General features: G+C 43.5%; 2 protein-coding genes across 6 annotated transcripts in view; one reads left to right on the top strand and one right to left on the bottom strand.

Annotated features, from left to right (window-relative positions):
* Positions 1-22,214: 22,214 nt before the first annotated feature.
* Positions 22,215-57,948, bottom strand: SPATA18 (spermatogenesis associated 18). Of its 4 annotated transcripts, XM_049632062.1 has the most exons (13): positions 57,591-57,947; positions 43,393-43,498; positions 43,168-43,283; positions 41,186-41,289; positions 38,689-38,784; positions 35,242-35,493; positions 33,202-33,460; positions 31,615-31,773; positions 30,615-30,790; positions 27,488-27,611; positions 25,693-25,776; positions 22,690-22,735; positions 22,215-22,377 (listed from the first exon to the last, which is right to left on the bottom strand). In XM_049632062.1, the coding sequence occupies exons 1-13, from the start codon at positions 57,675-57,677 to the stop codon at positions 22,370-22,372; spliced, it is 1,617 nt and encodes a 538-aa protein (XP_049488019.1). In that variant the 5' UTR covers positions 57,678-57,947; the 3' UTR covers positions 22,215-22,369. The 4 variants fall into 4 exon arrangements, 3 of the variants coding, with proteins under 3 accessions (XP_049488019.1, XP_049488020.1, XP_049488021.1); XM_049632063.1 differs by lacking the exon at positions 38,689-38,784; XR_007458106.1 differs by lacking the exon at positions 22,215-22,377 and having other exon boundaries at positions 27,438-27,611; positions 57,591-57,948.
* A 7,410-nt stretch (positions 57,949-65,358) lies between these two features.
* Positions 65,359-71,919, top strand: part of SGCB (sarcoglycan beta) — a 22,293-nt gene continuing 15,732 nt past the window's right edge. Inside the window, exon 1 of one of the 2 annotated variants that reach the window (XM_049632067.1) lies at positions 65,359-65,585. Coding sequence is in view for 1 of the 2 variants with exons in the window: in XM_049632066.1 (XP_049488023.1) it covers positions 69,899-69,937 (39 nt within the window). In the remaining variant the exon portion in view is untranslated. Of the gene's footprint in view, positions 65,586-69,872; positions 69,938-71,919 lie in introns of those variants that run through there. The other variant, XM_049632066.1, reaches the window with a different exon arrangement.

Genomic DNA, 71,919 nt, shown 5'->3' with positions numbered 1-71,919 from the left:
AGAGTCACTGAAGAGTCGCTTGTTCTCTGAAGGCAGCGTGCAGGGGTTAGGTATACAAAATTTAGTGAGAGGCTACGGCCAGTGTGTTTTTTTCTGCTAAGGTGCGATAAATGATACGAAGGTCCAGGTGCCTAAAAGAGTTTCTTTGTCCCCATTTGATTGCTCAATGAAAACATGTGCCTTTAGGAGAACCAATTTCAATGCTGTGGATGTGTTGTCATTCAGGGGTTTTGTTTGGTTTTGACCCAGGCACGTTAGCATTACTCACAGCAAAGAGACATTGGCAGTGGAGACTCCTGTCTGAAATGAGAAGGGACGGCACGCCCTGAAAGCACTTTTGTGAAGAAAGGGAAAGGCCAAACCTCCATGAGTCGAGGACGTAAGTGGTTGTTATGGACTGAATGCTTGTGTCCAGCCCAAATTCATATATTGAAACCATAACCCCAAATAGGAAGGTATTAGGAGGTAGGGCCTCTGGGAGATGAATGGGTCCTATGAATGGAATTAGTGTCCTTATAAAAGAGACCACAGGGGCACCTGGGTGGCTCAGTCCTTTAAGCATCGGACTCTTGATTTTGACTGGGGAGGTGATCTCCCAGTTTCATGAGTTTGAGCCTCGCATTGGGATCCGAGCTGAACAGTGTGGAGGCTGCTTAGGATTCTCTCTCTCTCTCTCTCTCTCTCTGCCCCTCCCCCACTTGTGCTCTCTCTGTCTTTCTCAAAATACATAAATTAAAACTTTAAAAATTATGTTAGGAGCACCTGGGTGGCTCAGTTGGTTAAGTGTCCCGACTTCGGCTCAGGTCATGACATCACGGTTTATGGGTTCGAGCCCCACATTGGGCTCTGTGCTGACAGCGCAGAGCCTGGAGCCTGCTTCAGATTCTCTCTCTCTCTCTCTCTCTCTCTCTCTCTGCCCCTCCCCTGCTCACACACTCTCTCTCTGCCTCAAAAATGAACATTAAAAAAATAAATTAAAATAATAATAGTAGTAGTAATAGTAAGTATGTTAAAAGAGACCCAGAGAGCTCCCTCACCCCTCTATGTGAGGTTACAGTGAGAAGAACATGGCCATCCATGAACCAGGAAAGTGGCCCCACCAAACACGGAATCTTCTGGCATCTTGATCTTGGACATCTGTGAGAAATGAATGTTTGTTATTTAAGTGATAACACCTATTATATCATAATTATTCTTTAAAAAATGTTTTTAATGTTTATTTTTGAGAGAGAGAGAGACAGACAGAGAGCAAGCAGGGAAGGGGCAGAGAGAGAGGGAGACACAGAATCTGAAGCAGGCTCCAGGCTCTGAGCTGTCCACATAGAGCCCAACGCGGGGCTCGAACCCACGAACCACAAGATCACGACCCGAGTCGAAGTCGGATGCTTAGCCAACAGAGCCAGCCAGGCGCCCCACATTATAATTATTCTTAAAATGATTCCCTGGGTAAACAAGTGGGAAACACTGGATTACTAAAAAAAAATAAATAGATGTCTTTACTGGGAAACTCCTCAGAGCTTTTACTCACTAATACGCATTACAGCTTTCTGAGAGAGGGATATGGTTTACACCGTTTCTCAATAATTACCTGACTATGGAACACCTCGCTGAGAATCATGTCATGGGGCTTGTGTTCCATGGAATACACTTTGGACAGTATTATTCTGGCAACATCCTGAAGCAGTACTGGAGAAATGGAACTTCGTTGAGAGTTCACACCTCCCTGGCAGAACTTAAGAAGTGGGATAAGGAGAGAAAGGCTGGATTATGCAGCACCCCCAACCCCGGAAGATAAAAAGAGGTCCACCTCACCCAGAGGAGTCTCCCACACCTGGGGTCAAGGGAAGACAGACATTTGGATGTCAGTTACACCCTGGGGCAGGGGCGGACTCCATACTTGCCTTCAACAGCTAATGGTGTTTGGGGGTTCTTCCCTTGGAATATTTGAAATACTGAGTCAATGAAGAGGATTCTAAATATTTTCGTAGGGCTAAGACTGTAAATTCAGCTACAAAACTGGAAACTCTTCAAACCTATTTCTCCACAGTGTGGGTGTTTGGGATTGTTAAAAATGCTTTCCCAGTAAATTATGCACTGCTTATCCACAAAAGTAAACAGTAGCCCGAAGCCCTCGGCGCATGACTTGTATGAACATTTCTCCTCAAATGTCCCTGCATGTCTGCAGCCCAGTGCAGCACGCCGTGTGTCCCGTATTTACTCCCAGGGCAGCCGCCACTCTTACTTCCGCCTGCAAAGGTTATGAGTCATGTGTGGGTGTCTTGGGGCTTCGTAAATTGTGGTAAATTGAGTCAAATTTTCTTTTTCCGATGTAATTGAGCAACAAAAATCACTGCTCCTGATAACAAAAAATTAGAGCCTGTTGACACGCTCACAGGGCATGTGACAGGTTTATGGGTCCCTTTCCCAAGATCTTCCATATTTTTGGGCCCGTGTTTCTCCAGCGCAGATTTGGTTGCCAACCTGAGTGCCTCTTGCGTTCCTTGGTCTCTCTGGATGAAAAGCATGGGCTCTGGTCAAGTTAACTTTCCGATTCAAACCTCCAAGGAAACGAAAGAAAATGTGCCAGTGATATGGTCAACAAAATCTGGGAAAAGATCCTAAGGGGCATGGATGAGGAGCGACCACAAAGGGGTGGGTAAGAAGAAAACGTCCATTATCTTGAGTTTGATAGATTGCCGGGGGGGGGGTGGGGGGGGCGGGAAATGGTTCCAATTATTCTTCTCCCTGTATCCATGCCCTTTGTGATGGGATTGCATTGCCAGATTGCAGCACCTGCCATCAAGGGGTGCAGTCCGTTTCCCCAGGCCTTGGATCTGGGCTTGGCCTCATAACTTGCTCCGGCCAGTAGCACGTAGAAGAAACGTCGGTGTGCAAGCCCTTGCATACTTCCCTTCACTTTGACCCTGACTTCACTATGTGTACAAGCCTGAGTTGGCCTGCTGGAGGATGAGAAAACACGTGGCCTGTGGTCAGTCAGCCCAGTTGTACCGGCTGTGACCCAGCTGGTACCTGTGGTACTTGGTTCAAGGGCCCCTTGTGACCAAGTCTAGCCAAGAGGAGCTTATTCATCTGGGGCTGACTGTACATGCATGAGCGAGCCCCGCTGAGATCAGCCAGCCCTGGCCCAAATCATCAGAACCTCCCGGCTACCCCATCAACTCGTGAGCAGTCGAGTTAGTTACGGACTTCAACCACTAAGGTTTGGAGTGACTTGGTACGCGGCAGGAATTCACTGGTGCAAGCGTAATTAGCATAGTCTCTTCATGGTCAGAAATCATAAACCATCTTAACATTTTCTTCCACATGATCTCACATCCTACCCCCAGTCTCTGCCATTATTAACATTTTGCATTAGTGTGCTATCTTGTTACAATCAATGAGCTAATATAGGCAGATTGTCATCCGCTAAAGTCCATTGTTACATGACGGTTCACTGTGGTGCACATTCTACCTGTTTGACAAATGTATGATGTTAGGCGTCTACCAACGCAGTGTCATACTGAATGGTTTCACTGCCCTAACAATCCCTTTGACTCTACCTATTTGTCCCTCCTTCCCTCCTCCTGAACCCCCGGAAACCACTCACCTTTTTGCCATCTCCATAGTTTTGTCTTTTCCAGCATGTCATGTAGTTGGAGTCGTAAGCATGCATCCTTTTCCAATTGGCTTATTTTAACATTTTCTGTGTGTCTCGTGCCGTGCTACTTTTTCTAAATTAACTCATTTAACACTGCAGGGTGCTGTTTTTTGCTGATTGTATAGCTGAAAGAACTGCACTCATACACACTAAGTTAATTGGTCCAAGGACACACAGCTAATAAGCGCTAGAGTCTGAGAAACTCAGGCGTGAAGAGGAAGAATGCTGAACTACCACAGGAAAAGTTGCAAGTCGCGACCCAGAGGACGCATTCAGTCTATAGCTTTGCTTCATTTGGGGCTCACCTACTGTTGTATTTTTGTTTTATTTTTTTTAATGTTTATTTATTTTGAGACAGGGAAAGAGAGCAAGGGGGAGAGGCAGAGAGAGAGGGAGAGAGAATCCCAAGTGGGTTCTTGAGCGCCACTCAGGTCTCCATCTCACGAACTATGAGATCGTGGCCTTGGGTGGAAATCAAGAGCCAGATACTTAACCAGCTGAGCCACTGGGTTACCAGAAAATTTTAGCTTTTCTTTTAAAAATTGTAGGGTGTGGCAATTGTAGGCCTGCCTTCTCACACAGCAAGTGTGTTAGACAGTTGTGTTAGTCACAGAGCAACTGGGCTGCTGTAATGATGTACCATCGACTGGGTGGTTTAAACAACAGACTACTCCTCACATTCTAAAGGCTGGAAGTCTGAGATCAAGGTGCCAGCGGGCTTAGTTCTTAGTGAGAACTCTCTTCCCGGCTTGCAGATGGCAGCCACCTTCTCCCAGTGTCCTCACATGGGAGAACAAGGGACCTTTGATCTCCTTCCACCTCTTATAAGGACACCACTGAGCACACCGTGGGGATGTCACTGTCCTGTCCTTACCTAATCCTCATCACCTTCTAAAAGCCCCAACTCCAAATATCGTCACATTGGAGGTTAAAGCTTCAACATATGAATGAGGGGGGTGGGGCACAGTTAGTCAATAACAGCAATAATTGGCTAAAACTGAATAGCAGCTGCCTCGTTAGGGCATGAAATTGTACTTCTCTAGAGTATTCACCTCTCCCTATTATATTGGACCTTGTCATATTCGCTTATTTACATTATCGGTCTGACCCCACTACTATTTAAGTTTTCACTCTACTCTCCCCAAGAGATAGTATTGACTCTGGCTGGGAATCTTGCAGGGTCTTGGGCCTTGGAATAAAATGGTAACATATCTTGCTGCGTCAGGACAGTGCTGAACACCTGGGAAGTCCTGAGGTAGAGTATGAAGAATTTTAAGCAGATATGTTGGACTTCATTAAAATAAAAAACTAGGGGTGCCTGAATGGTTCACTTGGTTGAGCATCCGTCCGACTTGATTTCACCTCAGGTCATGATTCCAGGGTCGTGTGATTGAGCCCCACATGAGGCTCCACCCTGAGCATGAAGTCCACTTGAGATTCTCTCTCTCTCCCCCTCTGCCCCTCTCCCCTGCTCACGCTCTCTCTCTTTAAAATAAAAAAAAAAATCTTAAGAAAAATAAAAAACAAAATTTAAAATTTCTGCTCTGCAAAAGACCCATCAAGAGAATGAGAAGACAAGCCAGCCACAGACTAAGAGAAAACATTTGCAAAAGACACATCTGGTAAAGGACTACTATCCAAAATATACAACTAACCTCTTACCACTCAACAAGAAGAAAACAAACCACCTGATTTTTAAAATGGGGCAAAGATCTTAACAGACACCTCACCAAAGAAAACATATAGGTGGCAAATAAGCACACAAAAAGATGTTCCTCATCACATCATCAGAGAAAACGCAAATTAAAACAACAATGGGATACCACCTATCAGCCAAAGTCCAGTCCTCAAGGTGAATGGATAAACTATAGTACATACAGGCATGGAATATTATTCAGTGCTAAAAAGAAATGAGCCATCAAGCCATGAAAAGCCATGGAAGGCATTGGCCTTTTGGAAGCCATTGAACTTTTACTGAGCTTTACTTTTAAAATAAACGCATATTACTAAGTGAAAGAAGCCAATATGAAAAGGCTTCACCTGCCATGTGATTCCAACCATATGACATTCTGGAAAAGAGAACAGAGTAGAGACAATAAAAAGACCAATATTGGCCAAGGGTAGGAGATGGAGAGATGAATGGGCAGAGCACAGAAGAGTTTTAGGGCAATGAAAATACGCTGTATGACATAATGATGGATATAGGTCATTACACATTTGTCCAAACCTACAGAATGTACAACCAAGAATGAACCCTAAGGAAAAGTATGGACTTCAGGTGATTGTGGTGTTTCATTATAGCTTCATCCTTGGTATATATATATATATATATATATACCATTCTGGTGACTGATGTTGATAATGGGGAAGATACAGGAAATCAGAGCCAGAGATGACAGTGAATTGCAGAATCTTGGGTAGATATTGAACTTTATTTGAGGTCTTTCTTTGGAGGCCTAGGCCACTGTCACCAAGATTATAAGGGTCCAGGAGACCCCAGATGATATCCAAACCTTTGTGTTTAATCAAGAATTTCCCACTGAAATCTCCCATCTGGTTCCATTTGCCTGCCCCAGGCAAATGCAAACCACAGGTATTTGACCCTAAATGAGGGACAGGGTGTCCAGACAGCATGAATGTGTAAGCCATGATGTGTGTATTTTCCCAGCAGTCTCTGCAATTAGAGAACTTCATGATTCAAGATTTGCATAAGTAGTTTTATGACAGAAAAAGGAATCTGTCTGAGGTTTCCCAATGAGGTATAAATAACAACAATCTTTAACTTGCATTGAACTTTTACTGAGCTTTACTTTTAAAATTATATCTTTGGAGTACAAGACATTGTGTCATCTTGACCTGGTGGAAATTTTTTTAGTTTTTTTTTTTTAATGTTTATTTATTTTTGAGAGAGAGAGTGTATGTGTGTGGCAGTGAGCAGGGGAGGGGCAGAGTGAGAGGGAGACACAGAATTCAAAGCAGGCTCCAAGCTCTGGGCTGTTAGCACAGAGCCCAACGTGGGGTTCGAACCCACAAACTGTGAGATAATAACCTGAGCCGAATTCAGATGCTTAACTGACTGAGCCACCCAAGCGCCCCAGACCTGGTGGAAATTTTTATCTCAAGCTCTTGACACTATGTCAAGAAACATTTTAATTAGAATGATGGCAATATCGATGAATTTTCATAAATCATTTTTCAGAGCAAATACAATTAAGCCACCATGTTAGTTAGGAATTATGTTCAGTTGTGAGTAAACTGAGACCTGAAAAAAAAAAGTATATTGATCACATGAGACTTTATTCTCCCATGTAAAAGAAGTCTGGAGATAGGTTCTCCAGCACAATATTGTGACTCCATGAAGTCATCAAGATCCCTGCCTCTCCCACTGTCCTACGCCCCCATCCTCAGCCTGTGACTTCCATCTTTAAGGACCCATTCCAGAGAAGGCTGCTGGAAATCCTACAGTGACAGGAAGAAAAAAGGAAGAGGAAGGTCTAGTTACCTCCTCTTAATGAGTCTTTTCAGAAATCCCACCCACCAGCTCTGCTTACACATCATTGGGCAGATCACAGACATAGGGCTACACTGGCAGCAAGGAAAACTGGGAAATGTAGTTTTTCAGCAGAGTACCTCACTCAGACTTCCCCTGAGAAAGTGGGGAAAACGGGTATGGAAGGCCACATTTAATATACCCACAGCAGTTTAATTTTTTGATTCACTTTCTATTCTGCGCAATTCAAAACTTCTATTTTTTTTCCATTTTTCATTTTACTAAAATTATTTAATTTTATTTAATTTTCACCCCTATCATTTTCCTCAAAGGTAACCACTATTAAACACTTCTTGTGCATCCTTCCACAAAAAGCTAAATGGATATGATATTTATTTCTTAGGTAATCTGGGAGAAAATAGAGACTAATTTGGTAAAAGAGAACATGAGCAAAGTGAAGAGAAGACTGCAGGAGAGACCCGCAGAAGGAGTTTGACACAAGGAAGCCCAAGCAGACAGGAAGAGTGAGTAAAAGAAAAGCGTGCTCCGTCAGCCCAGAAGGATTACAAGGTGAGGCAGGTGAGACAGTGGTTGGGGAGACAGAAGGTCAGAAATGTGCCCATCCCCCTCCTTCCAATGGGAGAGAAGGCATAGTAGGTAAGTCAGGAGGACCTCTTGTTTTTCAGGCCATTTAGACCTAACTAGAGACTGCTCTGTAAGGCAACCCTACACCTCTGATGGCCCCAGAGACAACATGTAGAATGCTCAGGCAGAGGGGGCATTCGCTTTGCCATTCTGAGCTACCCTTGTTTTCTGTGTTTCATGAATGCTAGGTTGACCAGCTGGTCTGCCGTCATGCCCACCTTCTTGGGGGAAACAGATACACCCACTGCCCCTACTACAGGCTAGACAACCTGGGCCAAGAATGAGATGGACCCATGGGAAGGACTCCTCAAAAGATGATAGGGATGAGGGAAGACAGGGAAGATCCTCTAGACCCTGACCTATCTGAGAAAGACTAGGCTACATATGTAGAACCCACAAACATCAGCAGAGATGCCAGCAGAACATTAAAGGACAGGGCTAGGCCATACCTCAGGGTTAGACATAAGCCACACATGCCAAAAGTCTAGCCCAAGATCACAAGATTCCTTTCCTACAAGACCATATGTTTGTGGAAGCTTATCTTCCATACACTTGGGTGCCATCTTGGAGAACAGTAGAGGAAAGAAGGGAGAGATCTGAAATACCAGGAGGCTATTCCCTGAGACACCGGATTGAACATGAATCACTTTAAATCGTGGAATCAGACCAAGTTTTAAATTGGATTGGGCCAGATCAACTCCCATTCCCCAAAGGAATTAGAGATAAGAGGAGTTCCTGAGTCAGAACTTACCAGTTATATTCAACAACATAAACTTTCTCTGCATGTCAGATTAAGGAGAGGCCATGGATGACTTCACCATAACTTTAAAATTCTTTCATAATCTGAGGGTCAACATGCTCTGCTTCCTTCCATAACTGTTGGCTCGTGTGAGTCTCACTTGAGGTAGGTCTGGAGACATTGTTACCTCCATTGACAAATAATGAAAGACAAAGGATATGGGTCATCAAATAGGAAGTAGCAGGACTGGAGGAAAGGACCCAATGTCTCCAGCTGCTTCTCTTTCCACTGGGCAAATGAATGTGAGGCTCCAGCTTTGCCACCAAAGACAGAAAGGGAAAAAAACAACAACATTTTTTCAGGGACAATGGACAAATCATGGGCACTGCTCTCTAGATATACTGAAGTTCCTCACTCCAGATGAGGAGTACGAATTTGGACAGAGAAGGTCGCACACACCAAGGCCTGGGAGAAACAACCAGCTGCCCTCTGTCTCAGTGTTCTATTCTCCCCAGGCATCCACAAACTCTGTTAAAGCTCCAGACCCTGTTCCTCACTTCATGTTGTGCCAAGAACAATTATTTGCAGCTTCCCCAGCTCTCGTGAGACCTCACTGTACCTCTGTTGATCTGATCTAATTAAAATCAAATCTTGAAAAAGCTCACACACAGGGCTTGACTTATAATAACGTTCATTGTTCTATAACGGGCTTGACTTATAATAACGTTCATTGTTCTATAACGGGCTTGACTTATAATAACGTTCATGCTAATTTACTGGAAAACCATCCATAAGCCCCATTGAACCCACTGACTGAAGACTCAACCATACGATCATCCAAAAATCCATCTCTCACTTCCTACCCTAGTTATATAGCCAGGTTCAGGTTCACAGGAAGCTCCAAGATCCATGCAACTTTTCCAGGGCCCAAAGATTTGAGCTGTGTTTCCTTTAAGAGGCACTGGAAATCTAGCATTGAAATGATGTTTCTAAATCACATTCTCTCACTCTGTGGGTTCCAGCTGCTCAAGTTTCATGAGGATGACTTCTCAGGGCCTTCGGATCTTATTTCACATCAAGCTAAGTCTGGTCTTGATTAAAGTTGCAGCGAGGAAAGCATATGGCCGTCAGACATGCAGAGGCTGCGTAATAAGCCCCTGCAGGTTCATGCTGGAGAAGGTAAGAGCCCATAAACCGTCCGTCGTGCACTGAGGTTGGGCTTCCAGTGAAACACGAGCTTGCACATTCCCTGTGTTTATATATTTGAGTTAATTGAGTTCTTAATTATTAAAAGTGATTCCAGCCAGGCAAGGGATTTCGTGAACCAGGTATTAAAATAACACATCATTGAGGCAAATGTTCTCCAAGGTTCCCCTAACACAGTAAGTTTGGAGACTCTTTGCTGTCATATATTTTAACAGGAAAGGAGGGGTGGAGCTGAGACCATTCGAATTTCACTAAGCTTTTGCATCTGCAGAGTAGAAGGGATAATGCCTTTAGCTTTTGAATTCTGTTAGGACCAGACAAAACACTTCTCGCAAACACTTCCATTTGCTGCAAGAACCGGCTATACAAAGAGGAAAATGGAGTTTCTCTTCCCATCATCAAAGCTCCAGGCCAGATCAGACCAGACCAGAAATTACACTGGTCACTTCTTTTTTTAATTTATTTTTTATTTTTTTTAATGTTTATTTTTGAGAGAGAGAGAGAGAGAGAGAGAGAGAGAGAGAGAATGAGCAGGAGAGGGGCAGAGAGTGAGGGAGACACAAAATCCGAAGCAGGCTCCAGGCTCTGAGCTGTCAGCACAGAGCCCGACGCGGGACTTGAATCCACGAACCGCGAGATCGTGACCTGAGCCAAAGTGGGACGCTTAACCGACTGAGCTGAAGCGGGACGCTTAACTGACTGAGCCAGCCAGGCGCCCCACACACTGATCACTTCTATAGACATAGCATGGGGTGAATTTTTGCAGAGAGATCTCATTACAGAAGGAATAGGTCCATGGGTTTTGTCCTTAATGTTGAGGAGCTCTTTAGGCGGTAGGGGAAAAGATTTCGAGGTAAAGTTCCTCTGCATCATAAATGTTTCGCTTTTTTATTATAATAATGTAGAATATTTCAAACTAGAAGGATAGTATTGCAGCAGGGAACTCCTGTTTTTAAGATGTCTGCTTCCTTTCCTGTTAAAACAACGTGCTATTCAGTCCTCTTTCCTATGCATAATTTATAACCACTACTTTTCAAAAATGTTAATTCTTTCTAAAGAAACAGCAGTGATGTGTTTTCGCCACAGCCCAGAGGAGAACCAGGTTTGACCTGGTAACCCGTATGCTCTACAGCGGGTTTTCCTTGGCTAACAGTGTCCTACCCTCACTGGCGGCTTTTCACGAGTAAAATCCCAGGATTCCTAGAAGTGTCCACAATGACACATGCCTGGGGACCGAAGGCCAGAAAACTGAAAGCCTGGGAACCAGGGAAAGGAGCCCCATCCCTCTGGGAGGAAGGAATAGGGCTGGAGTGAGACATGCAGAGAGGTGAGATGCCCAGCATCTTCAGCAAGAGAAAGCTTAACTTTTACAGCTGCACGTCTGATGTTCTATGGAAATTTGGGTTCTCCACACACTTACTTAGCACCCTGCTCTACATTGCTTCAAATTTAGTTCTCATATAAGCATCCCATTTTACCCATCAAAAAAGAGTCTCGGGGTGCCTGTAGCTCAGTGGGGTAAGCATCCAGCTCTTGATTTGGGCTCAGGTCGTGACCTCACGGTTTGGGAGTTCGAGCCCTGCCTCGGGCTCTGCGCCGACAGTGAGGAGCCTGCTTGGGATTCTCTCTCTCATCTTCTCTCTCTGCCCCTCCTCCCGTGCACGCACATGCTCTGTCCCTCTCAAAAGAAATGATCTGTTTCATTTAATGCACAATTCCAGGGAACGCTGTTCTCACTATAGTCTAATCAGGGCCCCTCAGTGCGACTGCCAGTCCATAAGCTGTTGATCGTAGGTCCACCATGAAATACAGAGCTTGCATCAGAATTTAATCAGCTGTGTCCCTAAGCACACTAGTTAAGGCAATTTTTTTTTTTTTTTAATCGCAAGACTTTGTCAATGAAGGAATCAGCGCATTGATTTACATTCTGGTCCAAGTTCTTTGAAGAGGGAAACTTGAAGTAGCAGCGATCCTAATGAGGGGCTCCTTCAGATTGTGAGAAGCAGAATCTGTAGCACCGAATATGGACCGTCTGTCTTCACCTCTCCTGCCTTCCTGAGAGACACATCTCCACCAGCAAAACTAGCAGAAAGATCTCTTCAACCTCCCCTTTAATCCTCACCCCCTTTTCCTTACATCTTCAACACCTGAAAGATTTCCTTTCCCTTTTCTGGATTGGCCATGAGATAAAGGCTCTATGACACTGTTCATGTTAAGAGAGAAAGGTTGGGGCGCCTGGGTGGCTCAGTCGGTTGAGCATCCGACTTCGGCTCAGGTCATGTTCTCGTAGTGTGTGAGTTCGAGCCCTGCGTCGGGCTGACCGCTCAGAGCCTGGAGCCTGCTTCAGATTCTGTGTCTCCCGTGGTCTCTCTGCCCCTTCTCTGCTCATGCTCTGTCTCTCTCTGCCTCAAAAATAAATAAAAACATTTAAAAAAAAATTTTTTTTAAGAGAGAAAGGTACCTTCCCCAGGAGGACTTCTGCAATCCTGATAGTCCCACACAATATCTATTTGTTAAAATTAAATACAAATAATGTGGATGCTCTACCACACCCAGGAAGAGTTTCCTTTCTCCCTCAGCCACCCAGTGACACTATCTTATGACTGTTATATCTCTGAGGATGCCAGAAAAACTGGGGACTGAGGCCCTTTCCCAAAAGTCTCAATCCCCTTAAGAGGTGGGTTTAAAGCCTCAGTGCGAAGGGGGCAGTAGGAAGTGTTTTGTAAATTTTTGCTTGGAGACTAATATTTTAACTTAAACTTAGGTGTGTGGTCCTTGGCAGGAGGGACATTTAACTATCAATTCACTGACTGTAAAGACATAAATTTAAAGATTGATGTTTCTGAAAAATTATCTTGTTAAAAAGTAACATAGAAAAAATATAGTTCAATCAGGCTTAGAGGAGCCAAAATGGAAATCTTCATTTTTTTTTTACATTTTTTATTTTAATGTTTATTTATTTTTGAGAGACAGGGAGCATGAGCAGGGGAGGTACAGAGAGAGAGGGAAGCACAGAATGGAAGCAGGCTCCAGGCTTTGAGCTGTCAGCACAGAGCCCAATGTGGGGCTCAAACCCACGAACCGTGAGATCACGACCTGAGCTGAAGTTGGGACACTTAACCAACTGAGCCACCCTGGTGCCTGGAAATCTTCATTTTTGACAGGAAACATTTCTGCTTCTGAGAGGTGATTTTAAAGAAAAGAAAATAGTTATTAATGTTATAAATTTTTCTTGCTTTTGTACAGAATTGTGGCTTTCTCAAACATCCTGGCAATATTATCCCTGACATTTCTTAAAAGGGTTTCTTAGCCATATTATTCCATCTTCCAGGTGAAAACTAAAATATTTTCTTGTAATAACCCTAAGGGTTTCTGAAACTGAGCTCCATACCCAAGACCTGGGGATTTGGAACCATGGGAAATGCTAATAATTTGAAAAATCTTGGAAATCTTAGAAGATCATTAAAAAAGCCATCAAGTTCTCCTCTTCCCAGTTTAAGGGCAAAGACCTTTGTTCAAAACATTTATTAACAAACTGAATTATGTCTCAGTAAGAACTCTAAGTTGACAAGATGATGGTGTTAGATTGCGTAAGAGGATTTTAAAATTAATACACACAAAAATTTTGTTCTGTCAGAGGAATTGCTTCCCAAGACTTGGGTATTAAATGCAAAATCCTTTATTAGGTATAATGATATAGTTATTTAACACTCACATTTTCTATCACACCCTGTATTTAATGCCTGGCCATCCTCCATTAATTTAAGTTATTCTCCAAATTTGTGGAGAGCAGTAAAACTAATAATTAAGTTATATATTTTATCTAAGGAATTTGCCAGGTCAGGTCTCATCTCACTTCTTAAGCAACATTGCCATCTCGTGGCGAAATCCAGAACATTTCCCAGGGAAAAACACCAAGCCTAAATAAACCAAAGAGACCCAGAAAGCACCAAAGCCTAGAATTGATTTATGTCCCCAGAATTTCCTCCAACAGTGGATCAACTTGGCTAGGAAGGGAGAAATCATCTCAAGAAATTCTACAACTTTAGTGTCCAATAATCAATGTTGTTTTGTCTTACATTACCACCTTTGGCTACTCAACGAAGAAAAGCTGAAATCAGACAATAAAAACATTAAGAAAAAAATCTATCGTTTCCACCAAAGCATCGCTATTAGAACTATTAGCCCTCGCGTTTCAAATCCTGGCACATTCAACCTGGGGTTACATTTGGCCCTTCTGTATCCATATATCTTTTCTGGAGCTAATTTGGAACTTGCTTTTCAACTTAGACCCTGCCTCGATGAGAGATTCCATTGGGCTCTAAAAAGAAAAGAAGAAAACATGCTTTAGTTTTCATGAATGGAAGTTGAAACAGGTTTACTCCCAATCTTCTTCTGGGGTCATTTGGTACCTTGCAAAGTAAACAGAAAGAGCCAAATTTCTCTCCTTTAGTCAATGTTTGGGAAAATCCCAGAGGAGGTAGGCCACCTGTGAGGTCTAACACTTGGATGTCAGTTTCACTCCGTTTTAGATTTTTCACTAGAGACTCATATGAACAATCATAAAGATGTTCCTAAGTCTGAATCATCCAGGTGACTAGCTCCATTTGGCAGACAACCATGACTAGGCAAACTATGGCCGATGGGGACTCATTATTCTAACCATGACTCTCTCAGTTAAACACAGAGAACATGGATCTGCGGGGTTGAAGGGAGTAACTTATGAGTTTAGGAAGAAATACATATTCTGACAGGTCAACAAAGAAGCTATCCAAACAGGAAACACAAGGGAGAATGATTTAACCTCTAGGGAAGAAAAATAAAATTTCTATTGTTTTGCATTCTTTTCTTTTATTGAAAATCTAATTGTATAGCCCACAATTGACCATATTTTATATGTATATATGCAGATAAAGAATGAATATGCTAGGGGCGGCTGGTTGGCTCAGTCGTTTAAGTGTCCGACTTCGGCTCAGGTCATGATCTCACAGTTCGTGGGTTCGAGCCCTGCATCAGGGCTCTGTGCTGACAGCTCAGAGCCTGGAGCCTGCTTCAGATTCTGTGTCCCCCCACGCCTTGCTCCTCCCCTGCTCCCACTCTGTCTCTCTCTCTCTGTGTCTCAAAAATAAACATTAAAAAAATGTTTTTAAAGAATGTGCTAAATTTCTATAATTACCTATTACTAGAATATAACAAATAACATAAAATTCTCAGAGGCTTTTAAATTAATACATTATTTTCCATTTTAAAAGTTAAGGGCAGCATAATATATGCAATAAATTATTTCTGCAATATTTTGCTTATGGATCATTAAAGCCAGATATAGACTACTTGTCTGCTGATGTTAGAAATACAGATGCCCCTGATATTCTGATTCAGTACGATTGGAGTGGAGCCCAATAATCTCTCTCCTGATGAACATGCCCAGTGGTTTTCTTCATCGGACAAATTTGGTAAATACTAGTCAACATTTTTATTGAAGTGACCTAAGACACAAGTATGTCCCCAGCTCAGGCTTATGGGAAGTTTAATTTTAAGAACTGTCATCCCAAATATTCAAAATTTTAGAAAATAATTACTTGACATTTTCATAGAATTAATGCATTATATGAATGCATTATATGCATCTTTATTTGGAATGCTGTTCAGTGTTTTAATTTTGAAGAATATTCATTTGTCTCTCACTGATTCATAATTGCATTAAAGTTTAACTGCCTGTTTTTAAGAAGCGTAAATGAATGTGCATTAGGGATGTTAGCTAGGAAAACTGAAACCCTGAAAAAGAGTGAAAGTAGGAGAGAATAAGAGACAAAACACAAATAAAGAAGCAAAGGTCTAACGTGGTCAGGGTTTAAGGAAAACCACGAATGCTAGAAAAACCACCCTAATATAGATGTTGGGTTCAAGGGAATTCTATTTTAGGATACAATTCATAGAAGGGTGAAGAAAATAAGACTAAGGGAAAGGATAAACAGAGGTATAATGGATAGAGATTTTCATTTCAGGCCTCTTATTTGGGAACTAATTTATTGGGGGGAAAGTCATAACAGGTGATAAAACCAAGATTCTTCCTCTTATTGTAAAGGTTGATAAAGCCTAACCCCCAATGGTCAGTGGCATCTGTAATTCAAAAAGAATAAATAGGTCCTAAAGAGGCATTTCCTGAAATGGGTCTTGTAGAACAATACCTTTATAAGAGCTCCATGAGGGGCGCCTGGGTGGCTCAGTCAGTTAAGCATCCGACGTCGGCTCAGGTCATGATCTCGCGGTCCGTGAGTTCGAGCCCCACGTCGGGCTCTGTGCTGACAGCTCAAAGCCTGGAGCCAGTTTCAGATTCTGTGTCTCCCTCTCTCTCTGACCCTCCCCCACTCATGCTCTGTCTCTCTCTGTCAATAATAAACACTAAAAAGAAAAAATTATAAGAGCTCCATGAAAGAAAGGTCCCATGGTGAAATAAATGTGGAGAGTGCTGCAGGTGACATTCTCCCTGAAGTGTCCCACAAGCAGCAGAGAACGAAGGGCTCTTCAGGGTCTGGCAGAAAAGATTTCTTCAACTCACCTTTTAACTCATTTTTCCAAACTGATAGGGCCACAGGATATTTTTTTTCACCCCACATCTTATTAGTATCCCACAGACTCAGTGCAAAGAGGGTGCGTTCCACTTGAGAAAACCTGGGTTTGAACTCTTCTCCAACATTTACTGGGATTAGGTTACTTAATGACCTAGGACCTTAGCTTCTCCATCTGTAAAATAGGCTTAATAACACCAAGTGCTTAGCACAATGTCTGGCTAATAGTAAATGTCAGATGAAGTATTGTTATTAGTATTCCAGAGGATTTTCTGGGAAAACAAAGGCCTCCTTTAGCTCTCTGTTGAATTATTGATATAAAGTATAAATATTAAATTATGCCATCACTCTTAAAACATCCGGAAAAAATTTATTTTTCCAATCAAAGAAAACCAGAAAGTTTTTTTTTTTATTTTTCCTCCCCTCCCCTCTTTTTATTTTCAGTTAGGCGATTTCAAATCAAACCAAGAAAAAATCAGAGGTCAGTGATATCACACCAAGGCAAGTGATTTGCAGCAAAAGGCTAGTATATGGATGTAAATGGGTCTTAGATCAAAGGTAACCATTGTCTTAGTCCATTTATGATGCAGTAACAAAAATACCACACGGTGGGTACCTTAGACAACAAACACGTATCTCTTGCAGTTCTGGAGGCTGGCAAATCCATGATTAAGGTGCCAGCAGATTTGGTCCCCAGTGAGGACCCACTTCATCCTTCATCGATAGCCATCTTCTTGCTGTGTCCTTACATGGCAGAAGGGATGAGGGAACTCTCTGGGATCTCTTTTATAAGGGCACCAATCCTATTCATGAGGGCTTCATCCAAATGACCTATCACCTCCCAAAGGCCCCACCTCCAAATACCATCATTTTGGGGATTAGGTTTCAACACATGAACTTGGGGGGATACAAATATCCAGTCTGTAGCAACCATTTCTAAGATGAAGCTGCCTTTGGAAAGACAGAACCCTCACTGGCCAGTAAGACTCACACCAAATACAGTAGTAGAGTAGGTGAAACCTGGTTTCCATGCCTTCGACCACCCCATACAAAGGGAAAACCCCTCTCATTCCATAACCTCCCAAAACCAGTCACAGACTCAGTGCCCTCATCATCCCTTGTCTCTCCCTCTATCCACATGACTGTCAAGAAAGAATCAAACACCTCATTTGTGCTCTTGGGTTACTGCTCCCAGTCATTGGCGTTCTAGCCTCCTTCAAAGACCTAAGTCTGAGGAAAGCTCTAAAATGTAAATGTCAAGAATGTGCCAAGAAAGTGCAAGTGAGTAGGGAGGCCTTCCTGAGAGGGTTCTGGAAATGACTTCTGTGGAAAATAGATTCTTCAATCTTGACAATGTATCTTGTCTGGTTCTCATTCATGCTTCCTTTCTAAACATGAGTAAAAAGTCCTTTATGCCCTACTTGCCACATGATGTAAGCTGCACATGTATTTTCTCAGAGCATTCTCCTCATATGTTACATTATGCTGAGGAAACCTCCCTTAATGAACTATCAGTGGGTACCAAGTCTAGGCTTCTAGGTGACAGTGCCATGGAAGACTGATGCAACCCACCATCACCACAATGGACTCAAGATGACCTCCCAAAGAAGACTGATGCAACCCACCATCACCACAGTGGACTCAAGATGACCTCCCAAAGAAGACTGATGCAACCCACCATCACCACAATGGACTCAAGATGACCTCCCAAAGAAAACTGATGCAACCCACCATCACCATCATGCACTTAAGACTATCTCCCAAGCAAAAGATCATTACCAGCCACTGCCCATCTTTGAGAGGGACCACAGACCCATCCCATAGGTACACGCTGCCAATGAGGGCTGAGCACATTCTCTTCACAACCAAACGTCTTGTTCACCATTGTATTCGCAGGGCCTAACACAGTGCCTGGAACATCATTTAACCAACATCAGCAAAGTCTTCTTAAATGAATGACATTTCCATTCTTGCTTGCTTCAACTTGTGACTCACCCAGCTGAGCCAATCCTACACTGTGTTATTCTGAGGACATAGCTCTGAAACTTGTTCCCTTGTCTAAGAAGATGGGACTCAGTAGAAGGGAAATGTAATGCTCCAGCCCCAGTATTCCAAGGGCAGATATCAATTGCTAAAGGTTCTGATTCATCAAATGACACTCAAGATCTTCTGATAACTGTCCAATTACTAAAGATCTCTTCTAAAATATATTTCACATCACATTTCAATACATTATTTTGTTTGCATCACTACAAGTTTGGCTTAAACTCTACTGAAATAAAGCTATAACACACCTATGTGTCATATTCTTTTGTTGCCCACCCAATAGAAAATTAGGTTAGCTGCCCAATTTTGATATAGTAATTGCCAGTGATACTATGGAAAGTATAATATTCATGCTGGCACCCAGTGGGCAACGTTTCAAGCATAAAATGTCCCGTTACATTTCATTTTGAAGAAAATTAGTTCCTGCTTTATTTTCAAGGCCCCTGTTCACTCACTGTATTAAAGCCAACACACTTCACTGCTTTGGTATTTCAATGGCAAACCCCGAATGTCACTTACCCATATGGTTCCTGGGCTCACATTTCAGTGACCTAATGCAGTTTGTAATGCTAGTTTTCTTAAAAGCTCCATAACGCTTTGCCCTTAATTATAGGTGTGATATTATCCAAAGTCATACCACTAAGAAATCTCTTACTCAACTCAAACTTTATAGAACACTGTTGGCCGCAATCTAGCTCATGAAGGACGTGGGGTCCCTAGAAATGAATTAGAATGGTCTGCAAACTGCCCTGTTGCTTAGGAATATAGCAGGTGGAACACACGGCTGTGGTCATGGTAAGTGTTAGAATTAACTCATAAGTGAGTTACTCCCCCCCCCATACTCATTTTATTATTAATGATCCTGGGGGTCATAGGCTTAGTAGATACTTGTTGAAAGATTGAGTACTTTACCTGTGAATGACATAACTGAATTATGCCAAGTTATATCCTCTTACGCAGTTCACCACTTTTCTCCTACTTCCTTGCATAACTTTCTTATATATGGGCATTTGCAATTGACGTATTTGAATTCTTCAATGGATACATTGTACTGATCCCATTTTCTTCTCTGTCTTCCATCAGTATCTGCTCTCTGTGACAAGAAAATCACCAAAGAGTGCAACTGCACACGACATTGAACTCCACAAGGGCCAGAACCCTGTCCACCACTATGTCCCTAGTAATAGGTACTGAATATTCATGAGTGTGTGAGTGAATGAACCAATAAACGAAAAAACTGATGTAATAGCCATGGCAGAACAAAACAAGACAGGATAGAATGTTATTCTGAAAGAAAAGGCATTGGAAGAAGGCAGCATGGCATATCAGGGCACAGCTTCCTTACCTGTAAGTTGAACACATGACTGAATTTGCTGCAGGGGCAAATCAAACAAGTGCAAGCTCCATTAAAATGGTCAAGCACTACTCAGAGACAGAATCTTGACTATGATGACACGGGATTGTGAATCGTATTAACTAAAACTGGCAATTAAGCTACAACGTAAAATTGCAGCTTTCACAGGGTCAACCCCAGAGCAGGAGCGGAGTCCATTATCTACTAAATGAATCTGTGACCCTGGTTCCGACCTTACAGAATGGAGATGGGCAAAGGATATCGCTGAACATGGGGATCTGGAAAGAAAGCATTTACAGATACAGAAGCACTCTTTTTCTTGATTTTATTATTTAGATGCTAAACCAATAGGATAGACATGGACATTTACCAGCTACAAAATAAGAGCTTTTCTCACATTTCAAAGTTACTAAGGTTAAGGTGAATGCCCAGATGAGATGAGTATAGGTCGGCCTCCTCTGGCTTTGTAGATCCTTCCCAAAAGTTATTCCTGACTCTTCACTACTCCCTGTGTGGTTACAGTTCACATCAGAGGCTTGAGAGATGACAAGTGGCCAGACAGGGTACAGAGCAAATCAACTAAGCCACATGTGAACATTTTGCAAATCAGCGTATGCGCTCCCCCATTCAACACCTAAAAATGCATTCTCATTACTCAGTGAGATTTTAGAAATGATCTTTAACATACAACACAAAGTAATAGTTGCGTGGTTTCAATGTAACCAACTTTTCCAGGAATGCACTTACTATGTGGATCAAGGTATAACTAAGTTTCTCGTCTAAAACTTTACCAAGAGTTTTCCACCATCTTAGAATATCATATCCAACACTGCTGTGGTGTGAGCACACACTGACCTAGAATTTGTAGCTCATGACTCTACACAGGTGTAGGCATCTGATGACTTATCTTCTAGAATGGCAATGGCAATGCCTGTTTACTGAAATACTTATTAAAAACTGCTTTCCCTTTGTTTTGCTTTGTATTAGTTAGGACACTGTACTCATTGTTTAAAAGTCTGTATGCATTTGGATCATAACAACTTTGAATTTTATCTCAGAATGATCAGAATATTTGTCGTAAAGGGGCACTGAATCTAGGAGGGTTGAGAACCATTGATCTCGTTCAACCTCCTCGCTCTACAATCAAACTGAGGCTCAGAGAGGTGAAGTAACTTGCTCAAGGTCACAAAGGCAAACTGATAACCAAGTCAGAACTGGAACTACCTGGATACCAACTTCTCCTTGCAGCATGCTGCCTTGCCTCAACGTGATAACTACATAAAAATACACAGAGGGAGAAAAATTAACCTCACAGTTCTGAATGAGTGGGTGATCTTTGGACGCAAGAGACAGAGGTAGAGAAGGTCTCTCCCATCATCTCTAGCTACCAGCAAAAGGGACAAGATGCTTCAGAGAAGGTTTTTTTGCTTTGTTTTTGTTGGTTTTGGTTTTTGGTTTTTGTTTTGTTTTGTTTTGTTTTGTTTTGTTTTGTTTTAGGTTTTTTCACCTAAAAAGCATTGGGTGCCGGTTTAGGCACTGGGTTTATGCAGAGACTGAGCTGTGGCCAATTCAGAGTTTCTCTCTAAAAGGCACACAGTAAAAGCAGTCATTTGTGAAGCCCGTGTTTAAGGCCACAGGCAAGTGGGGCAGCAGGGAGAAGCAGAAAGAACATCACTTATCTTGGGAAAGCTACATTCCAGTAGTACATTGAACTCGAATTTTTCAACAGTCCTTCACAGGGAGGAAAGCGAGGTATGTTTGCTCCATTCAAAATCAATAAATGGTACCCCTAGTTTTAAGCCTTGAGTTTAGGTATGTTTAGTCAGCTGCAGTTCCTAGGGGGTCTGAATTTGCACCCAACCAGGTGAATTAGGTAGAACACACGTCCCAGCGAGCTTCTGTACTTAACATGTACATTAAACTGTATAAAGCATTCCCGCGAAATAAACATGAGGTCATTGCCACTTATCTCAAAACTGGCTTGTGGCCCAATCATTGCTCCACATTTATGAAGCAAGAACATTCTCTCAGGTAAGTAGCTTTGATGCTGGCACCCAGCTAACCCAAACCGGGCATCCTCATAGCAGGAAGCCGGATAGCATAGAGAAGCAAGCCGGGGAACTCTATTCTCCGAAATCATCACCATCTACATGTAGCCTGGAGCCCCTGCTACCTACTCCAAGTTCCCCAGCCTAGATGAGGGCTATCTTCCAAACAAAAGGTCATTAGAACACCCAGTAGTGTTTTCGATTCAAAGCTATACCAGCCACTATAATATTTACGATCTGTTTATAAGCTAAACTGACTCTGTCAGCTCAGGTCAGGCTCAGCGTTTGTATAGTTGCTGCAAAAGATCCTAGCATTTCAGGAGGCAATCCCTAAACCTCTGCAATGGCCTTTGCTTCAAATGAATATGATCCTAAACACTTATGCAATGGTTTTTATCAAATTAATGGAATTTGTGTCTATAAAATAATTATGCAATATATCGGAAAGTTACAAACACGCTAAGCCAAAACATTTAACTCTCTGTGTGGAGTGATACACAGAATTGCCTTTTCACATTATCTTAAGTGAGTTCTGAGGCAGACACAGGAGACAGAGGCACGGGGGAAGTTGGCTGTTGCAGACGTCCTGTGGCAAGGTAACATGTCTGGTGGTTTTAAAACCCTAGGGAGAAAAACAAACAGTTTGTGATTATGGACACTTTCTCAGAATATCTCTTGGAAGGATCTAAATGAAACTGGGGTGGTCAATCTGGGTTTACATCAATAAAACCTCTCGATTGGGAGTTCCTTCTGTGTCACCCGTGGGACCTGCTCGGGCACCATCAACGAGAGGGCCCAGAAATGAAAAGGACGAGGTGGGGGGGTTCAAAGATGTTCCCTAGGAGGCAAAACATTCATTTTGCAGCACAACGCTGAGTACCAAAAAGAGCATTGAAAAGTACAAAACTTGTGCCGTCTAAACCATCCCACTTACTCGGCAATCCACATCTTATTGGAGAAGGACTCCGGCTTCGAGATACCTGGAAAATACAAAAGAGTAATGTTAATTACACAGTAGACAGAGCTCAAAGAATGAATCTTTTTCACATTTTCTTCCTAAAACCAGCTAGGTAGTTGTTCTGAGGTACGTTAGAACGATGATGTCACCCCTAAGGTTGAGCAATACGATTCCTCTTATATTTCCTGAAGTAACGGGTGCTCAGTTTGGCTTAAACTGTGTCACTGATTGAAATCTGGACTCAGTTGCCTAGTCTGTTTGTTTGTTGTTTTAATGGCTGTGGAAGACTGGGAGATTGGATGCTCAGTGGCCATTGAATGGCCATGCTGAATTCAGCGCTTTCCAGAAAATAATAATTAATGGCATTATAATTAATTAAAATTAAAATGACAGAATACTCTCTGACAGATCTTTATATGAATCGTGTCATGTGTCCAAAACCCTGCCCCATTAAGGAAGATCCCTGGGGAGCCAGAAAAGAATCATTTTTCCAAAACTCACCTTTGCTTTCACTAAGCAAAAGCCAACACCTCTACCTACAAACCTGTTATGGCTCAGAGATAACAGACTACAAGCAACATCTTGCTCTGAACTTTCACAAACTTTAGATAAATAAACACTAACAAAGATGACAGCTGTTCTGGATGCATCAAGACCTCGAATAAGCCAAAAACTAGACCACTCTAAACATTTGTATTATATTTTGCAGGTGTATCCAGTCATTGTAAGAAGAGGAGGGTGCAGAGACAGAAAGGGGGCAGCAGTTCCACCATTAAGAATATATTTTAGGGGCTTCCGAGTGGCTCAGTCGGTTAAGCCTCTGACTTCAGCTCAGGTCATGATCTCACAGTTTGTGGGTTCAAACCCCGCGTCGGGCTCTGTGCTGACAGCTCGGAGCCTGGAGCCTGCTTTGGATTCTGTGTCTCCCTCTCTCTCTGGCCCTCCCCAGGTCATGCTCTGTCTGTCTCTCTCTCTCTCAAAAATAATAGAAGCATTTTTAAAAATTAAAAAAGAAAAGAATATATTTTAGGGATGCCTGGCTGGCGTAGTCAGTAGAGCATGCAACTCTTGATCTCAGGGTCATGAGTTCAAGCACCACATTGGGCATGGAGCCTATTTAAAAAAAAATAAAAGAAGAAGAATATATTTTATTCTCATCTAAAGTTTAAATTACTTGGTTCTCCTTGGGCACAAAGCAGGAAAGAGAAAGAAGGTGTGTGAAACATGTAAAAGGGCTTTATTAGAGGGACATTGCCCACCAATAAGTCTTCTAGTGAGAATCCAGAGGAAAAATCTGCCATGGCTATAAGCACTATAGGTGTCTAATATTGCTTTTTTTGGATAAGCCATGCCCTCTTAGAATAAGGGGATTGTGATTCTTCCAGGATAAAACTCTCAAGATTTCCTTTTCATTTATCAGTCCACTAAATGCACTATCCTTTTGCTTTTACCTACTATAAATACTTATTCATGAATATGGATAAGTGAGTGATATTAAAATCTCCAAAAGCAGAAGATCTGTATCAGATACATGCCTTTTCCATTCTCAGGCCATTTCCCTTTTCTGGATATCTCTCCTCAATGTCCCAGCGCATTAAAATTCCAACCATTTTAACCAGTCAGATCCCCATGATCCCCTTCCTCACTATCAAGGACAGAAAGACTTCCTACCTTCTCTCATAGCTCTAGTTCTTCGTGCCTCTTGCATGGCCTGTGGCATAAACCACACTCAGTCACTCTGTTTAAATCATATCGATCTTCCTATATTGAAACCCATTCAGGGAAGAGACCATGTTTTCATCATTTTTCTGTCCCCCTCCAAATCTAGCATCCATCAGAAACAGAGGAGTATTTGATAAAGAGCATGCTGAAGTAACAGATGCTCACTAAACTCAGAAAAGTAGATCTTATTAATGGAGTGGGATGGCAGTTATTTTGGGTTTTGTTTTACGGAGGGAGTTGTAGAAGTTTATAGCTAGAGATGCATTGCCAGAGATTTCAGAGAAGTGGAGTCCTGCCAGATCTGGTTCTCCTTCTCCACCACTCTCCCTAAAACAAGACTGAACAAATACTTAAAGAATTTCTATTTGAAGAAACAGCAAATTGTTAGCCTATCTGGTGTTCATATGACGTGGTCCAGCCCTATATTCAAAAGGCATTGACTAAATATTATTTGTTGAATAAATTAACAGTGATACATCACAACAATGTTTTTGGTTTTCAGAAATGTTTTTGCTGTTATTTTTTTAAATATTTTTTAATGTTTATTTATTTTTAAGAGAGAGAGACACAAAGTGTGAGCAGGAGAGTGTCAGAGAGAGAGGGAGACACAGAATCTGTAGTGGGCTCCAGGCTCTAAGCTATCAGTACAGAGCTCGATGCGGGGCTTGAACTCACAAACAGTGAGATCAGACCTGAGCCGAAGTCAGACGCACGCTCAACCGACTGAGCCACCCAGGCACCCCTGCTGTTCTTTTTCTTAAAAAGAGGTACTAGTAATCCCCCCCAAGAACTAATACTCAAGGAGACTAATGTTATTCTTCCTACTTTGAAGTTTGGTGGAAAATTAATACCTGCAGTGCCCTTCATACGGTTTTGAAATCTAGACTATTTGAGCAATTTCTCCAAACTCATGCAATCTGTTTAAGAGAAATCAAGGACCTGTGCCCAGATCACTCCCATCTTCTGTTCAGAAGACTTTATCTATTAGCTCACTTTCATTCCAAAGCAAAAATAAAACTATGAAATAAGTGAAGACTATTATTCTTTGAAGTAATTAAGAAAAAAACTGCCTCTACTTCCTTCTTTCTAGAATGATAAATGCCTTAGCCCAAGGTAGCATAAAAATTAGTTTGGGATTATCGCAATGAGTTCTCTTTCTACGTATAGACATACAATCACCTCTGGCATTGGTGACTTCTGAGGAAAAAAAAGTGTCAACCATTAAGATGCTTTGTGTAAAAATGGTTAGATACGCACCGTGCTTAAACCAATATGGCTACGGGGGCAGATGGGACTTAAACTCCTGCTTCGACATCGACTTACAGGTCGCACTGAATTCCACTAAAAAAAGAGAGAAATAGTCAATAGTTTGTGAAAACTTACATGGCCTAAAACGAATGTCTACCCCACAGAATGAGAGGTTCTGCTGTTATGATTACACTTGCCCATTACTGGGCACCAATCAGCATGAGGATACACTCTTCATTTCTTACAGCTACCCAATATTTGACAATAACTTAAGAGTATTTCTCAGATAAATTCCATTACAATGAACTTTGCAATATTCAAATTCTTGGTGCTAGAACTTTGTTTTGATGAGTAAATTGTTAGACCTACATTCAAGCTTGCAAGTGTTGGGAGAATGTAAAACCCACGTGGGCAAGGATTTGGGCCTCTTTTGTTCACTGCTGAATCCCCAGTACCTGAACACCGTGCTTGGGTCGTAAATAACTATTGAAAAAATAAATATTGTTGAATGAGATGAATTCATGAATGAGGGAGGAAGGTATGGAAGGAATGAACCACCACTGCTGCCCATCTATTAACTAAATCCTTTTCCTTTAATCCAAGTCCTTCCTTTTAGGATCTTCATATTTTGTTTTAGGAGTTTAAGCTGGGAAAGGAAGGAAGTTGAAATGCCTGTTTGATGTAGAATACATGAATAGCGGCTATTTCCTCTCCCTCCTTTTCTAAGGAGGAATCTCCAGTTGGAATCACTGGAGAGAATCTCCAGTTGGAATTTATTAACAAACGGTGATTGTTGTAGGAGCAAGGAGCACGTTCTGTGAGGTCGTTCGTCACAGACCCCGTGTGGTTGTTGTCAGATCAACACCCCCCCATTTCATAGCACAAAATATTTTGTTGAGATACCATTCACTATAGTAGAATGTTTAAGCTGCAAACACCCTTAAGTTCTCTTAAAATACTCCACTCTTGTTCACCAGTGTATGTGTGAAAAGCTGCTATGAAGCCCTTCCCTATTCTCTTGTTCAAAGAGAACAGGAACTGAGACCACCCAGACGGTGGCTTTGCACTGGACCGAGGAGCTTCTCTTCACAATCCACTTAACTCTCTCTAGGAAGGGCAGGGTTAAAACTCCACATGGGAACTATACAGAATACCCAAGCCCCTGTGGCCACCCAACACTCACCACAACACACACTCACACACTTGCACACCTACTACTCCATTTTGAGGGCTGCCCAATTATTTACCATGTTAAAAACATTTTACAACCAATGTATATAGGAAGCAACCCTCCAAAACTGATTGCCTGCTCTCTCCCCATCTCCTCTGCCTTCTTTTTTCCATCCCTCCCCCTTCCCTACACATCATACCAAGGAGAGAAAACAGAGTACATTCGTCATTTCCCAAAATGGTTCTCTGTCAGTGAAACTTTGGCCAACTGTTTCCTGAAAGTTCATTGATCACTTCCAAATGCTTAGAATGAGAGAGGGCCTCCAATAAGATGAGCTCAAAGAGCTTTGCCCTTATAACAGCATAATATTTCTAAGGAGGAGGCAAATATGATGAGTTGCATCTTATAAAGAAAGCAACAAAGAAATTGCTGCCAGAAAATTATGAGGAATCACGGAAGAAACAAAGAGAAGTATCTCTTCTTTCCTAGCCAGTCCCTTTCCTCTCCTTTGTATGAAACCTTATCAAGCAACTCTTTATGAACTGCTTCTATAGAATCTCTGGGTTTATAAATGTTCTCGAACTTGTGAATCAAACACTTGGGATGAATTGTCACTATGCAAGGCCACCGTACAAAGGCCCCTCTCTTGGTGACAGCTTCTCCCTTCATAATGACACAGTCATTCTCCATGAGAGCAGGCCACACGTGATAGAAGACCAAGGGAGCAGTGAAATCGGAGTCATAGCTGCGACGGTACCTATTTTAAACACACAAAAGAACAAGAAAGAGAAGTTAAGCAATGATGTAGCATCACTGGAGAAATGAACATTGGTGTAAATTTTTATTTTTTATCACGCTTAGTCGAGGTAAATATGGATAAATATGATTCTGTTATTGAAGAGATGGTTGCGGGCTTTCAGAATAGGAACCGGTGATAACAAACACCCGACCATGGACTCACATTGAACAAGTCATGTCAGACTGAACTTATTCCTTCCCTTCTCAGGATTGTAAGAGTTACAGTACAGGAAAACGCTAGAGATGGAGACCATCTGAAATCCGGTAGGCATCCTACAACATTTCTCATGGTGTCTTCGTGGGCAAAATAAGAGAAATATAGGTGGATGACTGACTTAAGTAGGTGAATTACAAAGTGGCCCATATCCAAAGTAAGATACTTAATGAATCAATGAGAACTTGAATGAAGGTGCTCTCTCTCAATCCCTTGATAAATAACATGTTCCATCAATGATTGCACGAAGTATAGAAAAATCACTCAAAGGTTAAGGATGGGTAGGAAAGAAGAAACAAATGACAGTATAAAAAATTAGCTCAACAGGCAGGAACAATAAGCTGAATCTCATAAGATACCATGTAATGTGGATACGTATGAGGTCCTGAATTGAGTCTAAGAAGTGTATCATTGCACAGATAGGAGAAACGAAAGACTTAACCACAGTGTAAGTAAAAATAACATGTTTCTGGGGGGGCGCCTGGGTGGCTCAGTCAGTTAAGCGTCTGGCTCTTGGTTTCAGCTCAGCTCACGATCTCGCAGTTTCATGAGTTCGAGCCCCACCTCTGCTCAGCTCAATGTTGTAGGCTCTCCATCTCTAGAATTTTCCTGTACTGTAACTCTTACAATCCTGAGAAGGGAAGGAATAAGTTCAGTCTGACATGACTTGTTCAATGTGAGTCCATGGTCGGGTGCTTGTTATCACCGGTTCCTATTCTGAAAGCCCGCAACCATCTCTTCAATAACAGAATCGGTATCCATATTTACCTCGATTAAGCATAATAAAAAATAAAAATTTACACCAATGTTCTGCGCTGGCAGCACAAAGTCTCTTGGGATTTCTCTCTCTCCCTCTCTCTGCCCTTCCCCCACTCGTACTATCTCTGTCTCTCTCAAAATAAATAAACTTAAAAAAAAAAAACAGAAAAGAAAAAAACAAGTACAAATTAGCGGAATTAATAGAGAATAAGGGTACTGGTCCCTCCAGGCTGCTCAGCTCAAAACAGGGGACTACTTTCAGTGTGGACACGTGACAAGGAATATTCAGAAGAGCATGGAGCATAGGCCAAAGACACCCATCTATTTGTCAAGAAGTCTCAAACCCCCTTTATATGGAAAAACCCAAAGCCATGAGACCAGAAGAAGGAAGACTTGAGCAATTGCTTTCGAATATGTGAAAGGCTGCCAGGGTTTAAAAAAGAAAAAAAAAAAAAAAAGATTACACTTGTTCTCTGAAGTACGTGAAGTAGAACCAAATCCTCAGGCATTGTTAGGAACTCCAGTTCTAGCTTTAGAGCTTTCCAGAGGTATCAGCTACAGAGTGCCCCAAGGGGCAACATGTTCCCGCTGATGAAAAGCATAGAAGCCGGAGGCCCCCAAGGTCTGTGAAGTGTGCAGATTGCACAAGGTAAAGTGGATGAATATTTCTGCGTGGTTCAACACATTCTCCAAAGGAGAAAAGAAGAAAGAAAGAGGGATGACGAAAGAGGGATGACGGAAAGGTATGCAGTCTCTGTCGTTAACAAGCTCGTAGGGATATTGGGCCACCACCACCCTATGACTCTACGGGCTGAACAAAGACCCAAGAGCTAACATTTCCTGTGTGCTGACTACAGACGAAGCAGTGTCCTAAGTACTTTATCTGAATGAGCTCAACTAACCTTCTCCAGCCCTAGGAAACAGGTATTATTACTTCTCCCATTTGACAGAGAAGGCACTAAGGAACAGAAAAATTAAGTACCATGCCCCGGATTATATAGCTAATTGGTGGCAGAAATGGGATTTGAACCCAGGCAGCTTGATGTCAGAGCCTCAGACCTCAAGCCTCAGAGTGTTCTTAACCACAAGCTTGGCCTCCTCCCAATAGTCCCCAGCCATATCACTGGATCCCAGAAAATTTCAGTAAAATGTGTTAAGTTCATTTAATTTCTTCTGATTTATAAAAAATACTTATCATGTGAAAGTTGATAGAAACCTAATGGTCCTGGGGCGCCTGGGTGGCTCTGTCGGTTAAGCATCCGACTTCGGCTCAGGTCATGATCTCACAGTTCATGAGTTCAAGCCCCACGTCGGGCTCTCTGCTGACAGCTCAGAGCCCGGAGTCTGCTTTGGATCTCTCTGCTTCTCCCCTACTCACACTTTGTCTCTCTCTCAAAAATAAATAAACATTAAAAAAAAAAAATAAATCTAACGGTCCCAGAAAGTCTACAGTAGTCATTCTCAAATGCTAGTGTGCATAAGGAGCACATATAGGTGTTTGTTAAATGTCAGATTCCTGAGCCCCATCCCAGACGTACTGCATAAAATACCATGAAGTATAATCCAGGAATCTGCCTTTTTAACAAGATCTGAGTAATTCTGACACGAGTGATCCATAGGCCATACTTTGAGAAACCTGGCCTAAATAATTCAGTAGAAACAAATAAAAAGTAATACACACTTGTATTTTTATAGCACCCTTTTTAAAAGTGTTCCAGACAGGCTTCGGGTACTCATTAGTTCTGCCCAAGACCAATACCTTCAATGGAAATCATAATATCACCTCTGAATCATGTTTGACTGAGAAAGAAAATAAACCCCAGGAGAAGGCTCTGCCCTGTAGTACAGAGAAGTATACGGCAGGACCTGGAAGTCAGGTCACATCTGTTGAGTTCCCCACCCAGAGTTCTTTGCCCTAAATTGTTTCCAGGAAATACAGATTGATTTTTTTTTTTAAATCCCTTAGCTTCTGTTTCTTATGTCTCTTACTTGCAATCATTAAAAATTTCTCCATCAGCCCCAAATGCAATATCTAGGGGTGGGTCTAAAGTCTGCATTGCAAAAGCAATGCAACATATCTCCTGGATGAAGTCACTGAGGAGGCAAAAGTCAACTTCAGGAGGAAATGAAATCTTGGGATTGACATTCATGGCTCGGATCACGTCCTGAAAAACAAAGAGATGGCATTGCCTTGTTACCAACCTGTGACAAGAAGCTCCATCATCCGAAAGAGGTTATGACTGGTGGGGGGTGGGAAAGAGCTCGTAAACTACAAAAGCTGTACATGTGTTAAAGGAGAAAGGCTCACTGCTAGAGAAGGAGGAAAGATGATGCAGAGGACCTACAAAAGGGCCAAGAGAATCCCCTCCCTCCCCAAAAAAAACAAAAACAAAAACAAAAGAAAACACCCTTTGAGGCTTTTATTTATTATTTCCTTATGTTTCTATTCTGGGTAGGTAGAAGATGTGCCAACTTGCTCATAATCTATAATAACAGCAATAACAATAAGCTTGCCCTTATTGAGCGTTTACCATGTGTCAAGTCTTGTGCTAAGCAAATTACTTGCTTTTTTTCATTTAATCCTCTCAAGAACTCTATGAGGGTGATGACCATTGTTGCTATAGAGACTGGAAAACTGAAGCACAAAGAGGTTTTTAAGTAAACGTGCAAGGTCACACAGCCAGCAAGTGGCAGAACTAGGAGTGCAAATCTACACCTGTCTTCCCCAAGGTCATGGCTCTTAAGCACCATGGTATTCTATCCCCAATCTTAAGGGCTTGTCTAAAGAAGAGAACTATAAAGGTCGGACTATTTTTCCCCTGTAAAATGTCTAAGACACCGCCAAGCATGCCGGGTTCTACAAAGTAAATCGGACGCTATTCTGTTACATAAAAGCAGTACTAAGCACTGGATGGATTTCTGAGTTATTAGTATTCCATGTAAAGAGCAGCAACAGAAAACCAGTCCCACTAAGAGACCCACCACTTACGTTAACACTGCTTTGGGAATCATAGAGATCAAGATGACAAATGATATAATCCGAGACGGCATCCTCAAAGTTACTGCACCCTGCATAAGATGGTGTCAGCGATTTCCTCACACGGATCTTGAAGTGTCTGAATGCCATTTTAGCTACGTGGAATGCCTCCTACACATAAAAAATGCAGCAGATTTATTAGATAGAAGAAGGGAAGTAAGGAGGGCCAAGGTAAGGAATAAAGAATACCCACCAAAGATTCAACAGCAAATGGGTCCTCCGATAACTAAACACAGTTGATCAAAACTAATTTTAATCTGGGAGAAAACACAGACCTCAATTTTGAAAAGTACACAAATACATATATGACTATGCACCTTCACTAATTCCCAGACAGGTGATCACTGTTCCGGGAATCCTGAGTGCAGGAGGCAGGACAGTGCAGAGGTTTAAGGAAAGAGACGGCCTGGGGTTGCATAAACACTTAAAAAGTGCCAATGGAGTCTATGATCCCACAGCAGTATCATATTACTGGTCAAGAAATGAAATTACCAATCTAGTGTTTACATATCAAGTGTCTGTGGTATGTTTCCTGGCATACGTTAATTCAACAAATATTTATTAAATGCATGTTATGTAGTAGGCACTGGGAAAATTCAGTTATTCGTGAAATGCCCTAGAACCCTAACTTCTTAATGAAATAAGCCAGGGCTGGCAAACGTTTTTCTGTAAAGAGCCAGAGAGTAAATATTTCAGACTCTCCCTAAAATACATATGATGTCTTGTCACTTTTTTTTTTTTTTTTTGGCAACTGTTAAAAAATGTAAAACCATTCTTGTATTCTTAGCTGTCTAGTGGGATTTTTCTTAGAAATACGGGCCTGGACAAGATCTGGGCCACAAGTCATAGTTTGCTGACCTCTGAAATAAATTAACATAGAATAAAGTTCAGTGGACCCTGATAATGCTGCTGTCCCACCAGCGTTTTGTTTTGTTTTTAAATATTGACTGTTCTCATTTGTCAGAATGGACTCCTACTGGACTCATTTCTCCTAACGGGCTCTTAGAACGAATATGTTTGCTTTGGGAATTAAGGATTATATACGAGCACTCTTAATCCGCCATATTCAAGTAGCTGATACTCCAGCAGGTTCAGTAACTACTCTCAGTTAAGTAAACAGAAGAGTTAGCACAAGCACAGCCTTCTGATTGTTCTGAGAACAAAAGATCAACCACGTGATAGCCATCAGCAGTAACATCTCCCCACTGGTGCACGTAGGCACACATTGGAAATTTCAGTGCAAATCAGCGCAGCATATACTCATTTGAGATAATCCTGTACTTATGGATATTTCTTCAACAAGTATCTGGTCGATAGAAATATCAGTATATCTGAATAGTTCGTGATTGTGAAAACCTATGCATCCCCAATATCTGCCAAGGAAGAAAGGAAGGCAGGAAGCCAGCCAGCCAGCAAATGGACATGCCGCCCTCCTCCCGCGACCCCAGGTTCAACCAGCCCTCCTAGGCCGTCCTGTTCACAGCTGTCTCCCCGCTGCGCCCCAGGGCCTCTGCGCGCAGCCGCCGCAGCGTCACCTACCACGGTGGCGACATAGATGATCCGCTGCACCGTCTCAGCTTTGTCGATGCAGCGTCGAAGCAAGCACTGTGCATCCAGGCGGGCCTGGGAGTAGGCGTCGCTGAACCGGGACAGGAGGGCAGCCTTGCGCGCCACGCTGGACACTTTGGCACGGTTCGGCGACGGGCTCCTGACCTTGGCCACTGCGGTGGAGGGGCTGGCGGAGCGGCTGCGGCTGCGGCTGCGCGGGGCAGGGCTGGGAGTGCGGCTCCGGACCGACCTGTGCACAAGCAAGAAGCAGCCAGAGAAGCAGTCTGACGCACGCCTCCCTCGGTCCTGCCGCAGGCGCTGCAAGATACAGGGAGGCCCGCGCCCGGCCCGCTGCGGGCCCGGGAGAGCCGCTGTCTCGGCGACCTCTCCGCAAGGCGTCAAATACGCGCTCGGACGCTCTGTATCTGCGTGGTGAGCTCGCACCTCATGTTATCCTTTAAGCAGCCCCGGGAGGTCAACATTGATTGTGGGCCATTTTGCAGCTGAGGAACTCGAGGCTCCGAAAAGTTAATAGGGTCCCAAAGTAAAGTAACACCGCTAGTGAGAGCCGGAGTTAAAGAGATCAGCTTGTCAGTGTTTCTTACCCCAATCTTGGGGCACTAGCATATCCGCAGAGGCCTTATGGTATAAAACGGGATGAACACTGAACAGAGAGAAAGATCTGAGTTCTCTTTCCATAGCAGTGGGACCGTTTGCACTCATCTCGTCTCTCCAAAGCCTGAAGTTTTCACCCACAGCATGTTCGCCCTATTTCTGGGCGGAGTGGGGGGCTGAAAGAGGCGGTGAGCTAAAACAGGGGGACGTACTTGGTGAATGGTAGAGCCCTGTTATCAGTGAAACGTATTGCTATCAAGTATAAATTGTCAAAGGAAAGGGGCCCCCAGAGAGAGAAGTGTTACAGAAGAAACTGTGAAGCAAACGGTAATACAAAGCCCTCTCTGAAGGTGGAGAAGGAAGCTGTTGCTTCCTTCTGTCAATGGCAGTGTGTCTGACGATTTCCATGGTGCAAGAAATATTCCCATGGTGGCCAGTTTCAAGCTGTTAATGTGACATCACCCCGAACTGGGAGTTATTAGGCAGAAATGCACAGAATCAGTTCCTGGGGGCCAGTACAAGCTGGTGCCACCACAACATAACAGAGTGACTCTCAAAACTGGAGAACTAAGGTGGCATTTAGGGGAATGGGGACCAGGTGTGGGAGTGGTTTGCTAGCCTGAGTCAGGCCACTCCGTGGGGCTGAGGGAGGTCGCAGGTGTTAAAAAGAACAACCAGGGGCACCTGGGTGGCTCAGTGGGTCAAGCATCTGACTTCGGTTCAGGTCATAATCTCATGGTTTATGAGTTCGAGCCCTACATTGGACTTTCTGCTGTCAGTGCAGAGCCTGCTTGGGATTCTCTGTCTCTCTCTCTCTCTCTCCCCCCCCCCCCCCAAAATAAATTAATAAACTTAAAAAAAAAAAAAAAGAACAAGGAAAAACGCTCCAAGACAAACATCCTGCTTTGTCCTCAGTTAACTCTGAATGACGGGTCTTAGCATTCTGTCCGTCAGTAGAAAGGGATGTCACAAGAACACTTACCTACACACTCCATGAAACAGTGAGATACAGCAAGTAAAGTGACAGGTCGTCATCCCAGAGAGAGGACTCCCAGGTCTCAGAGAACAGGACCCTCATATCAGGGAACATTCTTTCAGCCAGGGCACCACCCATACATTACAGCCCCACCCAAATCGGCTTTCAAGCCAAAGAACTTTCCCCTCACATATCTCTCAGTTTCATTCCTTGGGCTTCAATGTCAGCCCCAAATTAACTGGTGCTCGAGCTCTGGCAATCCAGGAGGCATTTGCTCTCTCTGGAAGGGTGCAGTTCGAGCACACAATCCCTTCACAATTCAAAGTTTCCCGGATTGGAGGGGTTTGGGTTCAGGCTGTCATTTCACGTTTTTTCCCAGCCACCCTTGGACCACTACCGAAAGGAGCTTAAATGAAAAGATCTATAAGAATTTGTCCGACCTTCCTTGGAGTACAGCTTTTTCAGCGGACAAAACCGCTATCTCGTCCTTCAGCGTCTGGAGCTGTTTCTCATAATCGGATATCACTTCGGTCCGGTGTTCTGTGCTCCTCTTGTCCAGGACCCGCTGCTCCAACTTCCTCTGCTCTGAGGTCCTGGGCTCCGAGCTTCTGGAGTCCACACTCCAGTGCTCTGGGCTTCTGTGTTCTAAGTTTTTGTGGCGGCTTTCCTCCTGGGCCTGAAGAGATTTAAGCCTGCAAACAAAAATCAAGGTGGAGGGGCGCCTGGGTGGCTCGGTCGGTTAAGCGTCCGACTTCAGCTCAGGTCATGATCTCACAATTCTCACAGTTCGCAGGTTCGAGCCCCGACAATAGGCTCTTTGCTGACAGCTCAGAGTCTGGAACCTGCTTCAGATTCTGTGTCTCTCTCCCTGTCTACTGCTTCCCTGCTCGCACTGTGTCTCTCAAAAATAAATAAATGTTAAAAAAAAATTTTAAATAAAAAAAATAAAGGAGGAAAGAAAAGAGAGGGAGGCAGGGATGAGGAAAGGTAATAACAACTGGCATACCTAATGACCGAGGCTGCTCTGCTTAGTATGCCCGTTACCACATTGCACAACTCCGATGGAAATACACAGGCACAAACACAAATCAGAAAAGAGCAGAATTGCCAGGGTCAGAATGCCACCCCCCTCTGCCACTTGCATGAAAAGAGATTGCTGAAAAAAGAATATGCACACAGATCCTCCAACAAAAGCAGAGTGTGCCTATAGTCCTCCTGTTCTACATTTGGCTGGTCCCACACAGAACTCTGGAAGCACTTGACCTTCCAAACCTAGGGCCAGGAGCTGGTCTTATCTTCATTAGCTCTTTGACTCTCTGAACAGATGGAATATGGGGGGGGGGTGGGGGGGTGGAAATAACAATAGAGATTGAATAAGACCCACAATACTAGGTGGAACAGTGAACTTGTAAAAATAATGTATTCTAGAAACAAAGCTTCAGAAATACAATTGGCATTCTTATAAAGATAAAAACAAGTGTGACTAAAACAGTAGCAAAGCCACACAAAGAGTATGTGCTGTGATGAAAAGGACAGTGATAGAAGGTCAAAAGACAAGGGCTAAGATTAAGAGGGAGGCAAACCGTAAGAGACTCTTAAATACAGAGAACAAGCTGAGGGTTACTGGAGGGCAGGGGAGTAGGGGGATGGGCTAAATGGGTGATGGGCATTAAGGAGGGAACTTTTCAGGAAGAGCACTGGGCGTCATATATAAGAGATCAATCACTGGGTTCTACTCCCAAAGCCAAGACTACACTGTAAACAAATAATTGAAAAAATAAAAAATAATGCCAGAAAAACGAGAGAAGTACACAGAGAAGCTAGAAATGTAATAGCAGAATTAAAAGCTGCACTGGCAACAGTAAAGAACAGAATCGCTGCTACTGGAAATCACTGAGTTATATGATCACAGAATTTGAGAAGGTCTTTCAAATAGGAAATAAGAGATGAAAACCAAGGCAAGAGGGGAGATAGAAGTGGAAAATTGACCACTACTCCCAGCTATAGTGTGGAGGTGTTCCTGAAGAAATCAGAACAATGGAACATGTTTGAAGGCAACAGAAAGGTATTTGTGTGTGTGTGTGTGTGTGTGTGTGTGTGTGTGTTTTAATACAACTCCCACTTCCTTTCTGGGGGGGAAAAATCAAAAATAATATCAAGGAAGCTATATCACCTTACACCTGTCAGAATGGCTAGAATCAAAAAGACAAGAACGAACAAGTGTTGACAACGATGTGTGGAAAAAGGAAGCCTTGTGCATTATTGGTGAGAATGTAAACTGGTGCAGCCAGTGTGGAAAATAATATGAAGATTCCTCAAAAAATTAAAACTTGCAATAACTTATGATCTAGTAAATTCCACTAGGGGGTATTTACCCAAAGTAAACTAAACATTAATTTGAAAAGATACATGTAACCCTATGTTTATTGCAGCATTATGTACAATAGCCAAGATATGGAAGCAACCAGAGTGTCCACTGATAGATGAATGGATAAAGATGTGGCATATATATATATATATATATACACACACACACACATATATATATGTGTATATACATGTATATATATATACACATATATATATGTGTGTATATATATATATACATATATATGTATATACACATATATATTTATATATATTTTTATATATATGTATATACACACACACATATATATATTATATATGTATATATATACATACATATATATATTATGTATATACACATATATATTTATATTTATATATGTGTATATATATATATATACATATGTATGTATACACACACACACACACACACATATATATATATATATATATATATACACACAATGGAATATTACTACTCAGCCACAAAAAAAGAACTAGATCTTGCCGTTTGTGACAACATGGATGGGCCTAGAAAGTATCATTCTAAGTGAAATAAGACAGAGAAAGACAAATACCAGAAGATTTAACTTATATGTGGAATTTTAAAACAAACAAATGAGTAACAAACAAAAAACAGTAACAGACCATAAATACAGAGAACACACTGGTGGTTGTCAAAGGCGAGAAGGGTGGGGCAATGAGCAAAGGGCAAAATAGAACGACCCTCCGACCCAGCAATTGCACTACTAGGTATTTATCCAAGGGATAGAAGTGTGCTGTTTGGAAGGGGCACATGCACCCCCATGTTTATAGCAGCACTATCAGCAATGGCCAAAGTATGGAAAGAGCCCAAATGTCCATCAATGGATGAATGGATAAAGAAGATGTGGTATATACATACAATGGAGTATTACTCAGCAATCAAAAAGAATTAAATCTTGCCATTTGCAGCTACGTGGATGGAACTAGAGTATGTTATGCTAAGTAAAATCAGTCAGAGAAAGACAAGCATCATATCACTTCACTCGTGTGGAATTTAAGAGACAAAACAGATGAACATAAGGGAAGGGAAGCAAAAATAATATAAAAACAGGGAGGGGGACAAAACAGAAGAAACTCTTAAATACAGAGAGCAAACTGAGGGTTGCTGGAGGAGTTGAGGGTGGGGGACGTGGGCTAAATGGGCAAGGGGCTTTAAGGAAGACACTTGTTGGGATGAGCACTGGGTATTATACGTAGGGGATGAATCACTGGGTTGGACTCCTGAAATCATTATTGCACTATGTGCTAATTAACTGGGATGTAAATTTGAAAAACTAAGTTTAAAAAAGAAAGAAAATGTTCTATAGTAGATAGGTAATGTTTTTGTGGTAAGCGAAAGTATGTAAAACATTAATAAAAATATTGCTGCCTTTTCTTTGTGAATAGCTTCTTTCATATTGTAACGAAGCACCAAAAAGCTAAACTCAATGATCAATCAGAGGCTGCCATAATCCTGTCTTTTTTTTTTCCCTTACTGCTTTCTTAGCTGATTTATTTCCTCCTCTGCAGCCAGAAGGGATATGGCCGATCTGTTCTTGGTTTCTTCAAGAGTCTTTTCAGTTTCAGCCAGACTGTAAGAGAAATCAGTATAACTAAAGACAGATTTTCCAAAATCGGCAGACTTTCTGAATCAAGATACAGGTTCTCCCGGGAACTTTTGGCATATGATATAAATTGAACATAAACAAGATCAAATTGTGAGACATCTGCATTCAATCAGATGCTATTGCAAATATTATGATGTACGTGTATGCACAAACATGCTAGTATTCTTTTGAATGTCAGACACAAAGACATTACAGAGCTACTACCACTAAAAGACTAGGTAATAATTATTAACATTAGACTGTAAAGGACAAAGAAAGTTGTTCACCTCCTCCTTCTCACCCTCCTGATTCATCTGCTCTAATTACACCAAATCCTCAGGCTGTGTCTCCCCATAAGATCTCCATTTCCTGCAATAGACTCATGCTAATTTGCAATATACGAATACCATTTTCTGCAGTGTGCTCATTACTTTGCACCGTAGAGTTGCGTTTGACTTAATTGTCCCTGACTTCCTAAATATGAAGAAAACATTATTTGCCCACCTACAAAGAAAGTCTTCCACAATCACACTTAACTACCGAGCATTCCATGTCATCTGCCTCTGACTTGCGCCACATATTGAGCACGAGTCTCCTGAGTTTTCAACATAGCTAGGTCACTGTTAGTTTCAAGGACTCTCTCCATTGTAGGCAAATCATAATAAATCATATTATGTCTTTAGGTCTATCTAAAATTAAAAAAGAAATGGGAGTGTGCGGATGACATTGGATGGAGACCAGTGGTTCTCAATTAAGTTGCCCTAGTCCAGCGAGAGATCATAGGTTGGCAAAGGTCTCTTGACTTCTCTGACCCTACTTCCCTGTAATATCCAGGCTCTTTCTTCATAGTCGTCCTGGGGCTAAGAGAGTGCAATTGCTATCTACACTCACACCTGTCTTCTTCCTTCCCTTTAGATGGAAGAAGAAGGGTCCAACACTGGGATTCTCCCCTAGACAGTGAAGCAGATTGAGAAATAATGAGCTAGTGGGATTGCTACCAAATCCCCACAGTTCCCAGCCAATCAGGCAATAACAGGAGGTAGTGTGATTACCCAACATTCCTTTGGGTCTCCTCCTCCTACTCCTCTCCTAACAAGAACCCACTCATCCTATGAATGCCCATGCAAATGCCACCCTTGACTCTCTCGAGCAAAGTGTGTCTCCTTTTCTCCTGACACCTCCAACACTTGGTTTACACAGTCTCATTACAAACATACCATGAACCACGTAAGGGCAAGAACTTTTTTTTTATTCACCTTTTTATCCCCAGCACCTAAAACAATGCCTGTAACAGAGTAGATATTTTTCAAGATGAAAAATGAATGCATGAGCAAAATGTCTAAAATCTTTAAAAAAAAAAAAAAGCCAAAGTAGCAATAGCTTCACAATAAGGCTACTGGAGATTGAAAGGAAATTGCTGTGATTTCATTCACAGGTGAATATGTTACAGGTTTTTTTAAAGTATACGTGGAGAGAAAAGTGAACATTTTTGTCCAGAGAAGATGGAAGAAAATTAAAAGAAGCAAAAATACCAAGAAAGGAAGGAGAATATGAAAAATGAATAAAGTAGTGATTTTTTTTCTCTTAAGACACGGCACACGGGTGTGAACACCTGTACGTGTACATACAAGCAAGTATACATGGTAATTTGTCAGCTTGAATGATATACAGAGAGAAGAAAAGGAGATACATCCATGAGCCAAGCATTACTTTAAGCAAGTTAACATATTTTTTTTTAATTAGGGATTTATTCATTCATTGAGAATGTACCACGTGGCAGGCATGATGTTGAGTGATGAAGATACAACAAGAATAGCGGATAGCAAATATCAGAAGAGCAAATACAAGACAGCACCCCTTTGGACCTTCCAGCCAAGTGGATCATAAACGTGCAAAGAAATGTTTTAACGTTCCAAATGGTGGGAAGTGCTAGTCTCAGATCATTGTGAAAGAGAACTACAGGGGGGAAACGAAGACCTTTCGATATACATGGTCACAGACAGACTCTGAGAAAAATCTCCTTTCAGCTGAGACCTGAAAGATAAAGAACGAGCTATGCAAAGAACCAAAGGAAGGCTTCCATGTTCATGAAGGAGCGCAGGCAAAGGCTTCAGGGTGAGGAGTAGACAACAGACTAGGGGAGGAGACCTTGGCGAGAGATGAGGGTGGAGAGAGAGGTGGGGCCCCCTCCTCTCTCTCTCTCTTTCTCCTTCTCTCTCTTTCTCTCTCTCTGTCTCTCTCTCTCACACACACACACACACACACATACACACACACACTAGTTATTTGCACATGTCTACATTTTACAAGAGCCATTATTTTCCCTTTAAACTTAAAAATTAAGAACAATTCTTCTTGGAAAAAAGATAACTTGCATTCCTCTTACTCGTCTTGAACCTGGTTGAGTTGATTACGAGTTGAATTCAACTCAGAGTCTAATTGCTGCATGTCCCGATCTCGATCTTTATGTCTCTCCTTATCAAACGTGTCCTGGAATGATACACAAATCAAAATAGGCTTGAATACAGGAAACAGCATGATGGGTTGCAACACATTATACTGAGCCAAAGAAATCAAGCAGCAAAGAACATGCGTGGATAGGTCCATTTATATGCAGTTCTACTGCAGGCAAAATTAATTTAGAATGATAAAAATCATGGGGCGCCTGGGCGGCTCAGTCAGTTGGGTGTCCGGCTTCAGCTCAGGTCATGATCTCACAGTTCGTGGGTCCGAGCCCCACGTCGGGCTCTGTGCTGACAGCTCAGAGCCTGGAGCCTGCTTTGGATTCTGTGTCTCCCTCTCTCTCTCTCTGCCCCTCCCCTGCTTGTGCTCTGTCTCTCAAAAATAAATAAATGTTAAAAAAAAATTTTAGAATGATAAAAATCAGAAGAGTGGTTGCCATGGGGGAGGAGGGAGATGACTGGGAAGTGACACAGGGAATGCTCCGGAGAGATGGAAATGTTTTATAAATTAATAGGGTGTGGGTTACATGGATATATGCACTTAGCAAGCTATGGATTTCATTGCAGATAAACTATACCACCATATTTTATTACACTTCAATTTTTTAAAAAGACATTGAAATATCATCCCATGTCTTTATACTCAGAATAACACCCATGGGGTAAAAATCTAAGCGGCACAGGAAAATCCTCAGGGGTGAAAAACTTGCTTAATAACAACTGACGTCTACGGAGTACTTACCCTAGGTCAGTGGTTGCTGCATGTTTATCGCATTGAATTTTCAAAATGGCCCTAGCGGGTCAGCAAAAGCATTGTCCCCATTCAGCAAATGAGGAAACTAAGACATGGAAGGTTAGATAACCCACCCATGACCATAGAAGAGCAACCAGAATTCTACCCAGTGACCTCCAGGCAGGAAACTTTCCACCACGGCCTCTTAAGGCTGCCAAGAAAAACCTGCTCTAAATGCTTTCATTTTAGAAAAGAACTTATGTAAATGCATATAAATATTTAAAATCACGGGGCGCCTGGGTGGCTCAGTCGGTTAAGCAGCCGACTTCGGCTCAGGTCATGATCTCACAGTCTGTGAGTTCGAGCCCCGCGTCGGGCTCTGTGCTGACAGCTCAGAGCCTGGAGCTTGTTTCAGATTCTGTGTCTCCCTCTCTCTGGCCCTCCCCCGTTCATGCTCTGTCTCTCTCTGTCTCAAAAATAAATAAATGTTAAAAAATTTTTTAAAAAATAAAAATAAAATAAATAAATAAATAAAATCAAGTTGACTAATATTTAATGATGCCAATGCCTTAAACGAGTTATGTATTCTCTTTCCAGTGTGGGGCTTCAACTGTTCCAAAGCTGACACTTTTCCCACAGAAATCACCAGCATCGATTGCAAATTATGATGCCCTTTGTCAGCCTCTGAGAACTAAGTTTTCTTTTCATGTTGGAAGTTTTCCACCAGTGTTATTTCACTCTTTCAGAACAGGGAGCTTTCCCCATCTGGTGGTCTCTTTCTCTTCTGAGGCCCCATGGTACCCCAACTGTCAGTGTGACTACTTTGTCATCCAAAAGTTCCTATTTAATGCCAAGTGTGGGCAATGTCCTACATGTAGGACATCACCAGTCCCTTTTTACAGCTGAGGAAGCAGAGGCTCATTCATTTGTCTGCGGTCACCCCACTGGTAAGTAGGCAACGCTGAGATTTGAATGCAGGTCTGTTTGAAGAGACACCTCAACCCGTTATGCCGCACATGACTATAAACAGAAACTCACCTTTGGTACCTGTGTCCTAATCCCCTAACTAGAGCTGAGTCCCCCACTGGGTAAAAGCTGTATCTTCTACATGTCTGAGTTCCCAGAGCCTGATCTGGGTGCTGAAAGTCAAGGGTGATCCTTTAGCGTGCCTACCTGTAGAGAGGGGACCTTGCTGTCAACAGTGTTTCCCAGGGAAGCAGCAGTAAAGGAGGCCTCCAGCCAAGGCAAAAGGCGCGATTTGATTATTTCCACACCATCATTGTGTCCTCCTAAAAGAGTGCACAAATCAGGTCAGCGAGAGAAGTTTAGCCACACAGGGAGAGAGTACAGAGAAGAGAAACAAAAGAAGGGAGATGGGGAAGCACAGGCCATTCTCACCTTCTTGGGCAGCCGTGGTGAGGATCCTGAAGAGTTGTCCTTGCACTTTGGAAATTTGTTCAATGAACTCAAGGCAACGATTGAGATTTTGATCACATGTGTTTGTCTACAAAGCCAAAACAGAAGATCAGTGCAATTCCTTCCCCTTCTGGGACCCACCGCAGGTAGACAGGGGCTACCCTGACTTTACGCAGGGGCTGCCTCGCTCTGGTGGGCTCCCACATGCAGAGACCGCCATGTGTTGAGCAAAACCTGTTTCCCTTTCCTCCTGGGCGCACAGCTAGATGGCTTTCCCCAGCTTCCCTAGCAGTCTGTGCAGTCATGTAACTGAGTTCCAGTCAAGGGGACAGGAAGTGATTTGTGCCACTTCGAGGTGTGACCCAGAAGAGACGGCGAAAGAGATGGCCCAGGCCATATGGCACATGCAGACTAGTAGGGGAGGGAAGAGTGTAGACAGTTACACACAGTGGAATAGTAAGTCTCACCAGACCGGTGAGCCCCAGGTCTACTCCAGAGCCCATGGTCTCAGAAGATCGGGGAAGACTTCTGAGAGGAAGTGAAATTTAGCCCAGGAGACGGTGGGCAGACATGGGGAAAAGGGCAGTTCCAATGGCTGTGAAACAACAGAACATGAAGAAGCCAAGAGGTGGGCCTTTAACTATTATTCTGCTGTTTTCATCTCTTTGGTGGGTTTTTACCATTTCCTCACGAGACAAACCTCTCATTGATTCTAACACTAAAGGAAGGAACACAGCTACAAGGAGCAAACAAATCACGTGGGTGTAAAGAGGCATAGATTTATGTGTTATCTCTAGCCACAGTAAGGCACGAGCAGTGGGTCCCTCCTGGGCGCCACAAATCCCAAGACGGGAAGCAGGGTGTGAAGACGATTAGAAACCAGAACAAAGGGGCGCCTGGGTGGCTCAGTCAGTTAAGCGGCCCACTTCGGCTCAGGTCATGACCTCACAGTTTGTGGGTTGGAGCCCCGCGTCGGGCTCTGTGCTGACAGCTCGGAACCTGGAGCCTGCTTTGGATTCTGTGTCTCCCTCCCTCTCTGCCCTTCCCCTGCTCATGCGCTCTCTCTCTCTCTCTCTGTCTCTAAAAATGAATACATATTAAAAAAAAAACAAAAACTAGAACAAAGAGGAAAAGTTTAGATAACCTGCAGGCAAAAGGCTACAGGTCAAATGCATATGTGTGTCAACAAGAGAAGTGGTTCAGACGGGCAGTAAGCTCCTTGTGGACAGAGGCTGTGCTGGCCTGGTCACTTATGGCACTCCAGCCCTGTATTCTGTGGTCTCTGTGGTCAAACCCAGTAAGTACTGGACGTAAAAATGACAAGAAGACTCACGCCCTCTGTGTTTATTGCATACCTCCCACACACCGGGCAGGGTCAACGCTTTGCATACATAAGCTCGGTTACCCCCCTCAACACTACACTGTGAGGTAGGAGTACCACTGTTAGCATCCCCATTTTCAGATGAGAAAACTGACGTGCAGAGGGGCTAAATAACTTGTCTGAGGTTACCTACCCAGGAAAATGGCAGACCTGAGACTGGAGCCCAGGCAGCCTGTTGCAAAGCCCATGCTCTTAAGATCATGAGAAGTGCCGGGAGCAGAGGGAGGACAGGCTGATGTGACACGAGTGAATGGGGAGGGCCAGCAGGAAAGGCCTCCCTGAGGGGGAGACACAGAGCCAAGTCTGGCCGCGGATTCCTGAAGGAAGGCTGTGCCACGCTGTGGAAACGGCAGGGGCAAAGGCCCCGCGGCAGAGGCAGGAACAACTTAAGCCACCTTGGGAACCAAAAGTAAGCGCGTGTGACAGAAACACCGAAGGTGAGAGGGGTTGGCAGGACAGACCCTAGAGGGCCAGGGAGGAGTTTGGATGGCACGGACTCACAGCAACCTGGGTGCCGCCTCTGGTTTACGTCCATGCCCGGTGGATAGCACCCGGGGACAAGCTCTGTTGTGGCGCCTATTTCGGACGCAGCCATTTGTTTCTGTCTCATCCTTCTATCCCCCTCTCCTAAAGAGACTAGGAGCTCTTTTAAAAAATTACTTGGTCTTTTGCCTGTTTGTATCAGTTGCCGCTAGCATGCATAACAAATGGAAGGGCCCCAAAATATTTGACAAATGAATGAATGAAGGAATGAATAACTTAATGGCGTAAATATTGACATAATCAGAACACTTGGAACCTACAGCTGAACAGCTATGTCCGTCCCTCCCTTGTTGAACCAGCTGCTCCTTGACCTTGCTGTTTCATTCCTGCACTCATCACGGTGAACCTGTTGCTTTCGAACAGGCTTTCGCCCTCTGGCTGGGTCATGCCATTTGCTAAGTGGACAGAGAATGGGGCCCGGGGGTCCAGCAGACCTGAGCGATTTTCTCTGCTCTGTCACCTGCCACCATGCTGTGCGATCCTGCACAGGTTAGTTAATCTGTCTGAGTCCGTTTCCTCTCCAGGAAAATGGGGATGACACCTTGCAGAGTGTGTTAGGAGAATTAAATCCCAACAATGCCTCTCTAGCGTCTCAGAGACAGAAGGCACTCAACAATCTGTACCGATGAGGTAGAGTGTGGTACTGAAGGGGGCAATGGTAGAGGATAAGGTAAGCCTCGATTCAAATATAGTTTTACACTTATTCACTATATTCTCTTAGAAAAGATATTTTAAATAGGAACCCCTGTTTACTCATACTTAGGAGGTGGCCGATCTCCCGAGCTAACTTAGGTGCATAATAATTCAAAGTATTGCTGTAGTATTATTACCATATGCTCCTATCCCTTGCCCAGTGCCCGGTACAAAGGAGGTGCCCACAGGAATGTTTCTTAAGGGGGCTTGTTCACACAACTTAAATAACAGAAGAGAATACACAGTGGGAGAGAGCTTCTGATCCCAAGACCTCTCACAACATGCTTCTAACACAAAGCACCACGCCAGACACAATAGAGTCACGTTATTCTAACAATCACTCCCGCAAAATGAATAGAGCAAAGATATGAACTAATTGTGCTGTCTCCTAATTCCAAAGCTCATCCCTTCATAAATCATTGAGTTCCTATCATTCATAAGGCATTGGGCTGCTAGCTCAGGAAACAAAGCTACCTTGAAAAAATTAAAAGTTGCCTGCTGTCAATGACAGCACCAGCTGGGGACACGAGATGGAAAATGGGAGACGCCCAGAGAGGACTAATGGTCACCTTAGAGTGTGCCAAGTGCTCTAGGGGGATGGTGAGCTGTAGAAGGAGCAAAGCGCACCCTAGTGAGCAGTGAGGGGTAAGAAATCAAGATATTTCAAAAGGAGGAACAGCAGGTACCAAGACAAGGAGCAGCAAGGTAGCAAAGTGGAGTACAGGGTCTGGAGACCAGATAATGATAAACTTTATACGCCCCACGAAGGGCTGTGGGCTCCAGCCCATCACTGAAAGATTGAAGGGGTGGGTAGAGGAGGGTGGTGACATGGTCCCATTTATTCTGCGTTTTACAAAAATCACTCTGGCAGAAGCAGACAGCTCTGATGGGAAACAGATAGGTGGGAACAGATGGGTGGGAAACAGATAGGTGTCAGAGGGATTTTCAGACAGTGTAGGGGACCCGCAGGACCTTCAGAGAGAGCTGTCTAGTAATTGTACCCAACAATTATTGAGCGCTTACTTCGTGCCAGCCAAGCCCTGTGCAAAGTGCTCTAAATACAGTTTCATTTAATCCTCAAAGCAACCCTACAAAATGGGTACCATCTGTGATCCCAAATCCACCAAGGAGAAAAAAAAAAAACAAAACGAGATCTTAAGTAATTTGGAGAAAATGTGGTCGAGCTGGAAATTAAGCCCGTTCCTGCAGCCTTTGACACAGAGCCAAGCTCGCATCCATGGCACTGTATCAAGAGCAGCAGGAAAGGCATCTGGATCTCAGCCGAGTGGTGGGGGTTGGAGGTGCGGCTCTGGAAGCCTTCAGCAGACAGAGAGAGTGGAAGGAGAAGGTATGTGAGAGTGGAACTCACATACCGTGAGTTCGGTCAAGGGCAGAGTTCTCTGGACAGCATGCATCTCCTGGGTCTGTGAGTCTACTCCCTGCAGGCACAGATATTTCCGCAACGAAGTTTGCTTGCGGCGTGCCCTAACTTACCCTAGATTTTCCCGCCCGTGTAAGAAATGACGGGCCCTTGAATAAGGGCAGTGGTAGCAAGAGGGGAAAATATGGGACATATTCGGTGGGTATTTAAAGGTAGAATCCTGGGAGTGTGATGAACCCATTTGGGAGGCATGATGGAGAAAGGGGCCCCAAGTTTCTGACTTGGACCACAGCGGAGAATGCGGTGCCATTGCCCAACCAGAGGACCCAAGTGGGAGAAGCAGCAAGGCTGGAGAGGGGAAAACTAGTCCTGCTGGGTTCCTGTCGGGTTGGAGGATGTACAGTGTCCACAGGGTCCTGGTTGGAAAGCTGGTGGTCACTCAGGTCGGGAGCTCCGAAGAAAGCCGCAAGCTAGAGATAGATTTGGGGGTCACCGGCATCTGGGAAGTAGCTAAAGCCATAGAACTCAGTGCATCAATTGCTGCAGAGAAATCAAGGAGATAAGGACTGGGAAAAAGAAGTAGGACTTGGCCATCCAGTGGCCTCTGGTGACCACGATGAGAGCAGTGACAGCAGAATGGCGTGGGGATATTTGCTGCATTTCCAGATTGCACGGGGTTGAGGGACAAATGGGAGCAGAGAAGAAGCAAAGACAATGAGGACACGTGACTCTTTCAAGAAGTTCCCAGGTGCAAGAAGGAGAGCAGCAGGACAGTGGCTTTGCTCCGATCCCTTCGAGGTCCTTGCTCTCTTGCCCAAACAGAAGCTCCTGATAATATGAAGCCTAAATGTTGCCTGATTTCCCAAATCCTTCATAACATGCCTCCGCGTGACTTGTCGGGCCGTACTCCCCTGCGCTTCCCTCCAGCAACTCTCTCCGCCCCAGCCTTGCCTTTGCACACGTGACGCATGTTGCAGAACCACCACCCACCCTTTCCCGTCCTTACACACCTTTTACCGAGCAGCCTTGACTTGTTAACATTTCAGCCTGATCACCCATGCCTTTACCAGTGGTTCTCTCCCGCCTTTGGTTCTACTCCTGACCTCGAAGCACCTCCACAACATGAAAAAGAAAAAGCTTTCCATCACTGAGTTAATAAAATATATCGCTGCATATCTTTAATCAACTTTCAAACTGAAGTTCGAAGAGCACAAAATACACTGATTTCCCTTCTAAGAAACCTCAGTCTCAGGGCGCCTGCACGGCTCAGTTGGTTAAGCATCCGACGTCGGCTCAGGTCATGATCTGGTGGTTCATGAGTTCAAACCCCACATCGGAGTCTGTGCTGACGGTGCAGGGCCTGCTTGGGATTCTGTCTTCCTCTTCCTCTGCCCCTCCCCTAATTGCGCTCACTTTCTCTCTCTCTCTCAAAATAAACTTTAAAAAGAAAAAATAAACCTCAGTCTCACACACACAAAATACACTTCATATATATTAGGTAAGAATTAACAGTACAAAGGATTCACCGCAACATTCCTTTAAAACATGAATAGGGGCACTTGTACCCCAATGTTTATAGCAGCACTTTCAACAGTAGCCAAATTATGCAAAGAGCCTAAATGTCCATCAATTGATGAATGGATAAAGAAGTTGTGGTTTATATATACAATGGAATACTACATGGCAATGAGAAAGAATGACATATGGCCTTTTGTAGCAACGTGGTTGGAACTGGAGAGTGTTATGCTAAGTGAAATAAGTCATACAGAGAAAGACAGATACCATATGTTTTCACTCTTATGTGGATCCTGAGAAACTTAACAGAAGACCATGGGGGAGAGGAAGGGAAAAAAAAAAAAGGTTGGTGGAGGGGAAGCCAAAACATAAGAGACTCTTAAAAACTGAGAACAAACTGAGGGTTGATAGGGGGTGGGAGGGAGGGGAAAGTAGGTGATGGGCTTTGAGGAGGGCACCTGTTGGGATGAGCACTGGGTGTTGTATGGAAACCAATTTGACAATAAATTTCATATTAAAAAAAAAAACATGAATCCTATTGCAACATTACATTATTTACCCGACTTTATTTTTTAAACTTTTATTTAAAAAAAAAAAAAGAATTTTAAGGGGAGCCTGGCTGGCTCAGTTGGTTAAGTGTCGGCTCAGGTCATGATCTCACCGTTCATGAGTTTGAGCCCCACATCAGGCTCTGTGCTGACAGCTCAGAGCCTGGAGCCTGCTTCAGATTCTGTGTCTCCCTCTCTCTCTGCTCCTCCCCCACTTGCTCTCTTCTCTCTCTCAAAAATAAATAAACGTTAAGAAAACTAATTTTACATACAAGAATGCCATTCCAAACTTGCCAGTTAGAGAATTAGTAGATGAGCAAGGAAAAGAAACGATGACAGTAAGCGTGTAGAGACTAGCCTGAGGGATAGCATTATGTAGCTGCTTGCAGCCAGTCATGGAAATTCACACATGGGAAACAAAAGCCTTAATTTCTACCTCCTTTTTTCCTTCTGTCCAGCACACGTGTACGAGAGGGGAGAGGCACAGAAAGATGGCAGGAGATGGGCACTGCAAGTGAGTGAAATTTCCTTATTACACCTTCCCTCCCCCTGGAGGAGAGAAGAGAATGAATTTGGCAAGCAAAGGACCTAGTTTCAAATCCAAGTTCAACCCTTTCTACTGCAGTGACCTCAAGCAGGTTAGCTGCCCTCCTGAGGTTTGGTTTCCTCATCTGTAAAATGTAGAAAATAAAACCTGCTATTTCATAAGTTCTTATAAGGTTTAAAGGCAATAACGCATGAAGAGTGCTTTGCAAGCTTTCAAGTCTTTGAAAGCCTTGATGATGGGGGTTATAACAGGCTACAACTAGTCCTCCAGGGAAGTGGCTGTCCCGTACGCGGGCAGGCTTTCAAATAGCTCTGTTTCCAAAATCAACCTTCAATATTACAGCATGGCTGACTTTGTCATGAACGCACCAGCTCCACAACAATGTTTTAAAACCAGAATACTGAATTTCGGGTACAAGAGGAGTAGGCTTATTTATACCCCAACAATTTAGCAAAAGCTTCTATTTAGACCTCACCACTGGGATTTTAATGTCTTGACTTGCGGTTAATATGTCTATTGGATTTCTTTCATTATTATCCTTAAATATTAAACAGTGATGATGTTGCCATTAACAAGTTTGTCCAAGATGAAAATAAGAAAGGACTGTCAACAGCCCCCTGTTAAAAATAAAATAATCTGGCCCTCTGTTGAAATAATCTGCCTCAATCGCTTGTCAAGTTCTTTCACAACCATGGATTCATCATGAGTTGCTGTGGCAAAAACCGTGGCCCCAAATAAATATTCCATCTGCTCTCCATTTGTCAGGCTCCTTTACAATGAGGCTGGAGCCACATAACAATTCTTCTGGTCAAGGGAAGATGAGTGAAAGAGGTGTGTATAATTTCAGTGCGCTCTCTCTTTCTCCCTACAGATCTTTGAGGTCCCGTGATGTGATGGCTGCTCCGCCAGATGGAGGGCACCTGACACGGAGCCAATGGTGGAGAAGAGTTGCCATCATATTATGCAGGAATGAAAAACCTCTTTTACCGAAGTTCAGACACTAAGATTTGGGGTTTTATTAATCACTGCAGCATAGGAGGAAAGAGATAAAGGGAAAGAAATGTTTTCTATAAATTTACTAATTAGAGAGAATCCCCAAGAATGTAGAGGTATGTTCACTACGGGGAAGGGCAAAGGCAGCCAGGGAGTCTGTTTGGTGACACCATAGTAACCACAACAACCTTTTGTACTGAGAATCAGGGATATTTTGGCATGGAGACATCTATTTCAACCACAAAGATTATCTGAAAACCGAGGAGATGCCTCTTTGAGATCTCCTTTTTGTTTTTGTTTTTTATTTGAGAGAGAGAGAGACAGAGAGAGAGAGAGCTGTGGAGAGGGGCAGAGGGAGAGAGAAAGGATCTTAAGCAGGCTCCACGCTCAGCACAGAGCCCAACGGTGCTTGACACAGGGCTCAATCCCATGACCCTGGGATCATGACCTGAGCCAGAAATCAAGAGTTGGATGCTCAACTGACTGAGCCACCCAGGCACCCCTGCAATCTCCTTTTTATGTACTGGTAGTTGATATGCTGTTGTTGCTTAAGAGGGCAGATTTCTATAACAACAAGAAAGTAATTCAAGAGGAAGCATTATCAGCTCTCCCTATTATCCCCATTCACATATCAAATAATCAAAAGTTCCCAGAATGTAATGTCTTGGTGTCTATTAATTTACTTCAAGAAATGGAATCTTGTCCTATCATAAGGATGGGGCTATCAAGGGTGTAGTAAGAACTTACCATTTGCCCCCTATAATTACATACAGTACATTTTAAAAAGTAATAAATCTCAGAGCATCTGACCAAAGGTAGCTCCCTAGTTCACAAGACTCTGCGTGGAAAGAAAAGCACCTAAGGAGGAGGAGAGTTTCAGCCCAGAGCTGACCTTCTCCAGGTACTGCTGACATTGGACAGAGGTTAATTTCTCATCTTAATATCTCTATAGAGTCATTAATAATCAGAACCCAGTTCTGCATAGGTGGGTGTTTGACCCTTTCACAAAGTTGACCAAGAAGACCATACAGATGTTGCATGATCAATTGTGGGCATTTGGGGCCACATACTCTTACTTGAATCTGCAGAACCATTCTCAGAGTCGGACCTTGTTTACTGAATGTGCCAGCATAGTTTACAAGGGGCTGATTCTTGCCTAAAATATTGCCCAGCTCTGTCCGTCCTCCCTAGAATTTCCAATTTCCCCATCAGGCTGCAGCTAGAGCAACCTTTCCAAACAATCCAAACATGTGTCTTCACCGCATGGTGCTTTTAGTTTTCCTCCATTGCCCCCAGGGTAAAGTCCAAACTCCTTAACACACTGTCCAAGGCCTCTACCTTCTGGCCGCAACCACCCCACGTCCCCAGCCTCATCTCACTTCCACTCCTTGCCGTGAACTATTCACAGGCCCCCTACATAGGCCGGCTTCTTCATGCCTCCCTGCTTTTTGCACAAGCTGCGTCCTCTACCCCTCATCCTCCGCTCCAACTGGAACCTCATCATTAAGATGCAACTGACGTTTCTATTCCTAGCATCCAGCACAGATAGACATATCATAAACTCTGAAAAAATATTTTGTTGAATAAACTAATCAATAAAAGTACACCGCCAAAGCTGTAAATACAGAGTGTCTAGGCCAAAGGTTCACAGGTAGCAGAAACTAAATAACCATTTGTTGAGTGAATTCTTAAGCTCTTAATAACTAGCTCAGGTTTTGGTTCAACAAGAAGGGATTATCGATGGCTCTCACCAACATTCTCAATAGCCACAAAGGAGGAAAAAACAATCCTGAGAGTTACATGTTTGCACCAAGCTGTCCCTGAACAGCCGATGGAACCCAAGTTTTAAAGGCCAAGCAATATAATAATCAGCTTCTCTTTGATAACTGAAAGAAAGTGAATTGGCAATGTTTGCTGTCGTTTTTATTATGTTTCTCTAGTGGGGTTCTGAAAACTATTCCTTCTTGAAATTTTTTTCAATAAATAAATTTTAAATAAATAAAGTTTTTTAAAAAATCAAGCAAACAGTGGTTTTGCCAAGGCCCCAGAAGATTGCTGGATGTTGTAAGATTAAAAACCAGTCAACAGGGGCGCCTGGGTAGCTCAGTAGGTTAAGCTGCCGACTTAGGCTCAGATCATGATCTCAGGGTTCGTGAGTTCAAGCCTGACGTTCTGTGTCTCCCTCTCTCTCTGCCCTTGACCCACTTGTGCTCTCTCTCTCTGTCTCTCAAAAATAAATAAACATTAAAACAATTACAAAAAAAAACAGCCAACAAATAAAAACCAAAGGCTTTGGGGCAGAAAATTACATTTTTAAAGAATTTACTGTGTCTGGCAATATACTTAGGACAGAGTGAGAAGATAGCGGTGATGGACAGATTAAGGGAGAAGGGATAGGAATCCATATGAAGGAAATTAGATGAGGGAAAGTTAGAAGAAAACCTAGCCAGGATCCAACTGTTAATCCAAATACTAGCTAGTTTGAAGAAAAATAAAACAACCTGCAGTGTGTTTTAGAACTCATCTGCTCAAATCATTGATCTTGTTCACTGAATAATAACAGTTTCCCAAGGGGTAACTTGGATCACATCCCTAATTCTAGACTAGTATTTATGGCCTTTTATTTTGCTTGAGTTAATTAGAACTAAATCAATGTGGTCACAGTCAGCAAAATCAACTTTCCACAGCAAACATAACTTAAAACTTTTAGTGAACAAACCTCTACCACCAACATTTTAACAAATATAGCTTTGCTACAATGAATACTCTTCACCTTAAGGTTTCAAGGCAAAAGTCCTTGGAACTAGTAAAACAAACTTGCAGCCTTACAGGAAAGCTCTTAGCAGTTGACCCAAACCCACACTGCAGGTGACAAGACACGGAATAAGTCTAGATGTAACCTAAATTTTAGTAAAGTAGTATATAGACATTTTCTTACCCTCTCTCTTTAGTGATACACATGCAAGGAAAAACTGTTAAAAACACTTGCACCCTCTGAATTATGCCCCTAATTGGAAATCATGTCTTTTGCCCTCAACTCAGTTTTTTTTTTATATTTTTTTATATTTTTTTTATTTTTTTTAACGTTTATTTATTTTTGAGACAGAGAGAGAGACAGACCATGAACGGGGGAGGAGCAGAGAGAGAGGGAGACACAGAATCGGAAGCAGGCTCCAGGCTCTGAGCCATCAGCCCAGAGCCCGACGCGGGGCTCGAACTCATGGACCGTGAGATCGCGAGATCTTGACCTGAGCTGAAGTCGGACGCTTAACCGACTGAGCCACCCAGGCGCCCCATCAACTCAGTTTTAATAAAGGCTGAATTAAAGATATCTGGGGATCACTTTCAACTCTACACTGGATACGAGGTTTCAAGAAGAGAAATGAGTCCAAGAACCCAGGTGTCTGGGAGAATGGTTGTGGCATTCAGTCAGTCATTATTTATGAAGCAACTGCTGGGAGCCAAGCATTATTCTAAGTGCTGAGAATACAGTGATGAGCAGAAAAGGGAGAAATCTCTGCCCTCTGGAGCTTACATTTTAGTGGGAAGAGGAGGGAGAAAAATTGACAGTAACATAAAAGAACAAGTAAAAATTAGATGTAGCTATTACAGAAGAAATAAAGCAGAGAAGGCACACAGCGAGTGCCAGGGATGGGGCTAGGAGACTGCAATTGTGAAGAGGGTGGTCTCTTCTGAGAAGGTGACATTTAAGCAAAGACTTGAAGGGGGAGATAAGGTGAAGACATTATTCTCCTACTGAAATGTGCACAGGTGAAAGCTTTCCAGGCAGAAGGGAACAGTGAGTACAAAACGCCCTGAAGCAGGAGCCTGGCTGGCAGGCTCTAGACTCTTCTGTCCAATCGGGTAGCCACTAGCCATATGTGACTATTTGGAATTAAACTAAACTTAAATGAAATTTAAAATTCAGTTCCTCCGTTTCTACTTGCCACAATTCAAGTACGAAAATAGGCCACCATATTGGACAGTGCCTGTATAGAATGTGTCCATAATAGAAAGTTCTATTGGACAGCTTTACTCTAGAGCAACAAGACCAGTATTGTTGGAGTAGATTAAGGGAGCAACAGATGAGGTCAGAGTCTAAAGGAGCACAGTTGTGTAGGATTTCGATGGCCATTGCAGGAATTTTGGGTCTTATTCTGAGTAGGCCAGAAAGTCTGGGGGTTTTATCAGAGAAGTAACTTGATCTGACTTGACATTTAGAAGAATCACCTTGAGATAGTTTTGTAATAATCTAGATGAACGATGATGGAAGGTAGACAAAGGTGGTTACAGCAGAGGTGGTAAAAGGGTTCTGTGAGAATTTCAAAGTAGATGCCAACCAATTAAGCTGGTGAAAAGTTTGTGGGGTATGACAGGATGAAGACCGTGAAGTCAGGAAAGAGGCCGCTGTTCCAGCCATGGGCAAGACTAAGGTAGGTTTTAGATTGATTTGGTTTTGAGATGACAATAGCACAACTGAAAATACAGACATGAGGTTCATGGCCATATGTGTAAGAGAGAAGCAATAATGGAGGCCCAAGAGAAGATTCCTAAAGTCTTGACGAACTGCCAGAGGAGGGAAGCGGGTAAGGCAAGGAGAGAAATTATTAGAGCCTTAGAAGAATGGCAGTGTCCTCAGTCAAATGCAACAGAGACACTAGAGAGCCAGAGAGAAACGATCGCCTGGGGAAATGGCCGTAGAATTTTTGGAAAGGCATTGGTCTCGAAGAGTGCAGTCTTTATAAAGGTGGAGGGAGGGACTTGGCACAGGGGAGAGATTCTAACTGAAATGCTTTCGGTGACAACAGACAAGTGGGATGGACCACCGTTACTGAGAAAGTTAAGTGTGATAAACGTTGGCATTTCTCAGTACTTCTGAGCAGTTTCTAAAACAATCACTTAATTTGACGCAAATGCTAGTGTTATCTTTGTTAAACACTTAACATTTATTTAATGTTAAACATAAACCTTTATTTAAGCCACAGGGTAATAACAAGAGAAAAAGAAAAAGAAAAAAAGAAAGAAAATGCTGTAAGATGTATTAAGAGTAAATTTTAATTTTCCTGCAATCTTGATGGGGAGAAAATAGTCACAGAGCTCGTTCTTTAGAAGTGGGTAAAGGTGGTAAACACTGAACCCTAGTAAGGGGGCAAGGGGGAAGTTGTTGGTGTTCTTTGAGCTCCCATCCACCATAGGAGCCCTGGTCAAAGGGTGAATGGGATAGCCCAGAGACTCACATAGCATCTAGTTGAATTTCCTGGTGGGACTTCAGAAACAAACCAATTTAAATTGTTTAAAAATTGAGATTGGGACGTCTGGGTGGCTCAGTCAGTTGAGCAGCCTTCCTCATCTGTGGTCATGATTTCCAGATTTGTGGGTTCGGGCCCACGTCGGGCTCTGTGCTGACAGCTCAGAGCCTGGAGCTGCTTTGGATTCTGTGTTTCCCTCTCTCTCTCCCCCTCCCTCGCTCATGCTTTGTCCCTCTCTCTCAAAAATGAATAAACATTAAAAAATTTTTTAATAAAAATAAATTTAAAAATTGAGATCTGAAAAAGAATTCTACATATCATCTGGTTGAGTCCCTTCTATGTAACAGATGAGATACTGAGACCCAGAGAGGTGAAATAAATTGCCCCAGGTCGTTCAGCTAGTTCTATCTAGAGCCAGACCTAGAACTCGAGTGGGGTGGGGGTGGGGGCTGATTCCGGGTCCACGAGTGCCCAGCTCTGTCTGCCTGACCACTGCACTCGCCACACGAGTGGGACTGTCCTATTTAAGACGGACGGATCAAATCCACCAAGTGCAACGCTGAGTTGTACTTAATGTGCAGGGACGGTTAACGCGAACCACAGTGGGGGTAAGGCTTAATGAGACTTGAAGAGCGCTTATGGGTTCGACGACAGAATATTTGCTTCCTACAAATGCCTTGGCAACAGGCCTCCGGACGTCTGCCTTGGTGTCGAAACTGTGCCCTACCTGCCATGCAGATCAGTACACAAACGAAACCAGCAACGTTGACAAGTGTCCATTTCACTGACTTCTGGCTAACAACTCCTGGGAGTATTTTTATAAAAAAAAATACATTGTGATACAACCCCTGAGTATCCTCCGGGACTTGCGGAAAGTCAGGACAAGGGTGTAGTAAAAAACTAATTCGAGTTTGGGGTAGGGAGGTGGATTGCTGGCGGAGGGGATGGAAAGGAAAGTGGTAGGCTGGGGCAGATCTCTGGCGGACCGCGGATCTTTCCCGTTGCTAGGGCCGCCAGCGTCCTTGGTTACCGCTGGGCGGAAGGAGCGCTCCGGAAGGGGACTCCAGAGTGCGATCCGCGAGGGGACTCCAGAGTGCGCTCCGCAGGCCATGCCAGCCCTGCGCCGCCTGGCGCCGACGGGAGAAAAGGGCACCAGCAGACCGGTGCCCTTCCTTCCTTCCCGCGATCTGGGTCCGAGACTGGGTCACTGTTAGGAATCACAACCTCCTGGCCATTGCTAAGCGGCCTCCCCCAGCCAGCCCTAAGAAACCCCGGCCGAAGGTTCTGCAAAGGAATCAAAGCCTCCCGGGGCTCTCCCACCCCGACTCACGTTGTAGTCCCTCAGCCAGGACTCTAGCTTGTCGTGCATCGATTGTAAAGTTTCGCTCGAGACCAGTTTTCTCAGATTTTCTGCCATCGCTCCCTTTTTCACTCGGCCCTGTTTTGGGAGATGGAGACGTGGAGGGGACGAGGCGGTGGCCTCCGCACGACCGGGGGTGATGTGGCCGGAAGGGTGTTATTTTCCTGAGGGGCTCAGAGCGCGGCTGGTTCTTCCATCCTCCCCCTCGGGTCTGACCGGGCAGGGTTCGGGAAGCCGGGGGGGAGGTGCCCTAGGCCACAGCCGCCGCGCCTTATCCGCTGCCCTGAGGTGTCCTGGCTCCCGGGCGGCTGCCCGGAGCCGCAGGCATAAATACCTGGGCGATTATTAAACAAACTTTGACGTGGGCGGGCGGCTGCTAGGGACGCGCGCCCCGAGCGCCTTGGCAACGCCAGCCTCTGCGAGCTGCAGGGACAACAGCTCCCACCCAGGGCCCACCCAGCCGCCCTCCCGGCAGCTCCTGGGTCCTGGCACCCGCCCTGGCGCAGCTCCTGCTCCTGCTGCTGCTGCTACTACTGCTAGCCGAGGGCGAGGCCACCCGAGGCCCCTGAGACTCTGGGTGGGCTCTGGGGCTGGAGAGGCTAAGACTACGGAGGCCGCGTCCTCCGTCCCTCGATGGACTAAGACGCACCCGCAGGGTGGGCTGGAAGTAACCGGAGGCCTCTTACTTAGTTAGGAAGGCAAAGGTTGTTTGTCCATTGACATTGTGGTTAGGCAAGCACCTGTTTCACCCCTTCCTTTATTTAACTTCTCAGACCTTCAGTGGTTCCTTTGTAACACTTAGGATTCGGTGGGTCAAGTCGGCAGATCTCAAGCTCCAAGATGTTCACCAACTAAAGTTCATCCCTCGAGTTTAGGAAAGATTTGGTAATATTTTTAGAATCGTCGAGCACTCCAAAGTTTCATTTAATTCTCCTTCTCTAACTGAAACTTTTTGAAAAATCAAACCAATTTGGCACTAGGTCAAAAGGGTGTGTTGGCCACAAGGATAGTTTCAACTACTTCAGAAATGAAACCGTTTCACCCATCCTTAAAGCACTTTAGAAACCCTTCTTTTATATGCATCAAATGATGAGCTGAGTGTAAACCACCCTTTTCTAGTCATTACAACAGCAGGAGTGGAGCCGGGCCTCATCTAGCTAGTTTGGTTCAGTTCTCTTTCTGTAGGTACTTGAAAATACATGAACATTGCTCATGTCCCAGGACAGTAATACTCAGAATTTTACCACCTCTTTTTTTTCTTATGTCTCTTAATTACAGTAGTTTTACTGTCCTCCAATAAAAACGAGAGGCTGGTAAAATAAATAAATAAATAAATAAATAAATAAATAAATAAATAAATAAAATTGAGAGGCTCGTTTTTGGAGCCTGTGTTCCTACTATTTTCTGTAGCCAACAAAATCAGAACTTTAAAAGTTCTCATCACAAGGAAAAAATTGTGACTATGCATAGCGATGGATTTTAACTAGATTTATTGTGTGGGTCATTTCAGAATATATGCAAATATTGAATCATTATGTTGTACCCCCGAAACTAGTAGAATGTTATATGTTCTTTATTTCTCAGTAAAAACAAAAGAAAAAATAAGGGCTCTAAGGGTACGTAACATACTTTATCATAGTAGATTATTAATTACTAAAGTAAAAGAAAAACCCACTAAATATTCATTAGAAACTTTCTTCCTTTAAAAAAGTAAAAAGAAGGAGGAAGAGAATGGAGAAAAATCCCACAAATTTCTTAATTTGGAGCCAATAACTGCATGTTTCAGTAGGCAGTGGGAATCTTTGAACAGTCCTATTTACTCATTCATAAAAAACAATTTGGAATATTTACTTATGTCAGATTAGGGGTTAAATTCTCTTCCTTGCTGTGGGCTCTTTAACTGCTACTCCTTGGTTACATTATCTACAAACAAGGGATAATAGTTCTTAATCCACAGGATTATTAAGAGACCAAAATGATTTGTATGAAGTGTTTAATAGTGCTTGGCATATACAATAGTAAGTGCTTCATAAAAGCATGATCATTATTACTACAATGTAGATCACAGTATTATATTTAATAAAGAAAACTAGGTTGGAAACAATAGGGTAATTGTTGGGCAAATCCTTCAATGAAACGTTGCACAATAGAAATCTTATTACTGAAGAGGGGTGCCTGGGGGCTCCAACAGTTAGGCCTGGGACTTTTGGTTTCAGCTCAGGCCGTGACCTCATGTTTCATGAGTTCAAGCCCTGCATTGGGCTCTGCACTGACAGCATGAAGCCTACTTGGGATTCTCTCTCTGCCCCTCACCTGCTTGTGCTCTCTGTCTCTCAAAATAAACATTAAAAAGAAAAAGAAATCTTGTTAATGAAGAACATCTAGTACCCGGGAATTCTCACTATATAAAGTGAAAAAAGCAGGACACGGAATTATATATATTGTATATGTGTTATATTATACAATAAGCACCCAAAGCATTATTGTAGATTATTTTAATTTGCTCCTTTGTACTTTTCTGGTTTTCTGAACTTCTACCATTAACACTAATTACTTCTGTGAAAACTTATTCAGAAGCAAAGTTACCCGAGAATTTTGCCACCTTCAGAAAAATGTTAGCCAAAATATCAATATTTAAGCTGATTCAAAACGGAATGCTTTTTGACCAAATATCCAAATGACTAATTTAGTAGTCTTATAGGGTGTTCAGATAGAATGGATCTTTGAAATCTGTTTAGAATTTGCTACCTGATATTATTTATCTCTCCATATGCTCTAGCCCTACAGGTGGATTCAAGACCCTTAAGGCCTGAAGTCATTTCGTGTACCTCTTGGTTTCCCCAGAACTCTGGAGCATGTGCTTATGTGTAGTAGGAACTTCATGTTTATCGATAACAAAGCTGCATAGTCATCAATGACCCAAAACAGAGGAAATGTGTTATGTATTTATTCATTATTTACTCCCCACTACATCTAAAAGAGGACCTGAGATAACTTACAGTAAAAGACTTATAGAAATATTTTTTTAGTGGAAAAAGCAAACATGCCCCCAATGTAAACCTGTGTACTAAGATCGAGCTTCATTTAACATTTAATCTGTACCTCGTGGAAGCCAACATGGAAAGGAAAATGACTTTTATGATTATTATTATTTGAGTTTAAAAGTACACACACATACCACTTCTTTGAATGGAAACACCTGTGCCTGGTACCGATTCCACAATAATGCTTACCCTTTTCCAAAGAGCCTAGAGCAATACAGATGATGGTGTCTCTGATACCTCCCCCACTTTTTCTAGAAAATACAGAAGCAGTCTTGATATGATTGTCTCTTGCAGTCACCTTTCTTTGATCAATGCCAAGGGGGTAATGCTAGAACACCTGTCATCAAAGAGAGGGCCAAGCAATTGACATCCCATTTCTTAGCTCTCCGGTGATGTTACTTGATACAAACTTGGAACTTCCATACCAGAATAAGAACAAGTGGACATCCTCATAAGTGCCCTTAATAATGATCCCCTCCAGAGAGCTTTTGATGGGTGCTGGCTAGCAATCTAAGAGAGAACTAGAGCCTGGAGTGCAAACAGTCTGTGTTGCTAATGAAAGAAGAATCCATATGCTTCAGATTACAACTATGCAGACAATTATGTAGAAATTCTATTTTTAAAACCTACTTTTTTATACATGGAAGAACTATCAGATTAGTCAAAGCTCTATTTAGACGATACTTTGATGCTCTACTTTTGTCTCAGTTTGATTATTTTAGGATATTATCAACGAGGCGATTATTTGGAAAGAAAAAGGAAACAAGTTTTTCTTTTGTCGTACACTATCCGGTACTTTGAAGAAGTTGAAAGAACAATAAACTTGGATCATAATGGACATTCTTGCTTTATGTCACCCTCTGCCAAGTAGTCAGGTTTCTTGTGACTTTACATAAGTCTTTTTTTTTAAATGTTTTTATTTATTTTTGAGACAGAGAGAGACAGAGCATGACTGTCTCTTAAAATCTGCTCAGCTGATCGATGCAGGTAAAATTCAGAGTGGACAAAATGAAGGACTTTTAGAAAGCCTGTTCCATCCAGACATCCAGGGGAGGGGCAGAGAGAGAGGGAGACACAGAATCCGAAGCAGGCTCCAGGCTCCGTCCGAGCTGTCAGCACAGAGCCTGACACAGGACTCGAACCCACCAACCGCAAGGTCATGACCTGAGCCGAAGTCAGACGCTTAACCGACTGAGCCACCTAGGTGCCCCATTGACTTTACATAAGTCTTTAATCACTCTGAACCCCATTTTTTCCCCATCTACATACTGAAAAATGTGGACTAGATCAGCTTTAAGATCTGCAGTTCTGACATCCTTTAGCGCTGGTTGTTCTCTGTTTGTTTCTTTTAACATACTGGTTAGGATCAGACTGGGCAAATCTCACCCTTTATTCCAATTTTTCGTTCACAAGTTCAGTTTGGGCCAGGCCTTGATTCAGAGAGCATTTAGTCAGTCACCAAAAGTGGAGCATTTTTCTTGAGTACAGTTTATTCTGCAGGCTTGCTGGAATAACTAATATACCTAATCTCCAGGAAATAGACAAGGGGGTTCTCTATAGTTGCACTTTTAATAAATTTTTTTTCAACGTTTTTTTTTTTTTTTTTTTTTTTTAATTTTTGGGACAGAGAGAGACAGAGCATGAACGGGGGAGGGGCAGAGAGAGAGGGAGACACAGAATCGGAAACAGGCTCCAGGCTCCGAGCCATCAGCCCAGAGCCTGACGCGGGGCTCAAACTCACGGACCGCGAGATCGTGACCTGGCTGAAGTCGGACGCTTAACCGACTGCGCCACCCAGGCGCCCCTAATAAATTTAAACCCAACTGAAACTGACAAATTCTTCCAAACTCCCCCCCACGACCCCCAGTCTCTCAGAGCTCATCCAGCTCTTCTTCATGCTTTCTTTCTTTTACTTGTGGACATGTTAATATTGTTGCAATTATCACACTGTTCTAAACTTGCTTGTCTGCCTCGTGGATAAGCTTGTGAGCTTTTCTTTTTTTTTTTTTTTTTTTTTAGAGAGAGAGACAGAGCATGAGTGGGGCAGGGGCAGAGAGAGAGACACACACAGAATCTGAAGCAGACTCCAGGCTCTGAGCTGGCTGATGCACAGAGCCGGATGCGGGGCTCGAACCCATGGGCCGCGAGATCATGACCCGAACCGAAGTCGGATGTTCAACCATTAAGTTTGTGAGCTTCTTGAAGAAATGGGACAGAGGCTTGTTTAGCTTTTCCTCAGCACATTAACAGACACATTCTAGGCCCTCTGTAAAAGTCTGCTGAGCTGACTTGTTCATAAAAAGTGAAAGAAAGAAAAAGAAAGAAAAGAAAAGAGAAAAAAGAAAGAGAGGGAGAAAGAAAGGGAGAGAGAGAAAAAAAGAGAGAGGGAGGGAGGAGATGATTGGCTGCTTTTTACCTGATGTCATAATCCTGTTGAGACAAAAGAAAGCAAATTTAATAGCCAGTTGGTTGTTTTTATGGCATCATAATTCTACCACCCAGCCAGGAGCCATTGGTTCTAGAGAAGTGTCAAATAATAAATGTCTGGATGGAACAGACTTTCTGAAAGTCCTTCATTTTGTCCACTCTGAATTTTACCTGCATCGATCAGCCGAGCAAATTTTAAATTTGGGATTTTAAGAAGCCAACAAGGTTAACTGAAGCCATTCAGTGTAGTGAGGGGCGTATATGTGGTTCCATGCTACACTAAATATAAATATACGCAATAAACTACAAGGATATACAGTGGGATCCTCATCATAATTTCCAGTTCTTCCTCACTGAGGACAGTTGTGCACCCTTAGTGTGCCTAAAAGAATACTCTTTACTGCTCTGGCCTGGATGCTTTCACAGGCGCCCCTGCTCCCCTTCTGTGCTCTGTGCTCTTCTTGCCCTACAGCTGTCTGTATTAGGACCTCGCTTCTCTTTTTTTTTTTAATGTTTATTATTATTTTTGAGAGAGAGAGAGAGAGAGAAAGGGACAGAGCACAAGTGGGGGAGGGGCAGAGAGCCAGGGACACACAGAATCCGAAGCAGGCTCCAGGCTCTGAGCTGTCAGCACAGAGCCCAATGCGGGACTGGAACCCGCCAAACGTGAGGTCATGACCTGAACCGAAGTTGGACTCTTAACCAGTTGAGCCACCCGGGCGCCCCAAGGACCTCGATTCTTTAGGTTGGGACCTATTACCACCTGAAGAGAGTCTTTTAAACTTTTCTCACCCACTTGCAAGAAATTTCCTTTAACTGCAGTTTTTTTTACTGTTGGCATTGCTGAAGCACTGTCTCTACTCACAGGTAGCAAGACGCTCATTTGCCAGTTTACTCATTGCTCTCTAATCTGAGCGCTCCCCATACTCATTTTATCAGCTTCACTTGGTCCTTTTTGCTCTCTGCTACGTAGCAGGAAAGATTTAAAAAGAAAAAAGATTCAGGGGTGGCTGGGTGGCTCCATCTGTTGAGTGTCCGACTTTCTTTCGGCTCAGGTCATGATCTTGGGGTTCATGGGATCGAGCCCACCATTGGGTTCTGCCCTGTCAGCACAGACTTTGGGATATTGGGATTCTCTCTCCTTCTCTCTGTCCCCTCCCTCACTCACATGCATGCATATGTGCTCTCTCTAAATAAGTAAATAAATTTAAAAAAAAAAAAAAAGGAAAAGGATTTAAAAAGGAAAAGAAAACCCACCACCCATTGGAGAAAGAACTAATTGGTTGGGATCCGAATTGAGGGCAGCTTCCACCACTGGACAGACGCAGGGATATTTCTTGTGTCGTACCAGTAAGCATTCCCTGCTCACAGCCACAGTTCAGGAATTTTCTGAACTGAACATGAAATTATTCCATGTCCATTATTGGTTAAATCAGAAAAACAAGAGGAGAATTTTAATATATCACAACTGTATCACCTTAGCACCTAAATAACTCAGAGCATTTGTAGCAAATACAGATTAGGAGCGGGGGAAAGGGGCACCTGGGTGGCTCCCTCGGTTCAGCATCTGACTCTTGATTTTGGCTCAGGTCATGACCTCACGGGTTCGTGGGCTCGCGCCCCGCATGGAGCGCTCTGCTGTTAGCGCAGAGCCCGCTTAGGATCCTCTGTCTCCATCTCTGCCCGTCCCGCACACATACTCTCTCTCAAAAATAAATAAACATTAAAAATTAAAAAAAAAAGAAAGCTGATTTGGTGTGATTTTCGAGAGCCACACTATACCCCTCATATCTAACCCAGGTTTCCATTATTATAATGGAATATTGAGGCATCCTTGCTTTCAACCTTTTCAGCTCTGCCAGCTAAATGCCATGGCAAATACTTGGCTCTGTGAAAATGGCCATTGAAGGGGTGTACTTAGGATATGTTCAGCTGTTGCAAATGTGCATTATGGGTATGGTCTACACTGTAAGATGTCCTTAAGCATCACAAGAGAGGATCTGGGACAGCACGAAGGCAGTCCCTAAAATGAAGAATGTGGAAATAGGCTTTTTTCATCACATTTGATCAGAATTTACTGAATTTCTCGTGCAACCAAACATCTGCCTTAATCATAAGGTAGGATTAGACTTGGTTCCTGCTCCTGAGCATCTCACAATCTTTTCAGAAGACAGATACGCAACCATAGGTCAATGTGACACGTTACAATAATATATAAAATACTCCGTGGAAATACTGACTCTTCCCTTACTTCCTCCTCCAGCCCCTAAAGAAAGGCTCAGAGGAAGTTATGTAAGAGAGTGACATTTAGAGCCAGCTCTGGAAGGATGGAGAGAAGTTCACCGAGAAGAGAAGGTGGAACAGAATGGACAGTAGCAAAGAGGCATGAAATTCCCTGGAGAGGCAGGGAATGATGAATGCTCGTCCAGCGTGACTGTAGGGTATTCAGGGAATCAGAGACAAGACTGGGAAGACAGTCCTGGATTCAGCAGTGGTAAATCCTGTATATGAGGCTAAAGAAATTGATCATTATTTTGTAGGCAATGGGGAAGCAGCAAACAGCTGTAAACAGAAAAATGATATGTTTGAGTCTCTTTTTTATATCATGTTGGAGCTCCTAGAAGTGAAGTTTGGGGCCGTGCTGGACCCAGAAAAATGCTTAGGAGACACAGATTTGAGGGTTAATGACGTTCTTCTCTGGAGTAATGCACAGTGAGCATCAGCATGAACATACGTCAAAGACACTTAGATGCTAGTAATATTTTTTACCCAGTAGGACAAATTAATCTCATATTCACTCATCAGAGTTATTAAGTACATATCACATACTTGGTTCCCAGTGTGTTCAAGATTTGGAGCACAAAAGTGGTAACCCATTGTCCCTGCTTTGTAATGAATTTATAATCTACTTGGGAGTGAACCATACATGTGTGAAAAGTAAAATAACACAAAACAGTGTATTATTAAGTATCAAGGGGGCATCATAGCAAATCGGTGCCATAACAATTACAAAGAGAAAGCAATAATGATTAGCTGTAATTTTCAGGAGGAAGTGGGACTGAGGCTGGTCTTTTAAAGAGGGTTAGAATTTAGGGAGGTATGCATTCATAAATAAGACAGATGGGCAACTAAAGAAATTCCCTTGTACAAGGATAAATGTGATCACAGAGGCCTGCTGAGGATCACACAGAGGGCCACAAAAATCAGAGTTTTGTGATGAGGAGAAAGATTAAGAAGGGCTTCCCAGAAGAGGTATCTCTTAAGCTGAGTTTTGGTGGACAAGTAGGAGAATAGCTAGATAAAATAGGGAAATATCCACATATGCAAAAGCATAGAGATATTAAGAACTTGATGCATTCAGGCAAATAGATGGGAACTGCAAATACCGCACAAGGCTGGAGTGAGGATGATTTTGTGGAAGAGGCGGGAAATGAGGCTAAAAAAAGGTAGACGGGGACCAGGAAGTACGAAACCTTATATGCTAATAAAAGGAATTTAATTTTTATTGTGAAAGTTATTGGAGGATTTTAAAGTTTGGGATGAAGAGTGTCATGATTTTAGAAAGATCAGGGGCACCTTGGTGGCTCAATCGGTTCAGTGTCCTTCTCTTGATTTTGGCTCAGGTCATGATCCCAGGGTCATGGGATCAAGCCACACATTGGCTCCACACTGAGCATGAGCTTGCCTAAAATTCTCTCTCTTTCTCTCTCTCTCTCCTGCCCCTCTTCCCAACTTGCACACTCTAGAAAGAGAAAGAAAGAAAGAAAGAAAGAAAGAAAGAAAGAAAGAAAGAAGAAAGGAAAGAAAAGAAGGAATGAAAAGGAAGGAAGGAAGGAAGGAAGGAAGGAAGGAAGAAGGAAGGGGAAAGGAAGGAAGGAGGGAGGGGGAAAGGAAGGAAGGAAAAAGGAAGGAGGGAAGGAAGGAAGGGGAAAGTAAAGGAAAGGAAAGGAGGAAGGAAGGAAGGAAGGAAGGAAGGAAGGAAGGAAGGAAGATCACACTACAAATAGTGTAGAATGACTTTGAAGGTTTCTGACCAGATGCCAGTGCCATTCACTAAGGAATACACAAAGAGCAGATTGAGGGGAAAGATTTTCAGTTCAGTTTTTGGATGTGTTGAAGGGCTACTGTAACAAATTAGCACAAATTTGATGGCTTCAAACAATAGAACTTTATCTCCTCACCGTTCTGAAGGCTAGAATTCAGAAAATCAGCAGGGTTGGTTCCTTCTGAAAGAATCTGTTCCATGGCCTCTCTCCTAGCTTCTGGTGACAAGTCTTGGTATGACCTGCTTTGTAGAAACATTACCCCTCCAATTTCTGCCTCTGTCTTCACATCATCTTCTCCTCTGTGTCTTTGTCCTCTCCTCTTCTTTTAAGGACACCAGTCATGAGACTTAAAACCCAACCTAAATCCAGGGTGATCCTTAAATTAATTATATCTGTAAAGATCCTATTTCCAAATAACATCACAATTGCAGGTACTGGGGATTAAGACTTAGATATCTTCATAGGGGGACACTATTCAACGCATTATAAAGTGAATGAAGGGATAACTGTCTTCATAATCTGACCAGAACTCTAGCCTCGGTTTGCACGCCCACAGGCAAAAGGAAATGCAGAATTAAAGACTGTGTTATGTGGCAGAAAGAGCAAAGGCTGTAGGTCAGATAGACCTAAATTCAATCCAGGCTCTGTATTGGTTGAAAACTTGGTAGGCTTTTAACCTCTATGAGTCTTGATTTCTTCATTTGTAAAATGGGGATAGCATGACCTAAACATGAGATTGTCAGGGTAATTAGAGAGACATTCCCAGGTATGTGTAGACTCTACATGTTATTTACAAAACAAGATCCAAAAAAGCTTGCCGATAACACATTTGGGAATGACCCACATTAACTATGGGGTCATATGAGTATACTGAATCTCTTTAAAGACTACAGCAATTGACATCAAGAAAAATTGTGAAGTGTCCTGTCGGCTGGAGATCAGCAATAAGGACTCCAAGAAAAGGTGATTTTTCAGAGAGGCAGGGGGCATTTGGCATCAAGAAAATTAGTTGTCAGGTATTTCACCACCTAAGTGGAAGAGAAGTTGGCAGAATAAAGGCAGGGCTTCTGGTCTTAGAAAGTGGAGTGTCAGGCAGATTTCTAAAACATTTACGAAGTTTCTTCGCTATGCTGGGCATTGCAAGTAAAAGGATATGTAAGACATGAGCCTTCCAGATAGAGCTCCCCATCTTTCAGGTGACATCAGACAGGTAAACAAGATAAAATACAATGTCACATAAAGTGCTACAAAAGACAGCACAGTTAATTAGGGGATGGACCAGCTAAAAACTGCCTGTGGAAGCCTGGGGAGGCTTTAGAGGGAATGTGACATTTGAACGGATTCTTGGAGGATGAATAAGAGTGCGCTTGCCAGAGAGAGAAAGAGAAGCTCTCTCCAAGCAGAGGAAAAAGGGGCAAAACATATAGGATGTAAGGACTGTGGTACCAGAGCTGGAGACAGGAGCTGAGGATCAGTCAAAAGCCCAGTTATCTGAGTTGATAACTCAGCTCTGGGACCAGAGCCAGAGTGTTGAAGACTTATTGCTGACTCCAAGAGCTTTGGGCTGTAATTTACAGTCGTCCTGGTTAAGATGCAGGTTTATCCTAGAGATCCCAGCAGGACTGAGCAGAGAGATGTGAGTCAGTGGTTCTAGCAATCAGGAAAGAAGATACACAGAGATTGATGACCAGTGTGCTACTGGCATCAGCCAAAATCAGGAGAGACGGGAAAAGTTTGTGAGAGATTTATTATGCGACAGATTACCTAATTTAAACTTCACAGCAATTTCTGATGTATAGCAAGCAGAGCAGCGAAATAACAGCTCCAGTCATCAAAAAGCAAAACTGACCTAGTTCCTAGAGAAAGAAAGCTATTGCCAGCTGGTCTCTTTGTGTTTCCTGCTGACTTAGACAGCCCTGGGGCCCAAAGATGCTTTCTAGAAGTCTGTTTCAGCTACCTGAGGAACAGCAACCTTGGTTGCTACTGCCCTCACTGCATTTTAAAAAGGCAACCAAACAAAAAAACAAGTAACAGCAGACTAAGAGGAGTGTTGGATTACACTGACAAGGCACAAGGAATGTAAACTCAAAGTACTTGTGCATTTTGGATGGCACGTTCTGGGTGTGCAGAGAATATCTGTTAAATTAGGTTCCCCAGACGTACCGCCCCGGACAACACTGTCTCCATTACTACATGGAAAATCCACCCCCAGTACCACAGAAGAAAGCGCCAGACTTCATAGGCCCTCTGAAGTTAAGAAGCATCCCTAAAGCGATTTTCTGTCCTCCTTGAAGACGCTCAGTTTCCAAGGTTTTAGCTGGCTAATTGGCAACTTGTCAACGTCCGTGTATATTGTCACTACCGCCCGTCCCCGGGTCCTCTCCAAGACGCCCCTTCCCACCCTGGCCAGGGAGACCCCGGCCCATCAACCAAGGAGGACGGCACCAGCTCTCCGTGACGGCAACGTAGGGGGAAGGGAGCGGCGCCCTCCTCTTTTGAAGCGCCCCTTGGGTAGAACCCAGAAGCGGCCCGAGGTGGCGTGAATACCTGTGCCCCGAAAGACGCGCCCCGAAGCCACAGCCCTGGATGCAGGGGCGGCGGACCCCGCCCGCAGCCCCGGGATTCCAAACCTCCCCCCGAGGGGCGGGGCTCGAAGCCGGCGAGCGGCGCTCCCCCCAACCCCCACCCCACGCCAAGGCGCAGGCGCAGGCGCGCGGGGTGCGGCCGCGGCGCTGAGAGCGGCGGCGCCAGGCGCGGGAAGATGGCGGCAGCGGCGGCGGCGGCGGCGGCGGCCGAGCAGGTCTGGGAGCCCCGCCGCGGCCGGGCGCAGGAGAGACAGGGGAGGCCCGGGTCCTGCCGGTGGGGCCCTCCGCGGGGCTGGCCGCCGGGGGAGGCAGCCGGGACGCAAGGGCGCGCCGGGGCCGGGGGCCGGGCTCCAAGGGGGGCGGAGCGGGCGGGAGGAGCTGTCCGCAGCCCGGGATGCTGGCGAGGGCGGCCTGGGACGGCGGGCAGGGGCTCCGGGCCGAGGAGGGGGAGCAAGCCGCGGCCCTCGGCCAGACCCGCTGCCCCCCGGCCGGGCTGAGGAGGGGTCGCCGCCTGAGGGGCGGGGAGGCGGCCGTGGCAGGCGGGAGCCTGCGCCAGGACGTGCCGGAGACGTGCCCGGCACGGTGGCCAGCGAAGATTCGGGTAAAAATAGCCTCAGCCTGTGAGCGGGGAGGCTTCCCTGACACCCGCCAAGAAACAGTCAGCTGTTGCCTGGGTGCCAGCTTGCGGCCACTTCTTGTGTCTGCCATCCCCGATATGCAGACATCAGGTTTCTCCTCCCGTTTTGGTTTTAGAGATTTAGTCACCAGTTTAAAACTGCCTCCTGTCCAGTTGGTTTAAAATTATTTACTAAATCTTTATCAAGTATTTCCTGATCTGCATGGTAAACTTGTAACTTAGAGTAGTTTAAAAGGCTGTTATTCCTCCCCAAAGCGAGCTCTACGTATGTATACGCATATATGCATGCATCTGTTACATATACATACCAGTCGTTGCTAGGGTCTTTGTTAAAATAAAAATAGTTTTCATAGTCACTTTCTTCTTAACTGTTATTCCCTTTACAAAACTATGATATGGTAGTTTCCTTTGAAAAAGTCTCATTCTTCAGCATCGTTGGAAGAATAAATTGGAGTCAAGTTGCCAGCATTCTGTTCCCAGAAAAGACCTTCTTAACTAATTGACTGCTTTTAGGGACCTAATAGAGATATATAACCGGAACAGTCATTCCAAGGGACATAGAAAGCAGAAGACATGAAATCTGCCTTCAAGAAGCTTCAAGTCAGATTAAGTGCAGAAAAGTCAGCCACAGGGGCAAGCTACAGATCTAACAGTATAAAACCTAAAGGAATGAGTGAAAGTGAACGGAGACACAGCTTCTGGGAGTTGTTGAGACTAAAATTGTTCCTTGGCTTTCCACATTTCCCTCCTGATTTATCAGCTCTTGTTTCAGCCTGTTCTTTTTTTTCATCCACATCACTTATGAATGCTCTGGAGTTTCCACCAAGGTTCTATTCTCGCTTTACACAGAAACTGGGCAGAGTGGCCCATTCCTTAGTGTCACTTCAGAGTAAAGCATTTATGTCTCCACCGTGAACTGAATTTTCCACATGCACCCCAAACTGAAAAATGTACAAAATTGGATCTCATCATATTTACCATTAAAAGGGCTCCAGGGGCGCCTGGGTGGCTCAGTTGGTTAAGCGTCCAACTCTTGGTTTCAGCTCAGGTCATGATCTCACGGTTCATGAGTTTGAGCCCCTGCATCGGGCTCTGTGCTGACAGTGTAGAGCCTGCTTGGGATTTTCTGCTTCGTCTCTGTCCCTTCCCCGCTCATACTGTCTCTCTCAAAAAAAAGTAAATAATAATTTTAAAAAAGGGCTACAACCATCCATTCACTTGGTTAACCGAGCTAGAAACTTGAGAGCAGGGCCAGTTTAAGGGAGCTCAGAAAGGACCCACACTTGGTTTAATGCTCTGCTGTCCCTGGATTCCACACATTATGTAGCAGGTCCTACCTGGGAGTCGCCTTAGATCCGTCTGTGTCACATACAGCCAGTCAATCACCAGGTTCTGTAGTTCGTCATCTTTTTTTAATGTTTCTTATTTATTTTGACAGATGAAGATCATGAGTGGGGAAGGGCAGAGAGAGAGAGAGAGAGAATCTTCCTCTTAATGCCTCTCCCCGTCATCTCTTCATCTAAAGCTCAGTCAAGCTCTTCTTTGGACTGTTAGATAAAC

The sequence above is a fragment of the Panthera uncia genome, chromosome B1, assembly GCF_023721935.1.
Source record: "Panthera uncia isolate 11264 chromosome B1, Puncia_PCG_1.0, whole genome shotgun sequence".
Lineage (NCBI taxonomy): Eukaryota > Metazoa > Chordata > Mammalia > Carnivora > Felidae > Panthera > Panthera uncia.
The sequence above is the reverse complement of the archived record's forward strand: the minus strand, read 5'-3'. Positions and strand labels throughout refer to the sequence as shown.

Coding starts and splice junctions, on each gene's coding strand:
- SPATA18 (XM_049632062.1), bottom strand. CDS start 57,677: ATGGCAGAAAATCTGAGAAAACTGGTCTCGAGCGAAACTTTACAATCG. Junction 43,499..57,590: donor CCTGGCTGAGGGACTACAAC/GTGAGTCGGGGT, acceptor TTGGCTTTGTAG/ACAAACACATGTGATCAAAA. Junction 38,785..41,185: donor CTCAACCAGGTTCAAGACGA/GTAAGAGGAATG, acceptor TTTCTCTTACAG/TCTGGCTGAAACTGAAAAGA.